General features: G+C 42.5%; 4 protein-coding genes across 6 annotated transcripts in view; 1 reads left to right on the forward strand and 3 right to left on the reverse strand.

Moving 5' to 3' along the window:
• Positions 1 to 3,551, reverse strand: part of hira (histone cell cycle regulator a) — a 100,439-nt gene extending 96,888 nt beyond the window's left edge. The window contains exon 1 of one of the 2 annotated variants that reach the window (XM_078226849.1): positions 3,098 to 3,551. In XM_078226849.1, coding sequence (XP_078082975.1) covers positions 3,098 to 3,134 — 37 coding nt within the window. In that variant the 5' untranslated portion in view covers positions 3,135 to 3,551. The remainder of the gene's footprint in view (positions 1 to 3,097) is intronic. The other variant, XM_078226850.1, reaches the window with a different exon arrangement.
• A 2,327-nt stretch (positions 3,552 to 5,878) lies between these two features.
• mrpl40 (mitochondrial ribosomal protein L40) lies at positions 5,879 to 13,586 on the forward strand. The gene is made up of 4 exons (XM_078227638.1): positions 5,879 to 6,047; positions 7,890 to 7,973; positions 9,619 to 9,774; positions 13,099 to 13,586. Exons 1-4 carry the CDS (start codon positions 6,019 to 6,021, stop codon positions 13,406 to 13,408), a joined length of 579 nt encoding a protein of 192 aa, XP_078083764.1. The 5' UTR covers positions 5,879 to 6,018; the 3' UTR covers positions 13,409 to 13,586.
• Positions 13,587 to 15,341: 1,755 nt separating this feature from the next.
• c13h22orf39 (chromosome 13 C22orf39 homolog) lies at positions 15,342 to 24,454 on the reverse strand. 2 transcript variants are annotated; one of them, XM_078227640.1, is made up of 4 exons: positions 24,390 to 24,454; positions 23,642 to 23,809; positions 20,348 to 20,496; positions 15,342 to 15,776 (listed from the first exon to the last, which is right to left on the reverse strand). In XM_078227640.1, the coding sequence occupies exons 1-3, from the start codon at positions 24,411 to 24,413 to the stop codon at positions 20,386 to 20,388; spliced, it is 303 nt and encodes a 100-aa protein (XP_078083766.1). In that variant the 5' UTR covers positions 24,414 to 24,454; the 3' UTR covers positions 15,342 to 15,776; positions 20,348 to 20,385. The 2 variants fall into 2 exon arrangements, with proteins under 2 accessions (XP_078083766.1, XP_078083765.1); XM_078227639.1 differs by lacking the exon at positions 20,348 to 20,496.
• Positions 24,455 to 29,808: 5,354 nt separating this feature from the next.
• On the reverse strand, positions 29,809 to 60,228 carry LOC144502260 (peptidyl-prolyl cis-trans isomerase FKBP8-like). The gene is made up of 8 exons (XM_078226086.1): positions 60,165 to 60,228; positions 59,918 to 60,082; positions 51,818 to 52,066; positions 50,753 to 50,925; positions 50,581 to 50,658; positions 44,436 to 44,558; positions 42,352 to 42,397; positions 29,809 to 29,936 (listed from the first exon to the last, which is right to left on the reverse strand). The coding sequence occupies exons 1-8, from the start codon at positions 60,226 to 60,228 to the stop codon at positions 29,809 to 29,811; spliced, it is 1,026 nt and encodes a 341-aa protein (XP_078082212.1).
• Between the last annotated feature and the right edge of the window lie 3,032 nt (positions 60,229 to 63,260).

The raw sequence follows: 63,260 nt of genomic DNA on the forward strand, positions 1-63,260 counted from the left end.
ATTCTTGAAAGACATTCAATAAGATGTCACACAAAAAGTTCTTGTACAACATAAGGGTGTATGGGGTTGAAAGTAATATATTAGCATGGATAGAGAATTGATTAAAGAACAGAAAGGGGAACAGGAATAAACAAGTAATTTTCAGTTTGTGAGCTGGAGCAAATGAGATGCCAAAAGAATCAGTGCTAGGACTCAGCTATTTATAAGCTACATTAATAACTCAGATGAAGGGACTAAATGTAATGTATAATATGTTGCAGTTGCAAGCAACATGTGCTGCTCAGGGCCAAGCGATCCCACGACCAACAGATCAGATCAAAGTTCTGCACTCCTGCCACATCTAGATGTGAATAGTGATGGACTATTAAACAATGAACCAGAGAAGGAGGCTCCACAAATATCCCCGTCCTCAATGATGGGAGGGCCTACCACATCACATGGATGATCCCACTCAGCCTCCTCCTGAATCCCCAACACCACAGATGCCAGTCTTCATCCAATTTGATCCACTCCAAGTGATATCAATAAATGGTTGAAGGTACTGGATACAGCAAAGGCAATGGGCCCTGACATCATTCCAGGAGCAGTACTGAAGACCTGTGCTCCAGAACTAGTCTCAGCCCTGGCCAGTAACACTGGCATCGAGCTGACAACATGGAAAGTGGCCTGTACGTCCTGTCCACAGAAAGTAGGACCAGTCCAGTCAATTATCTGTCCAATCTACTCTTGATCATCAGCAAAGTGATGAAAAACATGGTCAATAGTGCTGTCAAACAGCATTTACATGGCAATAACTTGCTCACTGATGTTCGTTTTGGGTTCTGCCAAAGCTATTCAGCTCCAGACCTCAGTACAGAATTGATCCAAATATGGACAAAAGAGCTGGATTCAAGAGATGAGGTGAGAATGACTGCCCTTGACACCAAGGCAAAATCTGACTAAGTATAGCATCAAGGGTCGCAGTAAAATTGAAGTCAATGAAAATCGGGGAAAACTGGTTGCAGTCACACCTTGCACAAAGAAAGGTGATTGTGGTTCTTGGACAATAATTATCCCAGCCCCAGAAAATCCCTGCAGGATTTCCTCAGGGTGGAGTCTTATGCACAACTAAGTTCAACTGCTTTAGCAATGACCTTCCATCCATCATAATGTCAGAAATGAGGATGTTCCTGATGATTGCACAGAGTTCAATACCATCCACAACTTCTCAAATACTGAAGCAGTCCATGCTCATATGCACAAGATCTGCACAACATTCAGGTTTGGGCTGATAACTGGCAAGTGACCACTCTCCTGATTTCCCAAACCTATGCACAGTGCAAAGTTAGGAGTGTGATGGAATACAGTCCACTTGCTTGGATAAGTACAGCTCCAACAACGTTCAAGAAGCTCAACACTATTCAGCCCACAAACCAACCCACTTAATCAGCACCCTACCCACTACGTTAAACATTCTCTCCCATATTGGCAACAACGTGTATCATATATAAGCAACACTGCTACAACTAGCCAAGTTTCTTTCCCCAGCACTTCCAAATCTGCCACCTCTACTTGTAGAAGGACAAGGGCAGCAGGTGCATGGGAACACTATCATCTGCAAGTTCTCCTCCAAGCCACACACCATCCTGGCTTGGAACTACATTGCTGTTCCTTTACTACTGCTAAGTCAAAATCCTGGAACTCCCGTATTAACAGCACTCTGGGTGTACATACACCAGATGAACTGCAGCAATACAAGAACGTGGCTCACCATCATCTTCTCAAGACAAATTAGGGATGAGCAACAAACGCTGTTCTTTCCACAGGTGCTCAGATACCATGAATGAATAAAAATTGAAGAAAGTTAGATAAAGTAAACTGTGAGGAAGACACAAAGAGTAGAAAAGTAGTATAAGTTAAGTGAGTGAGCAAGGTGGCAGATGAGGTATAACGTTGAGAAACATGAGGTTATTCACTTTGATTCATTGAGTAGAAAAACAGATTTCTTTTTAAATGATGAGAATCTATTAAATGTTGTGTTCGGGGCATTTGGGTGCCATTGTACGAGAAATCGAGAAGGCTAACATGCAGCTACAGCAAACTATTAAAAAGGCCTTTGTTACAATACAATGGAATTCATGAGTAAGGACTGCAAATGTGCAAGGCTTTGGTGAGATCACTCCTCAAGTACTGTAGACAGTTTAGGCCTCTGTATCTAAGGAAGGATATACTTGCCTTAGAGAAGGTAACTCCAAAGTTCAACAGGTTGATTCCTGAGTTAAGAGGGTTGTCCTGTAAGGAGAGACTGAGTAGAGCTCTGGAATTTAGGAGGATGAGAGGTGATTTCATTGAAAGGTAAAAGATTCTGTGCAAGCTTTGCAGGATAGATGCTGAGAGGATGGGTGGAGAGTCTATAGAACAAGGGGGAATTCCAGGGAGAGAGGACAGTCAGTTCAGACGAAGATGAGGAGAGTTGAGAGCCTTTGGGATTCTCTACCCGAAATGCTGTAGTTGCTTAGGGGTGGAGTATAATCAAGATTTTTGGACACTGCAGAAATCAGGGGATATGGGGATTGAGCAGAAAACGGAGTTGAGGTTGAAGATCGGTTATGAACATTGAATGTGGAGCAGGCTCCAGGAACTGTGTGGCCTACTTTTTTTTTAATCTCAAGATTCCTATAGTCTTATAGTTAGTTGTCCCAAGTACCTGTTCACTGTGGTGACTGGTTCAGTCAGCATGTCCCCACTCCGTACCTATTCTTCGACGTCTACCAATACATATATTGTGCATAATTACCTGACTCCAATCCCTCTCAACCCACCCCGCTGTTGTCCATCTCGATCGCCAGGTAGAGACCTCTGTGACCCATCGCCACCTCCACCAACTCCTCCTGAGGAATCTGTCACTCATTCAGGCTCTTGGGTCTCCGCGATCTCCAGCTCCCCTCCCACTCATCCCGATCCCAACCCAGGCTGGAGTCTGCGCCACCATTCCCATTCAGCCTCTCTGACAGATGCAGTCACCTCGACCCTCCTGCAACTGCCCCGCAGCCCTTCCCGGCTTCCTGCCTCCACCAGTCCCGAGATCGCGCCCGGCCATCGCACAGCTCCCGCTCACCATTGTGATGGACCCAGGCAGGTTTGAGCAGCTTCATGCTGGGCCCTGAGACCTGGGACTCGAGCTGCACCTCACTGGCTCCTGGTGTCACTGTCCCGGGGTGCCCCCGGCCTCTCACTCCGCTCCCGCCGGAAGGGAGCCACACGCTCAGCGCTCCCCGGAAAGCCAGGCGCCGCGGCCGCAGCGCTCCGAGGAAAAGTCAAGGTCAGGACAAACGTTCCTGTACAAAACAAAGCCCCCAAGATATGACCCATTGGGCAGCTGTGCTGAGACCAGGAGCTTTCACTTTGAAATACATCTGTAGTTATTAACTGGAACACATACTAATCTAATTTCTTAATGTGTTTTTATCGTGAAGGGTCTGTGTGATGACCTAAAGCATCAGCAAACCTAACACTCGGCCTATTTGGCTGAGACTTGTGTGTTCAGCAACTGGCAAATCCTTCACCTCCCTGCTGGAGAGAATGTTGTCCCAGTTACTGCAGGGAAGTGAAATCCAGTTACTCCCTAAAGAGTGGAATGGAATTTCATTTATAAAAAAAGAACTCGCATGGTCCCAGCATGGGAAACTTCAGTTATGTGGATAGATTGGAGAAGTTGGGGCTGTTCTCTTTCCAGACCTTAAGGTTAAGAGGAGATTTGATGGTTCAAAATCACAAAGGGTCTGGAGAAATAAACTGTTCCCATTGGCAGACAGATGGATAAGCAGAAGATTGAAAGTGACTGGCCAAAAAAAAACACAAAAATGCAGCGCATGGCTCAATGATCTGGAATGCCAGCTGAATGAAACAGGCAGATTCAATTATATAGATAAGGGCAAATTACTGCAAATGCTGGAATCTGAAAAAAAATAAAAGAACATGCTGGAAAATCTCAGCAGGTCTGACAGCATCTGTGAGAGAGAATAGAGCCAATGTTTCGAGTCTGGATGACCCTTCGCCAGATTCAATCATAGCTTATAAAAAGGATATTGTAGAAACACATTAAGAGAAAATATTGCAGGCAAAGTGCTGGGGTGTGAGACTAGCTAAATTGCTCTTGGACCATTGGACTTGACAGGTTGAATTGCATTCTTCTTCTTGTAACCATTCAATGATTTTGTGATTCATAACCTCAGGGCATTTACAGCCAAATAATTGATTTTGGAAAGTTGTAATTGGTACAATATAGAAGACAAACCAATTTGTGTGCAGTAAGATCCCTCAAACAGCAATCAACAGATAATGTTGGAAAATCGCAGCAGGTCTGGTAGCATCTGTAAGGAGGGAAAATAATTGACGTTTCAAGTCCAGATGACAAGGGTCATCTCTTTCCTCTCCTTACAGATGCTACCAGACCTGCTGAGATTTTCCAGCATTTTCTCTTTTGGTTCTGTTTTTGTGAGGTTGTTTGATAACTATTGGGCACCAGGGCACCCTTGCTTTTCTTCAAGTTATCCTTTTAGATGCTTTATGCTCACCTGAGAGGACAAACAGAGCCTTGATGTTAAAAGTAATTCACATCTCATCATTAAAAAATTTGTTCTCACCACTACACTCAAATGCCAGCCTAGATTTAGTGCTCAACTGACTTAAAGTTTGAAAGAACTGTTAAGGAAATTGTATTTTATATATTTTGGAGCAAGTACAGTTTGAAGTTTTCTAGATTCTTGTGTGGGGAAACTGATAAACTGGCTCAGGTCAGTTATTCAATATGACAAAGAATTCATATTATTAGTAGATTGTGTTAGTAAATGGGCTTAGGAATCAAATTATTGTTGCAATTGAGAGATATGGCAAGAGGAAGGGTGGCAATAAGAAAAAGGATGGACTTGTTGGTAATATTAACCATACCCCATTCCAACTATTTCTTGCATTCCTTAATTTGTATTGGTTATTCCAATGCTCACGCACAGACAATAATTTACTTCAAATCATCAAAAGAACAGATGTGCACACAATAATCCAGAACAAATAGTGCACCAGTCTCATTCTCCAGATTCAAGCACTGTATCTGTTTGCCAGTGTAACCGGTTGATTAAAAGGAAGACTTGTATTTATACATCACCGTACACAACCACCAAAGCACAGTACAGCCAATTAAATACTTCTGATATCAGTCACTGTTGTAAGAAACACGGCAGCACATTATTTGTCCTCTTGCATATTTTATATTCTGCATTTTGAAAATGTTCCTCCCATTGTCAAAGTCAGGACCATTTATTGAAGAAACAAGGCTTCTAAGACCAACTCTTATGATAATCCAATTGAAAACCCTTTTCAAATTGAAAAGACAACAATCGGTTTCCTCTTGCTACATGAATTATCAATTTTAATCCATCACAGTGTATTCAGTAACTCCATACCCTTGCTGTTAATTGCCAGTGATCAAAATCGTGTTGAAATTACAAAAATATCACAATTCATTCCATTGTGAAAGGCGCTATATAAATGCAAGTTCGCTTGGGACAACTCCACAACATTTCCTTTTCCTCAGTCCATGATTTATGCTTTTTCAGATGTTTTAAATAGCTCATTGTTTCACATTATAAATTAAGTTACTAATTCCCATTTTTGAAGACTTTGGATGTTTGTTGTACAGATTGGTCTTAAAAATAGGTGTGTTTGCTGTATGTTTATTTTATAAGAACAAAATACGTTGCGCCGTTAGTAATCTTATTTTCTTAACTTAGGAAAAACCCGGAAACAAACCACTGGTTGTGAGTGTCTTTGCTCAGGTTCTTGACTGTGTGAGCTGGGAACATTAATCGTGTACTTTGCACCCGAGTCGGACTGTATTTCTGTGACAACGAGTTGCTGCTACTGGTGCGCCGCTGAAGGTGACTCGGGTAGTGTGGAGACCGGGATTGGGGAGCTATTGGTGAGAGGAGGGAGAGAGTGGAAAAGGTGTGGACAAGGAGGCGCCGACTCTGGACGGTGAACATGTCCTGGATAATCCGGCCAGCCCTGATGTGAGTTTAGGAGAGGAGAGGCCTCGAATTCAAGTTGAGGGGCTTGTGAGTGCGTTTCACCGGTCACAAGCGTCAATCCCATGTAGAGGCTAGAAGCCCCCACAGTAAATAAAAGAACTTGCATTTATATAGCATATTCCACAACTTCTGGTGTCCCATTGTTGTAATGTAGGAAATAAGTTTATTTACTAGTCACAAGTAGGCTTACATTCACACTGCAATGAAGTTACTGTGAAAATCCCCTAGTCGCCACACTCCGGCGCCTGTTCGGGTACACTGAGGGAGAATTTGGCATAGCCAATGCACCTAACCAGCATGTCTTTTGGACTGTGGGAGGAAACCCACGCAGACATGGGGGAAAACGTGCAGACCCTGCACAGTGATCCAAGCCGGGAATCAAACCTGGGTCCCTGGTGCTTTGAGGCAGCAGTGCTAACCATTGTGGCATGTGTGGCTCCCAATTGGTGCACAGTAGGTTCCACGAAGAGCAAACAGCCTCATCTGTTCTTAGCAAAAAACTGCAGATGCTGAAATCTGAAACAAAAATAAAAAGAGCCGGAAAAAGACAGCAGATCTGACAGCATCTGTGAAGAGAGAAGGCTCTACTCTCTCTCCACAGATGCTGTCTGACCTGCTGAGATTTTCCAGTATTTTCTGTCCTTAGCGATGTTGGTTGAGGATAAATATTGTACAGCAGAAAGTCCCTGCTCTTGGAATACATACTTTTCCTGTATCGTTCTGAGAAAGTGGGCTGCATCTGAGCTGAATGTTTCACCTGAATGGCAGCATCTCCTGCCAGCAGTACAGTACATTCCTTCAGTACTGCACTACTACAGTGCCAGCCTGCATTGTGGTCTTGTGTCTCTTGAACTGAGTTTGAACTGCCAACTCAGAGGTGAGCGTCCTACCATTGAGCCAGTGGTGAGGTTTGGTAGGATTGTTGGAGTCAACTGAATGTATTGCCTTAAAGGTAGCTTCTAGGCATGTTTTGAAGGGAGTAAAGCAAGTTACAGGACAGGGAGTTTAAGGACAGAGTCTCATCACTGATGGGAAGTTGAGTGGAAGTAACTTAGAGATTTCGGAGAGAGTCTGGAGTGGAAGCTGTGTAAAGGAGAACAAAAATGCTAAATTCAGTGAATTGACAAATGACCTGTGGAGGATAGGAAGGTGATGAATTTATGTAGAGTGGAACATAAGAGGCTGGCTACGAACAAGTCAGAGTTCACTAGAGAATGAGCGAATATTTCAGCATCAGTGAGGTTGAGGCCAAGGCTGAGCTGGACAATGTTGCAGCGGAGAATAAGTCATTGTTGGTGAGGGATAAAACTCAGTTCCAGACCAATCGGGAGACTGCATTGTTCAGCCAGAGAGCAAGAGATAGTTTTGTGGCAAGGGTACAGGCTTCTGACTGGGGTTGAATAACTTTTTCCACTGCTAATTTGCAGAAACTTTCTACTTTATTCGGGCAAGCAGTCTAACAGCATATTAGTGCATGTGAAGTTCACACTGGCAAAAAATGGGCACAACCCAGTGTTCATCAGTATCTATGTGGTTGATCAAGAGTTGTGGAGGTACAATTGCTTAAAGCAGACTTGAGTATTGACAAAAAAGATGTGCTGTCAAAGCTTTTGAATTGCATTTTTCGAGACGGAAAGCCTCAAAAGTAGACTTTTTATCCCTGATTTCTTAGAGGTTAGCTTTTGACTTCTTCCACTTTTGTTATGAGTGAGACCAGCTGCTAGGAGGAGGGATTAACTTTATTAAAGCAGCAACTGTTAAACTCCGGGACATATGTATGGGTCTCATAATTCATCTGGAACATTGTCTTTCCTTCTCTTCCAGTCCTTGTTCAGTGTGGAATGCTTCTGCTCGATATAGTCACTGGCGGACGACCCTGCTGGCACTCAGAGAATCCTTACCAATGAGGTATAGTATATGTTAGGACAGGCTGCAATTCTTCTTGCCTGGGTTCATATGGAACAAACCTCTACCCATTATATTAGTCTGGCATATTGTGGTTTAATAGAAGCTTATCAAAGCCTTGCTGAAAGGGCAAGACCCTTGTGAGGTTATTCTTCCTTATAGAATTAAATTGTCTGCTAACACTCATCATTAAGACTCATATATGTATAACGCCCACTAGAGTGAGGTACTGGTAGATGGCATGGCTGTATATAAACACTTCAAGTTTTAAAAATCTTATCCTCTTGTTCAACTTCCTCCATAAGCTTGCCCTTCCATATCTCGATATCGTCTTGCAGCCCTGTCTAAGAACTCTTGCATTCCTCAAAATCTGGTCTCTTGTGCATCCCCAGTTCCTTTGCCCATCATTGAAGCTGTGACTTCAGCCATCTGGGTCCTAAGATTTGGAATTCCCTCCAAAAGTCTCTTCACCTCCCCACCTTTCATTTCTTCTTTGGATCAATGTCAATTTTTGTCCGATTATTCTCTTGTGAAGCCATCTGGGATGTTTTTGTAATAGAAATGAAATAGAATAAAAACCTACGACAGCTGAAATTTTCAATGTGTTCATGAGGAAGAACTTCTGTATCAGTTTCTGTATGTTAAATTTGAAATCATTAAATTGCCTGAATCATCATTTGAATACATTAGTGTTTGAAAGGATAAATCATGCAAAAAAACATACTTGATTTGTACACCGATTAAAGAATGGCTGAATTAATTAATATTGCCTCATGATACTTTTGGGAAGTAATACAGCAGAAAAGGGAAAGCAAAATACTGTGGATGCTGGAAATCTAAAAAGGAAATTGCAGTACTTAGTGGTGAATATCGCTTTCTTTTAAGTACCAATTTCTGATCTTGCCCTTCAGGAGCAAAATGCATTTCAAGGGATGGGTTAGAGAATATCACCCAGGCTGCTCTCAACCATTTTGAGGCAAATTCATTTACTGGCAAAGGTCAGGAAGCAGAAAGTATGGGTGCTCTGAATTAATCCATCACATTTAGGGAACAGGAGATGTCAAAATAGCGAGTGTTTAAAAGAAAATGTGACATAAAAGTTCTTTCCTTTAAGAGGCAGCACGGTGGCACAGTGGTTAGCACTGCTGCCTCACAGTGCCAGGGGCCCAGGTTCAATTCCTGCCTCAGGTGACTGTCGGTGTGGAGTTTGCACGTTCGCCCCGTGTCTGTGTGGGTTTCTTCCGGGTACTCCGGTTTCCTCCCAGAGTCCAAAGATCTGCAGGTTAGGTTGATTGGCCATACTAAATTGCCCCTAGTGTCAGGGGGATTGGCGGGGTAAATATGTGGGATGGCCTCCTTCTGCACTGTAGGGAATCTATGATGCCTCTGCCTGAAATTCTTGTATCAAATGGGTGTTGTGTTGCACTGAACGAGCCTGGGCCTGTGATTTCTACCTGATGTAATCCCAGCTTTCATTGCTTTTACTGGGGAAAAATCGAAGGAAAGTTAGAGGTATTGCTGCCCCATCTCTGTACTTCCTGGGCTGGATTAAAATGGCCACAGCATCTCATTGCTAGGGAGGGATGCCTGGGAGACAAAAATGTAGCCAAAATTATTTCCTCTCTATTTGTGTGAATTTGTTTTCCAGAGCTGAACCGAAGAAAAAGAAGAAAGTGGACCCCAAGAGAGAACAGGCAGCAAGAGAACGTCTGAGAAAAAGACTGAAAAAATTGGAACGTGTTCCTCCAGAGCTGATCCCAATCGAAGATTTCATCACTCCAACCAAGTTCCTCGATGAATCCAGGTCCGTGTGAACTAAGACATAAATCCAAAAGATTCATTGTTCCCAAAGGGAAAAATGACCGTCCATCATTGTCTAGTTGGGGTGGGGAGTTAGGTTCCTTTGTGGTTGTGTTTTCTTTTGCTGTTTGTCATGTTTTTAAAATTATTGCAATGGCAATAAGAAATTCAATTTTCCCAGATTTAAACATCCCAAATTCAAGCCAATATTCGAGACATATTATAGCCTCTCAAAGGCCACAGTTCCTTTTATTCACTCATGGGATGCGGATATCACTTTCCGGGGCAGCATATTACCCATTCGTTCTTGCCCTTCAGAATATGGTGGTGAGCCACCTTGTAGAACTGCTGAAGTCCTTTGTGGTGTTGTTACATCCACAGAGCTTAAACAAAGTTTAAGTATTACCAGTGTACATTTAAACACTCGTTTAATCCAGCCATTTGGCTTCACAATGCTGCTTCTCAAGAGGCTCTTTCAGTAACTGGATATCTGATAAATGCAGAAACTCACCAATGTACTTATGAATATCCTGTGAAATCCATATTAGTAACTGAAGTTTATACTTGTCATAATTATGAATGAGAAGTCGAATTGTATGTGCAGAGGTCTTGTTGATACAATTTGCACAGAAACGGACTAATCCAAAACTTAGTTAAATCCAGTTCCAATGCTGGGAGCAGGATGCCCAATTATTAAAGCCTGGGTTGTGATTTGTTTTTTAATATTGTTGGTAAGAGTTTATTTTCAGACCTAGACTTTCATTTTGTTTAATTGGAATATTTTTGTGTCATCGCGATTATATATCTTGCTCCAGCAAGAAAAAATCAGTGGATCTAACATCTGGGCTGGGGAGAGAGGCATAGGTATAAATGAACAAAAATAAATATGAAGTAAGAGGGGATGGCGGTATGAGATTTAGATGAGAGGTAGAGGGAGTGAGTGCAAATGAAGACAGAACAGTGAATCCAGGATGACTTATTTGGCGCAAGAAATTTATCATTCAGCCATCCACCGGTCAATGCAAAGCAGGGCTTTTGTGTATCTGAAATCCTAGTTTTAGCTCAACTGATGGCCCTCTGAACTCGTAATTTAAAACACTCTGTTCAGCTATTGTCCTTTGCATGATCCATTAAAATTGAAACTCTGCTCCAAGATACGTAAAAGATACCATGGCAGGAGATTATCATCGACTTCAGGAAGCGTAGTGGAGAACATGCCCCTTTTCTATATCAACAGGGATGGAGAGAAATGGTCGAAAGCTTTAGGTTTTAAGGTATCCAGATTACCAACAATCTGTCCTGGTCCCCCCATGCCAACACTATAGTTAAGAAAGTCCATCAACGCCTCTATTTTCTCAAAAGACTAAGGAAATTTGGCATGTCAGCTATGACTCTCACCAACTTTTGCAGATACACCATAGAAAGCATTCTTTCTGGTTGTATCATAGCTTGGTATGGCTCCTGCTCTGCCCAAGACTGCAAGAAACTACAAAAAGTTGTGAATGTAGCCCAATCCATCACGCAAACCAGCCTCCCATCCATTTACTCGGTCTACACTTCCCGCTGCCTCGGCAAAGCAGCCAGCATAATTAACGGCCCCACACACCCCAGACATACTCTCTTCCACCTTCTTCCGTGGGGAAAAAGTACATGGCCTCAGAAAAAAATACGAAAGTCTCAGGTCACGTACCAACTGACTCAAGAACAGCTTCTTCCCCGCTGCCATCAGACTTTTGAATGGACCTACCTCGCATTAAGTTGATCTTTCTTTACACCCTAGCGATGACTGTAACACTACATTGTGCACTCTTGCGTTTCCTTCTCTAGGAACGGTGTGCTTTGTCTGTATAGCGCACAAGAAACAATACTTCTCACTGTACAGTAATACATGCGACCATAAATCAAATCACAATTTCGAAAAATAGGAATTCTCTCTGGTGCCCCGGTCAATATTTATAACTCAATCTTTTAATTAGCTGAAAATGTAGTGACTCTTGTAACCAAACACAATGACCATTTTGTACACAGCATGATTCCACAAGCAATAAATTAGATGAATGGCTTGCCAATTTATTCTTTGTTATATTTTTAAGGGAAGGCACAAGAACTTGCTGCTGTTCTCTATCTAATACAAATGGGATTCTTACTGCTGCCCTGACCAATTAATATCATTAATCTTCAATTAATTTCACAAACAGATTCCCATTATTGTCATGTTCCTGTTTGTGGAAGCTTGCTGTGCACAAATTGGCTGCTGCATTTCCTACATTGGAATAGTGACTACACTTCAAGTACTTAATTGGCTGTAAAATGCTTAGGGATGCCTGGGATCATGGAATTATGTAAATGTAAGGCTTTATTTATTTCCTGAGTTAAGACATTGAACTGAGACTATCTGTCCAAAACAGTCTCCAAATCCCATTTTCTATTAGTTGAAGAAGAACGGTGAGTTTTGCTGACCTCTCTTAATCAACATTACCAATGACAGATTGGCAGGTCATTCATCTCATTATTGTTCATGGAATCTTGTACACAAAATGTTTGCTGTTTTTGGTTGCAGTCTTTCAAGTAATTAAATGTATGCAGCGCTGTGGAAGATTTGGGCCAATATTTCTCAGAAATATCTCCGTGTCCAGATGATCAGAGATTGGATCTAAGTTGGAAAGTTCATGTCAGGATCCTGAGGAAGTCCCAACATGCAGACATGCGCTGAAACTGACCTGGAAGTGTAAACTTTCAATGGGCTGATTTGTGCTGCCCTCAACCCTCTGTGAAAGTCTCTGATACTGAGCTCAGTGCCAGATGAGTGAAACTTAGCTGCATACTTGCCCTGAAAATGTTACACTGGTTAATGCCAGGTCTGACTCCATTATTGGCCAGCTGAGCACCGTAACTGACCCTACCCCATCCAACCCCAAAACCACCCACACCAAATCACCTCCCCAATCCTACCACCCAGTCCTCGACTCTACTACCCTCACCCACTCACTAACCCACTCACCTACTGAAAGACTTGAGATTTAAAAAAATTTAACGTGAATATGGTAGCTACTGTTGTAAACAGGGGCAGGTGCTGGCTTTGTCCGTCATTTCTCGTATTTGGATGTCTGCGCTGACCCATTGATGCTTTAGCTGGGATCAGGAAAAATGCAAAAAGGTCAGTTTTCAGGAATTCTCAGGCATGGACACTGACTGGAAGATCTGGATCAGTATTTATAAATGTAGATGTTAACAGATTGTATTGGTCCAGGTCAGACTGCAACATGAACAACATGTTAAATAACGAAGCGCACAGCCTGCAGTAAAGTTTTGTACGTTTTGCCTACAGAGTCAGAGATCCTCCGAAGCTGCCAGTGGAAGAGAGCGAGAGGCGAGCACTTCTGATGAAGGAATGGTCACGTTACAAGCAAAAAGAACATGAAAAGGAAGCTGAAATGATCCAGTCCGTGATTGAGGCACAGCAACAGGCCCTTCAGGAACTGCGACTGGAATCGGAAGAGTTGTACCAGGCTGCCATTAAACGGGACCAAGAACTGTTTCCATTAGAGTTACAGGGATGTAGTTTTACTCCTCCCATAGTTAACTATGAAGCACCTGATGGGAAATACAGAGATATCACAAAAGTGTATACACAGTGACATGTCTGACATCCTTGCTGCTTTTGGGTTGTCTTTAAGTTAGTTAATTTTTCTAAAAAATGAATATTGACATGTAAATATACCACACTGCTGCAGCATTACTGTGCATATCATGCTTATAATATACAAATTTCCAGAAATGATACTGGGTTTTATTAAATTAGCTTTGTTAATTTTTCCTTAATAGTTTTCACCTTTATTGCATTGTGGCAATATCCTTTCTTCTGACCAGGTGCCTTTATTCATATTACACTTTGGGTATAGTCTTAACACCAATATGTTGTCAGGTGACTTCAGTAGTCATCACAAAAATGTGAATTCCTCCATAATTAAATTGATTATACAAGTAGCATAGGATTCACTGGCAGAAACGTGTTTTCCAGTGCCTGTATTGTGCTGTACTAGTCACTTTATGCAAATTTACTTTGCACACAATTTTTCTCCCTTTCCAGGGGTCACTGCAGTAGAATTTCAACTTTTCATCAGGATGTAAGCTTCCCTCGTTTGTAGCTGTTTCCTGTTGATGGCATAATAGTACCTAGTATTGCACCATTTATTGTGTTGCTATTCATTTGTGGGATGTGTCATCGTGGGCAATAAATGTTGGCCTTGCCATCGAACAGGTGGGGATGAAGCAGCCACCTCTGCAGTCTGTGGTGTAGCTACACCTAGAATGCTATTAGGAATTTACTTAAGCAATATCTTGTATGAGCATGCAAAAATTCCACAAACTTGTGTTTCTCAATATTCTTCTTCTAAGGAAAAAGAATGTGGTTTCAAGTTCCTCTTCAACTTTGACATGTGGCATTTCTCTGACTCTCTGCTTGAGTAAGTGCCCTGAATTTCTACAGGGGCTCTCCCATTTTCTTGTGTATACTTGGATGGTAGATTTCTCAGAAGTGGCATAAATAACTTTCACAATTTCTCCTAAGCACGGCTGATCTGCAAAGTTGCAGCATGAAATTGGGAGGACATAAGAACATAGAACATAAGAAATAGGAGCAGGAGTAGGCCATCTAGCCCCTCGAGCCTGCCCCGCCATTCAATAAGATCATGGCTGATCTGACGTGGATCAGTACCACTTACCCGCCTGATCCCCATAACCCTTAATTCCCTTACCGATCAGGAATCCATCCATCCGCGCTTTAAACATATTCAGCGAGGTAGCCTCCACCACCTCAGTGGGCAGAGAATTCCAGAGATTCACCACCCTCTGGGAGAAGAAGTTCCTCCTCAACTCTGTCTTAAACCGACCCCCCTTTATTTTGAGGCTGTGTCCTCTAGTTTTAACTTCCTTACTAAGTGGAAAGAATCTCTCCGCCTCCACCCTATCCAGCCCCCGCATTATCTTATAAGTCTCCATAAGATCCCCCCTCATCCTTCTAAACTCCAACGAGTACAAACCCAATCTCCTCAGCCTCTCCTCATAATCCAAACCCCTCATCTCCGGTATCAACCTGGTGAACCTTCTCTGCACTCCCTCCAATGCCAATACATCCTTCCTCATATAAGGGGACCAATACTGCACACAGTATTCCAGCTGCGGCCTCCCCAATGCCCTGTACAGGTGCATCAAGACATCCCTGCTTTTATATTCCATCCCCCTCGCAATATAGGCCAACATCCCATTTGCCTTCTTGATCACCTGTTGTACCTGCGGACTGGGCTTTTGCGTCTCATGCACAAGGACCCCCAGGTCCCTTTGCACGGTAGCATGTTTTAATTTGCACGGTAGCAGAAATTCAGGGTTGATGTATTTAACCTTCTCTGTCAAACTGGTTTAAGTGTAAATCTTTGCCTGTGCCTTTCTTTGCACCAGTTCCTCACCCAAACTAGTGTCTAATAATCTCAACTGTAATCTCCATTACAATTCAGTCTTGGCAAGCTCTCCAACAGGCAGCTGTTAAACAAAGTGTATCAACAATCACAGGTGTAAAATAAGCATTTGTAAAATGTTAACAGTTTATTTATTGAACGCAGAACTTTACTGCAACAGGGTGTGTCATGGCGACAGTTACGTATCAACATTCTGATTACCAGATGCAAGACAGAAGGTGTACAGTTCCTCCCAAAGTGAATCCATATTAACTGATAGTCCTCAGACTCTGAGAAAGCTGCTTCCATTTGGGTCCTTCTAAATCCAAATATTATTGGGTGCACAGCAGGGAGGTGCTTACACGGGCCCAATTACACCATATCCCAACATCCAGCAGCTTGTGACACAGGGTATGATCAATTCTCACTATTTCTCTTTTCCGTCACTTAAGGGCAGATGCCATTCAGCTGGTGGATTATTCCTCATCTCCCAGATTGGATGGTGCCGCTGTTGTTCTTGTAACCTCCTCTTCTCACTCTCACATAAAGCTTTCTGTAAATTTAAAACAATTTAGTTAGATCCACATTTGCAGCATCTTATGGCTAAAAGCCAAACCTGTGGAAAAAAGCATATATATTGCATGGAAGATAAGCTTCCAACCTAACTATTCATGCCATAATTTTAGTTCAGTCGGGCAGCATGGTTGGTGCAGGCTTGGAGGGCCGAAGGGCCTGTTCCTGTGCTGTAATTTTCTTTGTTATCACGAGGGCCACCCCCATCTCAGCTCATTCATGCCTTGGCTACTTCTGGACTTAACTATTTTAATGTGCTCATCTTAACTCCCACATTGTACCCTCTGTATATTTGGTCATTCAAAAGTATGCTGCCCATATTTAACTCGTACTAAGTCCCATTCACCTATCACCCTTGTGCTCACAGACATACATTGGCTTCCAGTGAAACAATGTCTTGATTTTAAAATTCTCAAATCCCTCAATGGCCTCACCCCTCCACATCTCTAATCTCCTCCAGCCCCATGACCTTGGAGACAGTTGTGCTCCTCTAATTCTGGCCTTTCTGCATTTGATTCTGCTCAAAGAATCAAGATGCCACCGAGCGTGGGGACTTCTTACAAGCTGTGCCCAGCATACTCTCTAATTCTATCTTTTACTCTCATTCCATACTTTTAAAACTTTACTCTAACACTTTTATGACTGTAACACTACATTCTGTCCCTCCGTTCCTTCTCTATGAACAGTATGCTTTGTATTGGATTTAATTTATCGTCACATATTAACTTAGTGAAAAGTATTGTTTCCTGCACGCTATACACACAAAACATAGTGTTCATAGAGAAGGAAGTGAGAGTGCAGCTTATAGTGTTACAGTCATAGCTGGGGTGTAAAGAAAGATAAACTTAATGCAAGGTAAGTCCATAAGAAATGGGAGCAGGAGTAGGCCATCTGGCCCTTCGCACCTGCCCCGCCATTCAACAAGATCATGGCTGATCTGAAGCGAATCAGTTCCACTTACCCGCCTGCTCCCCATAACCCCTAATTCCATTATCGATCAGAAAACTATCTACCCGTGATTTAAACATATTCAACGAGGAAGCCGCCACCACTTCAATGGGCAGAGAATTCCAGAGATTCACTACCCTCTGAGAGAAGAAATTCCCCCTCAACTCTGTTCTGAACCGGCCCCCCCTTATTTTGAGGCTGTGCCCTCTAGTTCTGGTTTCCCTTCTAAGTGGAAAGAATCTCTCCACCTCTACCCTATCCAGCCCCTTCATTATCTTATATGTCTCTATAAGATCACCCCTCATCCTTCTAAACTCCAACGAGTACAGACCCAATCTGTTTAATCTCTCCTCATAAGCTACACCCCTCATCTCCGGTATCAACCTGGTAAACCTTCTCTGCACTCCCTCCAAGGCCAATATATCCTTTCGCAAATAAGGGGACCAAAACTGCACACAGTACTCCAGTTGCGGCCTCACCAGTGCCTTGTACAGTTGCAGCAAGACCTCCCTGCTTTTATATTCTATCCCCCTCGCGATAAAGGCCAACATTCCATTCGCCTTCTTGATCACCTGCTGCACCTGCAGACTGAGTTTTTGCGATTCGTGCACAAGGACCCCCAGGTCCCTCTGCACAGTCGCACGATGTAATTTTTCTCCATTTAAATAATATTCCAATTTACTATTATTTCTTCCAAAGTGGATAACCTTTCAAAAGTCATTCAAAAGTCTGACAGCAGCAGGGAAGAAGCTGTTCTTGAGTCGGTTGGTACGTGACCTCAGACTTTTGTATCTTTTTCCCGATGGAAGAAGGTGGAAGAGAGAAAGTCCTGGGTGCGTGGGGTCCTTAATTATACTGGCTGTTTGCCAAGGCGGGAAGTGTAGACAGAGTCAATGGATGGGAGGCTGGTTTGCGTGATGGATTGGGCTACATTCATGATCTTTTGTAGTTCCTTGCGGTCTTGGCAGAGCAGGAGCCATACCAAGCTGTGATACAACCAGAAAGAATGCTTTCTATGATGCGCAAGAAATAATAATTTTCACTGTATACTAATACACATGGCAATAATAAATCAAATCAAAAACCATTCCACCACTGCCGCAGAATTAAGTTCTAGAATTCCTCCCCTATCTTTTTGCGTCTCTACTTTGCTTTCCTTCTTTAAGACACTCCTTAAAACTGCCTCTTTCGGTCATCTGGCCTAATTTCTCCTCGTGGCTCAGTGCCATCATCTGTTTTATGCTTTTGGAAGGTGTTATGACATAAAGATACTATATATATATTTTTCAGAAACTATTTAAGGAGCGTAATGAAAAACTCGGACAAGACTGAGCTAGGATGCTGTTCCTTGTGTACCTTCCAAGATCTTGGTCAAGCATTTATGTGCATCTCAACATTGAGTAGCGGCTGGATATTCCTACATGGGAGTGAGAAAATAATGGCACAACCCAATTTCAGCCACTGACCCAAACCCATGCATATCCAGGAGGGGTTGACAATGAGATCTACGGTATATTGAAGAGTTGGACAGGAACTTTCCGCAAAGCTGTAACAAACAAAGGTGGCACAGTGGTTAACACTGCTGCCTCACAGCGCCAGGGACACGGGTTCAATTCCGGCTTTGGGTTACTGTCTGTGGAGTTTGCACATTCTCCCCGTGTCTACATGGGTTTCCTCCAGGTGCTCTGGATTCCTCTCAGTCCAAAGATGTGCGGGTTAGGTTAATTGGCCATGCTAAATTGATCCTAGTGTCAGGATTAACAGGGTAAATATGTGGGGTTACGGGAATAGGACCTGGGTGGGATTGTGGTTGGTGCAGACTCGATGGACTGAATGGCCTTCTTCTGCACTCTAGGGATTTTATGAAAATGTTCCCGTTGGTGGAAGGATTGAGAACAGTTTAAGGTAATTGGCAAAAGAAAGGAAGAATGTGCAATCATCTGGGGAGCAGCAATGGATAAGTTGATGCTTCACAGAGGCAGTGCAGACTTGATGAGCTGAATCGTCTCCTACTGTCTTCAAGTTCATAAGGCACTAGGTCTGATGAGTCCAAGGATACTGAGGGGAGAGAGTAGAAACTAGGAAGCACTGACCATAATTTTTCAGTCTTTATACTCAGGTGGTAACAAGTGACTGGAAAATTGCAAACATTACACCCGTGTTCAAAAGAAAGGGTGTAAAGATAAATCCGGCAACTATAGGCCTGTCAGTTTAACTTTGGTGATGGGCAACATCCAGAAACAATAATCCAGGACAAAATTTATTGTCAGTTGGACAAATGTGGGTTAATTAAGGAAAGCCAGCATAATTTCTTAAGGGAAAATCATGTTTAACTATCTTCCTGGAGTTCTTTGAAGAGCTAACTGAGAGGGCTGATAAGGTGTACATGAGCATCCAAAAGGCACTTGATACAGTGCAAAACTACAGACATGAGAGCAATGTTAAAAATCTTGAAATAAAAGGGTCAATAACAACATGGATACAAGATTGGCCAAGTGATAGGAAGCCGAGCAGTTATTAGGTTAATGGTTGTTTTTCAAACTGGAGAAAAGACTTCCCCAGGGGTCATTGTTCATACTTTTGCTAATATATATTAAGGGCCTAGACCTTGATGTACTAGAGCACTATTTCAAAGTTTGCAGATTATACGAAACTTGTAAGAACCGCTGCATCCTTGGGAATGATCAGAAGAGGCTTGGCAACAGATGCACATCGACTATGCAGGACCTTCTGAGGCAGCACGGTAGCACAGTGGTTAACACTGCTGCCTCAATGCCAGGGACCTGGGTTCGATTCCCGGCTTGGGTCAGTGTGTGTGTGGAGTTTGCTCATTCTCTGTGACTGCATGGGTTTCCTCCAGGTGCTCCGGTTTCCTCCCACAATCCAAAGATGTGCAGGTTAGGTTGATTGGCCATGCTAATTTGACCCTAGTTTCGGGGAGATTAGCAGGATAAATATGTGAAGTTACGGGGTAAGGATGGGGTCAGTGCAGGCTTGATGGGCTGAATGGCCTCCTTCTGCACTTTAGGGATTCTAGGATTTTGAAGGACATATATTCCTAGTCATGTTTAATGTGGCCAGAAGTCACCATAATGAAGTCAACTTCATCAGAAAAGGTGATCAAGAGGTTAAGAGAAATCTTTAGTAGATTTGGATTTCCTGAGCAATTAGTGAGTGATAATAGACAAACTATTATTTGAACTAAAAATTTGAAAGTTTCTTGAAAGAGAATGGTACACAAAATATTAAATGTGCACTGTACCATCCTGCTACAAATGGACTAGCAGAAAGTTTTGTGCAAACAATGAAGCATAAAGTCAGACGTTGACCAAATGTCTAAATCAATTTCTACTCATATAAAGGAATACTGCTCATTCAGTGACAAAACTTTCTCCAGCATTACTGATGATGAACTGACAATCACATTCGGCATTCAACTAATTGAAACCTCCAAAGATAAAATAAATGGTCCAAAAGAAACAAGGTCAGATTGAACGATGGGAAATAAAGCTATACATGCGTTTTCCACTAAGGACAAGAAGTTCTGGCTAGGAACTACTCTACAGGAGAGAAATGAGTTCCTGCCACGATCATTATACGTACTGGACCTGTCTGATATGCCGTCCAGACCCGGGATGACGTCATCTGGAAGAGACATGTGGACCAGATGTTGGTGGGGAGAATCGATTCATCAGAGATAGAACCTGCAAGGTTCTGAACTCAATCTTCCTGAAACCCTGACACCAACAGAACTGTTTGAGAAAAACAACACCTCAATTTCAGACCAAGCACAAAGTCAACCTCTAAGTACAACATCGACACCAGTCAAAATAACCACTGACAATGTTCATACAAAGTCGGAAATACCAGAGGTTACAACTAGTGCCAAGAAGCAGATGCCTGAGGTTCGCTGGCAACCATTCAGAGAATGACAACCTCCAAACCATCTGACTTAGTGATTATTATTGTTCACGTTACACTTGTTTAAATTTGCTGGGGATGTTCAATTTAAAAAGAAGGTGGAAATGTTATGTATTTATATGGGGCGGCACGGTGACAGTGGTTAGCACTGCTGCCTCACAGCGCCAGGGACCGGGTTCAATTCCTGGCTTGGGTCACTGCCTGTGTGGAGTCTGCACATTCTCCCCGTGTCTGCGTGGGTTTCCTCTGGGTGCTCCAGTTTCCTCCCACATTCGAAAGATGTGAAGGTTAGGTTGATTGGCCATGCTAAATTGCCCTTAGTGTCAGGGAGATTCGGAGGGTAAATATATGGGGTTGTGGGGATAGGGCCTGGGTGGGATTGTTGTCAGTGCAGGTTTGATGGACCATATGGCCTCCTTCTGCACTGTAGATTCCAAATCGATTTTGGAGAAGCAACGCAGCATAATAAGATATGCAGGATGTCACCGATCACTAGCGTGGGTCAGAGTACAGAGTAAAGAAGCAACCTGTGTTGAACACACCTCATTAATAAAGCTCCTTTTAGTTTGTTCAGCCTCCATGCTTCCTAGCATCAATCCAGCGAACATAACAGCTTGGTTTGGTGAATATTAACTCTTCAAACAGAATCTGGGTTTTAAAAAATTCATTCATGGGTTGTGGGCGTGAATAGGTGGGCCAGCATTGTTGTCCATCCCTAGAACCGAGTGGATTGCTAGGCCATTTCAAGAGTCACATGTAAGATTTCCATCCCTAAAAGACATTATCAGTGAACCAGATGGGTTTTACAACAATGGTTTCATGGTCATTCCAGATTCCAAAGTTCACCGACTGCCTTAGTGGGATTCGAACCCAGGCCCTCAGAGCATTACCCCGTGTCTCTGGATTATTAGTCCAGTGACAACATCACTACACCAACACCTTCCAGGTGTGATTGCTGTGTGCAAATTAGCTGCCATGTTTCCTATATTACAACAGCGAGCAAACTCCAAAAGCATTTTGTAAGGCACTTTGGGATATCCTGAAAGATGCCAAATAAATGCAAGGTTCTTTTAACGTTATTTCTGTTCCTCTATATTAAATCAAATAATTCTTCGACAACAGCTTCCTTTGAGTAGCTGGGACTACATGGATTGACGATTGGCTGACAGACAGAAGGCAGAGAGTTGGGATAAAAGGTTCTTTCTCAGAATGGCAACCGGTGACAAGTGATGTCCCGCAGGGTTCAGTGCTGGGGCCACAGCTGTTCTCTTTATATATTAACGATCTAGATGACGGGACTGGGAGCATTCTGGCCAAGTTTGCCGATGATACAAAGATAGGTGGAGGGGCAGGTAGTATTGAGGAGGTGGGGAGGCTGCAGAAAGATTTAGACAGTTTAGGAGAGTGGTCCAAGAAGTGGCTGATGAAATTCAACGTGGGCAAGTGCGAGGTCGTACACTTTGGAAAAAAGAATAGAGGCATGGACTATTTTCTAAACGGTGACAAAATTCATAATGCTAAAGTGCAAAGGGACTTGGGAGTCCTAGTCCAGGATTCTCTAAAGGTAAACTTGCAGGTTGAGTCCGTAATTAAGAAAGCAAATGTAATGTTGTCATTTATCTCAAGAGGCTTGGAATACAAAAGCAGGGATGTACTTCTGAGGCTTTATAAAGCACTGGTTAGGCCCCATTTGGAGTACTGTGAGCAATTTTGGGCCCCACACCTCAGGAAGGACATACTGGCACTGGAGCGGGTCCAGCGGAGATTCACACGGATGATCCCAGGAATGGTAGGCCTGACATACGATGAACGTCTGAGGATCGTGGGATTATATTCATTGGAGTTTAGGAGGTTGAGGGGAGATCTGATAGAAACTTACAAGATAATGAACGGCTTAGATAGGATGGACGTAGGGAAGTTGTTTCCATTAACAGGGGAGACTAGGACGCGGGGGCACAGCCTTAGAATAAAAGGGAGTCACTTTAGAACAGAGATGAGGAGAAATTTCTTCAGCCAGAGAGTGGTGGGTCTGTGGAATTCATTGCCACAGAGGGCTGTGGAGGCCGAGACGTTGAGCGTCTTCAAGACAGAAATTGATAAATTCTTGATTTCTCGAGGAATTAAGGGCTATGGGGAGAGAGCGGGTAAATGGAGTTGAAATCAACCATGATTGAATGGTGGAGTGGACTCAATGGGCCGAATGGCCTTACTTCCGCTCCTATGTCTTATGGTCTTATGGTCTTATGGACTATATTTTAGTAGCAAGTACAAGGAGAAGTTTCCGGTCCCAATAGTCCCAAGCACAGTCCCATTCCCACTTCTTAAAGAGCATTCAGTGCCCCCCCTACTGACATGTACATTTAAACATCGGGAGATACAGAATGTAGTGTGAGCTAACTGGCCTCCAATAAAAAAATCCTTTGTTCAAGTTTAAGCCCAGCCTATCACGCAAACCAGCCTCCCGTCGATTGGCCTTGCAAAAGCAACCGACATAATCAAGGACCTCATGCACCCTGGACATACTCTCTTCCATTGGGAAAAAAATACAGAAGTCTGAGGTCACATACCAACCAACTCAAGAACAGCTTCTTCCCTGCTCCAACAGACTTTTGAATGGACCTAAAATTGATCTTTCTCTACACCGTACCTATGACTGTAACACTACATTCTGCACCCTCTCCTTTCCTTCTCTATGTACGGTATGCTTTGTCTGTATAGTGCACAAGAAACAATATTTTTCACTGTAGAATACATGTGACAATAATAAATCAAATCAAAATAAAAATGGTTATTTCAACTAGACTGCTGCAACTGCTTGTACACATTTATCGATCATAAGTCACTGCCTTCAGAAGGGGAAAACAATGTCAGAGAATAACTTCAAAACAAAATGCTTCCGGCAGTTATCAGGGTGATATTTGGCTAAATCCAGATGCATTTAATACTTAATAAGGCAGCTTGTTTCATTAATCCCACCTTAGCCTCGTCAAACTTAAGTTTTTCCCATTCCATGCAATTGTGGTAATCTTTCTTCCACTGTTGACAGGAGGGCAACTCTCCATATGTGTAGTAGTGATGAAAGAGATTCCCCAAACTTCGGCAGTGCTTCCACTCACTGCGGTAATCATCGCATACCCGAGGAGGCTGTAATGACAAGACAGACAGTTGCCAGGTCAGAAACATCTTGACAGAACACAAAACTTGTAAAACACCCCATGTCGTGAGCCAAGAATGCTACCCCCAGGAGTAAACCACTATTTAAAAGGTGACTGGCCAAGAATTTAAACGGTACGAATGCACAGCTGAGCTGCAGTGTGCAAATACTGTCTGAGTTCAGTCCTGTCTTCAGAACAGCCGAACTTCTGCAAATAACATCAGATATTTATTCCAACCGATCTTTGCAAGAATATTAGAAGTGGCTTCCCAATCACGCCGTCCTAACACAGGGAACATTTCATCAGAGCTAATAATTATTTAGTTCATCTGATTCTCGATTTTCGTCCTGTCCAGTTTCAGTAGTGGGCTAATAATTTCCTAAAATCTAAAGCAGGTCGATTTTCGATCACATCTTGCATTTGTCCCAGTAACTTGTCCTATGGGGTTCATTTGATCTATGCACACTGAATGTTCACCAGTAAAACAAATACCAGAGCTCTACCCACTTCCCACGGTCTCTCCTGCTACCCAGTGCATTATCCTAGCCACAGAGCAGGCCCTCACTCACCCTCCATATCTCCCCGTCCGCCATCCTTTCACCTTTCCGCAGTTTGATCACCGTCTTGTGAATGACATGGCTGCAGCCAATCACTGCGGAGCTTCTGTCACTTTTCCGCGCCCTCTTCTCCTCATTGATAATAAATTAGCCAATCAACGTTCAATGTTTATGAGTGACACGCCCTCCGAATGAAAATCTGACCAATCAGCGTTAAATACATTGTCACAATTTATTCTCAAGACGAAACAACCAATTAGCGCAAAGATGGGGCTTCTCCCATTGTGACGTCACTGCATTCATTCAATACAGTTGTTGAATGTATGTGTTTACTGAACTACTATAGCTTTACTATAGACTGTTGTTGTGGTAGCTTTACTATAGACTGTTGTTGTGTAAGCTTTACTATAGACTTGTTGTGGTAGCTTTACTTAGGACTGTTGTTGTGATATCTTTACCATAGTCTATTGATGTGGAGATGCCAGCATTGAACTGGCGTGGGCAGAGTAAGAAGTCTCACAATACCAGGTTAAGTCCAACAGGTTTATTTGGAATCACAAGCTTTCGGAGCGCTGCTCCTTCATCAGGTGAGTGGAGGTTAATTCACAAACATGGCATATATAGGCAAAGACACAATTGCAAGATTGGAATGTGAAGAATGGTTGGAATGCGAATCTTTCACTCTTTTTTTTATAGAAACCCTACAGTGCAGAAGGAGGCCATTCGGCCCATCGAGTCTGCACCGACCACAATCCCACCCAGGCCCTACCCCCACATATTTACCCGCTAATCCCTCTAACCTACGCATCCCAGGACTCTAAGGGGCAATTTTTTTTTAACCTGGCCAATCAACCTAACCCGCACATCTTTGGACTGTGGGAGGAAACCGGAGCACCCGGAGGAAACCCACGCAGACACGAGGAGAATGTGCAAACTCCACACAGACAGTGACCCGAGCCGAGAATCGAACCCGGGACCCTGGAGCTGTGAAGCAGCAGTGCTAACCACTGTGCTACCGTGCCGCCCTCTTCATATTCTAATCTGTAATTGTCTTGCAATTGTATCTTTGCCGATATATGCCATGTTTGTGAACTAACCTCCAGTCACCTGATGAAGGAGCAGTGCTCTGAAAGCTCGTGATTCCAAATAAACCTGTTGGACTTTAACCTATGATTTGATTTGTTTTACTTTTGTCACATGTATTAGCATACAGTGAAAAGTATTGTTTCTTGCGTGCTATACAGACAAAGCATACTGTTCATAGAGAAAGAAACGAGAGAGTGCAGAATGTAGTGTTACAGTCATAGCTAGGGTAGAGAAAGATCAACTTAATGCAAGGTAGGTCCATTCAAAAGTCTGATGGCAGCAGGGAAGAAGCTGTTCTTGAGTGGGTTGGTATGTGACCTCAGATTTTTGTATCTTTTTCCCGACAGAAGGGGGAAGAGAGAACGTCCAGGCTGCATGGGGTCCTTAATTATGCTGGCTACTTTGCCGAGGCAGCAGGAAGTGTAGACAGTGTCAATGGATGGGAGGTTGGTTTATGTGATGGATTGGGCCACATTCACGACCTTTTGTAGTTCCTTGCAGTCTTGGGCAGAGCAGGAACCATACCAAGCTGTGATACAACCAGAAATAATGCTTTCCATGGTGCATCTGTAAAAGTTGGTGAGAGTCATAGCTGACATGCCAAATTTCCTTAGTCTTCTGAGAAAGTTGAGGTGTTGGTGGGCTTTCTTAACTATAGTGTCGGCATGGGTGGGACCAGGACAGGTTGTTGGTAATCTGGACACCTAAAAACATGAAGCTCTCAACTCTTTTTACTTCTTCCCCATTGATGTAGACAGGGGCATGTTCTCCTCTGTGCTTCCTGAAGTCGATGACAATCTCCTTCATTTTGTTGACATTGAGGGAGAGATTATTTTCGCCATACCAGTTCACTAGATTCTCTATCTCATTCCTGTACTCTGTCCCGTCATTGTTTGAGATCTATCCCACTACGTCAGCAAACATCAAAAGCTAACTGGAGGGGAATTTGACCACACAGTCATAGATATATAAGGAGTATAGTAGGGGGCTGAGAACACAGCCTTGTGGAGCACCGGTTATGAGGATGATTGTGGAGGAGGTGTTGTTGCCTATCCTTACTGATTGTGGTCTGTGAGATCAGTTTTGTGTGAATCATGGAGTTGAAGGCTGAGCTGTAGTCAGTAAATAGGAATCTGACATAGATGTCTTTGGTATCTAAGTGTTCCAGGGTTGAGTGCAGGGCCAGGGAGATGGATCTGCTGTAGACGATAGGCAAATTGTAGAGGATCCAGGTAGTCCGGGAGTCTGGAATTGATTTGTGCCATGACTAGCCTTTCGAAGCACTTTATAGTGATGGATGTTAGAGCCATCGGATGATAGTCATTGAGTTACGCTGCTTTGTTTTTCTTAGGTGCCGGGATGATGGTCTTCTTAAAGCAGAGAGGGACCTCAGATTGTTGTAAAGAGAGGTTGAAGATGTCTGCGAATACCCTTGCCGGCTGATCTGCTCAAGATCTGAGTGCTCGTCTGGGTACCCTATCTGGGCCAGTCACTTTCCATGGGTTGACCTTCGAGAAAGCTGCTCTGACATCTGCAATGGTGACCCAGATACAAGTTCATCCAGGGCGGAGGGCATGCTCTCGCTGACCTCTTGCCCAAAAGGGGCATAGAATGCATAGAGCTCCTCAGGGAGGGGTGCGTTGGAGCTGATGATTTTACATGCCTTCATCTTGTAGCCTGTTATGTCTTGCAGACTTTGCCATAGTCAGCGGGGGTCTGTGTGACTAGCCTGAGACTCCAGCTTGGTCCGGTACTGTCTTTTGGTATCCTTGATGGATCCCCTTAGATCGTATCTGGCTTTCTTGTATGGACACAGTAAGAAGTCTCACAACACCAGGTTAAAGTCCAACAGGTTTATTTGGTAGCAAAAGCCACTAACTTTCGGAGCGCTGCCCCTTCGTCAGGTAAGTGGGACATCTGTTCACAAACAGGGCATATAAAGACACAAACTGAATTTACAAAATAATTGTTGGAATGCGAGTCTTTACAGGTAATCAAGTCTTAAAGGTACAGACAATGTGAGTGGAGAGAGCGTTAAGCACAGGTTAAAGAGATGTGTATTGTCTCCAGACGGGACAGTTAGTGAGATTTTGCAAGCTCAGGCAAGTCGTGGGGGTTACAGATAGTGTGACATGAACCCAAGATCCCGGTTGAGGCCGCCCTCATGTGTGCGGAACTTGGCTATCAGTCTCTGCTGAGCAACTTTGCATTGTCGTGTGTCGTGAAGGCCGCCTTGGAGAATGCTTACCCGAAGATCAGAGGCCGAATGCTCGTGACCGCTGAAGTGTTCCCCAACAGGAAGAGAACACTCTTGCCTGGTGATTGTCGTGCGGTGTTCATTCATCCGTTGTTGTAGCGTCTGCATGGTCTCCCCAATGTACCATGCTTCGGGACATCCTTTCCTGCAGCGTATCAGGTAGACAACGTTGGCCGAGTTGCAAGAGTATGTACCTGGTGGATGGTGTTCTCACGTGAGATGATGGAATCTGTGTCGATGATCCGGCACGTCTTGCAGAGGTTGCTGTGGCAGGGTTGTGTGGTGTCGTGGTCACTGTTCTCCTGAAGGCTGGGTAGTTTGCTACGGACAATGGTCTGTTTGAGTTTGTGCGATTGCTTGAAGGCAAGAAGTGGGGGTGTGTGGATGGCTTTGGCGAGATGTTCGTCTTCATCAATGACATGTTGAAGGCTCCAGAGAAGATGCCGTAGCTTCTCTGCCCCGGGGAAGTTCTGGACGACGAAGGATATCCTGTCCACTATGTCCCGTGTTTGTCTTCTAAGGAGGTCGGTGCGGTTTTTTGCTCTGGCGCGTTGGAACTGTCGATCGATGAGTCGAGTGTCATATCCTGTTCTTATGAGGACATCTTTCAGCATCTGGAGGTGTCTGTTGCGATCCTCCTCATCTGAACAGATCCTGTGTATACGGAGGGCTTGTCCGTAGGGGATGGCTTCTTTAACGTGTTTAGGATGGAAGCTGGAGAAGTGGAGCATCGTGAGGTTATCCGTGGGCTTGCGCTACAGTGAAGTGCTGAGGTGACCATCCTTGATGGAGATGAGTGTGTCCAAGGATGCAACCGATTCCGGAAAGTAGTCCATGGTGAGTCTGATGGTGGGATGGAACTTGTTGATGTCATCATATAGTTGTTTCAGTGATTGTTCACCATGAGTCCAAAGGAAGAAAATGTCATCGATGTATCTAGTGTATAGCATCGGTTGAAGGTCCTGTGCGGTGAAGAGGTCTTGATCGAACCTGTGCATGAAGATGTTGGCATATTGAGGTGCGAATTTGGTCCCCATGGCTGTTCTGTGTGTCTGGATGTACCTTTAAGACTTGATTACCTGTAAAGACTCGCATTCCAACCATTATTTTGTAAATTCAGTTTGTGTCTTTATATACCCTGTTTGTGAACAGGAATCCCACTTTTACCTGACGAAGGGGCAGCGCTCCGAAAGCTAGTGGATTTTGCTACTAAATAAACCTGTTGGACTTTAATCTGGTGTTGTGAGACTTCTTACTGTGCTTACCCCAGTCCAACGCCGGCATCTCCACATCATTTCTTGTATAGGTCAGGGTCGCCCTGACTTGAACGCCTCAGACCTGGACTTCAGCAAGCAGTGGATATCCCTGTTCATCCATGGTTTCCAGTTGGGGAACACGCGGATTTGCTTCTTTGGCACACAGTCTTCTACACAATTACTAATGAAGTCAGTTACTGTAGTGGCGTACTCGTTCAGGCTGGTCGCAGAGTTTTTAAATACTGACCAGTCCATTAGCTCCGAACAGTACCGTAGGAGATTATCCAATTCCTCAGACCAACATTGCACGACTTTCTTTGATGGATTCTCCCGCTTCAGTTTTTGCTTGTAAGCTGGGAGCAGGAGTACAGCCTTGTGATTGATTTGCCAAAGTGTGGGCAGCAATGAGTGGTAGACGTGTTTGATATTTGTGTATCAGTGGTCTCCTGTTTGGTGGAACAGGAGATGTGTTGGTGGTAACTTGGTAGTGCGCTCTTGAACTTAGCCTGATTGAAGTCCCCAGCCACGATGAACAAGGCCTCGGGATGTTTCGTCTCAAGGCTATTCGTAATTGTGTATATTTTGTCCTGCGCAATCTTCATGTCCGCATGGGGTGGGATGTAAACTGTCAGGATAATGAAGGTGAACTCTCACGGAAGGTAGTAGGGGCAGCATTTTAGCGTCAGGTTTTCTAGGTCCAGGGAGCAGAAACTTGCCAGTGTTGCTACATCTAGGCACCACAAGGTGTTGATTAAGCAGACCCCACCTAGCTTTACTGTTGCTGTGATAGCTTTATTATAGACTGTTACTGTGGTAGCTTTATTATAGACTGTTACTGTGGTAGCTTTACTATAGACTGTTGTTGTGATACTTTATTATAGACTGTTGTTGCGGCAGCTTTACTATAGACTGTTGTGATAGCTTTATTATAGACTGTTGTTGTGGTAACTTTACTATAGACTGTTTTAAATTTAAAGTTTATTTATTCGTGTCACAAGTAGGCTTACATTTACATTGTAATGAAGTTACTGAGAAAATCCCCTAGTCGCCACACTCTGGTGCATGCTCAGGTACACTGACGGAGAATTTAGCATGGCCAATACACCTAACCAGCACTTCTTTCGGACTGTGGGAGGAAACTGGAGCACCCAGAGTAAACCCATGCAGGCACAGGGAGAACGTGCAGACTCTGCACAGACAGTGACCCACGACGGGAATCAAACCCAGGCCCCTGGCGTGGCAGGATTGCTAACCACTGTGCCACTCCGTTGATAGACTGTTGATGTGGTAGCTTTACTATAGACTGTTTAAAGTTTATTTATTCGTGTCACAAGTAGGCTTGCATTTACATTGCAATGGAGTTACTGGGAAAATCCCCTACTCACCACACTCTGGTGCCTGCTCAGGTACACGGAGGGAGAAGTTAGCATGGCCAATGCACCTAACCAGCGCATCGATCGGACTGTGGGAGGAAACCGGAGCACCCAGAGTAAACCCAAGTAGACACAGGGAGAACGTACACGTTCCGCACAGTGACCCAAGCCGGGAATCAAACTGGGGTCCCTGGCATTCTGAAGCAACAGTGCTAACCAATGTGTTGCCCCCATGCTTTATTATGGACTGTTGTTGTGGTAGCTTTACTATCGACTTGCTATGATAGTTTTATTATAGACTGTTACTGTGATTGTTTTACTATAGACTGTTGTTGTGATAGGTTTGTTGTAGACTGACTCAATTTAGCTTCCGTTTCAATATGATGGTTATCAGCAATCAGGTACCTTTGGGTTAAAAAACTGGTTTTTGTTCCTGATGGGATTGGGGTAGAGTTCATGAAACAGCAAATAGTACCTTGCATGGTGCCTTCTCCATGAGGCAAAACCTCTGCGCCACAGCCCCTTACTCACTTTTCCTGTCCTATTGTCCTGTCATCTTCTGCCTATTGTGATTCTGTATTGGGATATAGATAGATTGGGTGACTAGGCAAAAACCTGGCAAATAGAGTTTATTGTGGGTAAGTGTGAGGTCATGCATTTTGGTAGGAGGAATCAAATGGTAGATTATTATCTAAATGGTCAGTGAAGTACAGAGGGTCTAGGTGTTCTACTATATGAATGACAAAAAGCTAGCAGGCAGGTCCAGTAGCTAAAAAGGCAAACGGCATTTTGGCCTTAATTGCAAAGGGGTTGAAGTTTAAAAATAGGCAGGTTTTGTTGCAATTGTACAGGGTGTTGGTGAGGCCTCATCTGAACCCTTGCCTAAAAATGGATATAGTAACATAGGAGGCAGTCCAAAGGATATTCATCAGGCTAATTCCTGGGATGAGAGGGTTGTCCAATCAAAAGAGACTAAATAGTCTGGGTCTATATTCCTTGGAGTTTAGAAGAATGAGGGGTGACCTATTCAAACATGTAAGATCCCTGAGGGGGCTTGACAGGGTGGATGGTGAGATGTTTTCACTAGTGGGAGAGTCTTGAACAAGGGGACATAGCTACAAGATAAAGGGCTGGCATTTAAAACTGAGGTGCGTAGAAATATCTTCTTGCAGAGAGTGGTTAATCCCTGGTATTCTCTGCGCAGAGGGTGGTGGAGGCTGGATCATTAGAAGTATTTAAAGTGCTGGATAAATACTTGATAGATTGAGGAATAGCGATTGGGGAAATGGCACAGAAAAGGTGTCGAGGCCGGCATAGATCCACCATGATCATATTGAATGACAGCACAGGCTTGAGGGGCCTGGTGGCCTACTCCTGATTCTATTTCTTATGTCTGACACCCTGCAAATATATGGTCCAGATCTTCCAGTCTCTGGAACATCGGAGACCAGACAACACCCCCCCCCCCCCCCCCCAGATTTGCTTCTGGACCCCCAAAAAACCCTGACTTCAGGAACTGCCTGGAATGTTGAAACTTCTGATGGGCTCCCTTGCTCCCAAGGACTCTCTGCAAGAGTCGGACAGTTCCAATTTACTTACCTGGGTAGGTACCCTGGAGACCTTAGACAGAAAAATCTTAGTTTAATTCTTGTGTAACTATAAAACTGACCCCCACCTGACCACTTCCCTTGACTTCCACCTGACTCCAATTCCCCCAATCCAATTTGACCAGGCCATGACCTGACTACACCTTTGATCCCAACTCCCCACCTGACTAGTCTCTGACCTGATAACCCCTCCTGACTCCACTCAACTATCACCAACCTACCTCACCCACATGCCAGCCTACAAACCTGCCACCTTACCCATGTGTCACAACACCAGCTTAGCATTCCTCAACCTCACCTATCTGCTATCCTATGTACCTGCCACCCTGCACACCTTCCACCTTGCACCCCACACACCTGCATATCTTGCCACCCTTCTCATCTGACCCATTTACTAATGTTGTGGGAAAATTACCACCAGAGTCAGACTGGAGGTTCAATAATACAGCTTTATTTCGGACACGAAGCTTCGAGGGAGAAAGCACTGGTACTCCGCAGTACTTGGCAGCTACCTTCTCAATAATACAATAGTAGTTGGTCATTTTTATACTTCTCAGACAATGGATTGTCCGGACATTAGCCATTTAACACATCATTATAGTTGAGTAGACAGATCATGGTGATCGGTAGTTAACACATCGTTACAATCAGATAGGTACAGACATGGGCATTTAACATCGCATTGTTTCATAGAATGGATACATTTCCTCTATCAATGACTGGTTTCGGTCTTTCCATATAGTGATTGGTTTTGCTGCATTTATGTAATTCTGTTCCCACCTATGGCTGATTTTATTATCAGACCTTATTGTCTTGGGTCTATCCTTATCTTTAAAGTGCCTCAAGCTCTTACTGGCTTCCTGCAGTATCTGATTCCTGCATGTTTAACTTTAAATAACTGTCTGTGCTGCAGGGAAGTTTGAACTTTAAGTAGCTGTCTGTGCTAAAAGTCAATGCCTGTTTAATGTCTCTTTCCCAGGTAACCATTTTATGTGCCAGGCAACCATTTTGTGTGTCAGGTATCCATCTCTGTGATTTTCCCCACTACACTAACATTCACAGTGGAAAATTACTTACCTTACAGCAGCTAGTGCATTAAAAGTGCTGATTCACTTCACTGCTCAGCGAGGATTCTAGTGCTGAGGGTGTTCTGCATCATGGAATGGAAATCAGAGCCTTTTCAACAAATGGTAGTTTCCTAATTAGTGCAGATAGAGGTTCCAGCTCTAATCAGGAGATTTGATATCAGCCTTGTATCAGATCTGCTCCCTCTGTGATATCAGCCCTGTGTCAGATTTGTTCCCTTTGATATCAGCCCTGTGTCAGATCTGTTCCCTCTGTGATATCAGCCCTGTGTCAGACTGCTCCCACTGTGATATTAGCCTTGTGTTAGATCTGCTCACTTTTTAATCAGCCCTGTGACAGATCTGCTTCCCTTGTTGCTCTGAGATATTAGCTCTGGGTCAATCTGTTCAGGAATGCCTCTCCCCTTTGCCCACAATTATGTCTGACTGTGTCATGCTCCTTATTCTATGGTATCTGCTGCATTTCATGTTACTTATTTTATATCTGCTGTGTCACAACTACTGAGGAGTCCTTTTTTTTGCTGTCTATCAAATTGTACTGCGTCATGTCTGCTCACTGTGAATTCTGCGGCTTCAAGTGGATCACTCTGTGAATTCAACCCTGTGTCACTCTATGATAATAACTCCCCGTCTTTTCTCTCTATATTATCATCCTATGTCATGTCTGCTCATTCTGTAATATCAGCCCAATCCAGCTATTCACTCAATGCTATTAGTTATGTGTCATACTACTCATTTTGCAATATCAGGTCTGTCTCATGCTACTTATTATGTGTTATAATCCTTGTGCCATGTCTGTTCTCTGTGATAGTAGCCCTGTATCATAACATCTCACTCTGTGATATCAACCCTATCATGTCTGATATTGCCGTGTATCACATCTATTCATTCTGTGATATTAGCCTGGTGTCATGCAGCTTACTCTGTGATATCAATGCTCTGTTATGCCTGCTTACACTAGAATCATAGGATGATAGAGCAAAAAAGGAGGCCATTTGGCCCCTTGTGCATATACAGATTCTTGGGAACAGTCATTCAATTAATCCTACTCCCCTACTCTTTCCATTTAGCCTTGTAAATGTTTCCTTTCCAGTATTTATCAATTGTCTTCTGAATATTTCTATTGCATCTGCTTCTATTGAACTCTTTCAGCCAATGCATTTGAGAACACAACAGTTCACTGCTAAATATATCTAATTATGTTGCTCCTGGTTCTTTTGCCAATCATTTTTAATCTCTCTTCTGGTTACCAGCTCTTCTTCTAATGGAAAGAGTTTCCCTTTATTACTCTGTCACAATCATTCATGACTTTGAACATTGCTATCAAAATCTTCCCTTAACCTTCCTGCTCTATGGAGGAAACCCAGCTTCTCCAGTCCTTCTACATAACTGGTAGCTTTCTAGTACACCTCACCAGCATCCTTTCTAAAGTGTGATGCCCAGAGCTAAACACAATAAAAACAACTTGTATTTATATAGTACCTTTAATGCAGTAAAATGTCCCAAGATGCTCCACAGAAGTATTATGAAACAAAATTTGACATTGAATCACATACGGTGGTATTAGGGCAGATGACTAAAGCCTGGTCAAAGAGGTAGGTTTTAAGGAATGTCTAAAAAAAAAGGATAGCAAGGAAGAGTGGTGGAGAGGTTTAAGGAGGCCTTGGTAGCTGAAGGTAGAGATCTTAACGATGATCAGGGAGCCAGAATTGGAAGAGCGCAGACATCTTGGTGTCTTGTAAGGCTAGAGAAAATTAGCGATTGGAAGAGATGAGACCATGGAGGGATTAGGAGGGGTGAGAAATTTAAAATAGAAGCATTGCTTTGTCAGGAGTCAATATCAGTTTGGGTGATGGATGAACAGGATTTTGTTGGACACGGACAGTAGAGATTGGATGACCTCAAATTTATGGAGGTCAGAACGTGAGACATCAGCCAGGAATGCATTTCACAAGGCAAGTCGCAGAATTTAAATGCAGAAGGAGACCATTTGGCCCATTGAGCCTGCACCAATAACAATCCCACCAAGGTCCCATCCCTATAACCCCACATATTTACCCTCCTAATCCACCTGACGTTAAGGGGCAATTTATCATGGCCAATCAACCTAACCTGCACATCTTTGGATGTGGGAGGAAACCAAAGCACCCAGAGGAAATCCACGCAGACATGGGGAGAATGTGCAAACTTCACACTGTCACCCAAGACCAGAATTGAACACAGGTCCCTGGCGCTGTGCAGCAGCAGTGCTAACTACTGTGCCGCCCTAACTAATGAGGCTTTCAACAGCAGATGAGCTGAGGCAAATATGGAGAGTGACGATGGTACGAAGGTGTGGATATGCAGTCTTTGTGACTCGGTTGGAAGCTCATCTTGGGATCAAGTATGTCACGAAGGCTGGAAGTAGTCTGACTCAGGCTCAGACAAATGCCAAGGAGAGGGATGGAGTTGGTGACTAATTAATGGAATTTTTGGTGGGGGATGAATACAATTCCCAACTTTTAGTTGGAGGAAATTTCTGCTGAATCAGACAACTCAAAGAGAGTGGACGGGCTGAGACAGGTAGTGGTGGTGTAGAGCTGAGTGTCATCAGTGAAGATATGGAACCTAACTCTGCTTACATGTGATACCACCCAGAAACAGAAAGTGGGTGTAAACTAGGAGGGAGTGGCGGTGGGTGGAATAGCGGTAATGTCACTGGACTAATAATCTATAATGCTCTGGGGACATGGATTCAAATCAACCATACATTTTCTCAAGTTACCTCAAATTTTGCCCATTCACTTAACCAATTTATATCCCTTCAAAAACTCTGTTCTCAACTTGTTAACCCACCTACTTTTGTAGCGTCAGCCAATTTGGCAATGATAGTTATTTCACCTGCCATTAATATAGACTATGAATTGTTGAGGCCTTGTGCTTGCAGAATCCATTAATAAGGAGTGGAGGTGGCAATGAGGAACACGTGCTAACTCAAGAACTCAGTGCAGAAGGGGAAGGAGGTGCTGCTTTTCATAGTTTCTTTTCAGTCTCCAACAGCTGTTGAGTGTTCAAAAGCATTAAATATATGAGCAAGTAGGTGATTGGTCAGTGAGTTAAAATTATATCCTAAATGGGAATAGTAGTTTAAACTGATATCCAAGAGTTATAAGTATTGCAGTAAATTTAGAGTGCAACTAGTTAAATTACTTAATATGACCACAGGTAACAGCTGAGTGATATTTCTCAACTTGAAACCTAATTAACTAAATAAAACACAATAAGGATGGGAGAGTGCAACCATATATATGGCCAGAGGAGGGAAAAATGGCTTTAAACCGGCAGAGGGGAGGAGAGTTCAGGTGAAGGGAGATTTAAAAGTCTGAAGATAAAAAGTTGAGGCAATAGAAAAATACATCAATGTGGGTAAAGTCAAACTGACTGGGGCAGGAAGGGACTGAGGAGTGCAAAATAGTGTGTCAGGGAGTAAGATCCATGCAGGGAATAACAGTTTTTAATAAAAGTCACTTTATCTGAATGTGCAGAGCATCTGTAATAAGATAGATGAACTAGTGGCCCAAACAGAGATAATTGTAATAGATCTGGTCGCCATTACAAAGACATGGTTACAAGTGACCAAAGTTAAGAAGTAAATATTCCAGGGTACACATTTCGTAAAGGACCAGCAGAATGGAAAAGGAGGAACAGTAGCTCTAGTAATAAATGACGACATAAGGACATGACTGAGAAAGGATCTTGGTTCAGAAAATCAGAAAGTAGAATCAGTATGCATAAGACCATAAGACATAGGAGCAGAATTAAGCTACTCGGCCCATCGAGTCTGCTCCGCCATTCAATCATGGCTGATTTTTTTCTCATTCCCATTCTCCTGCCTTTTCCCCATAACCCTTGATCCCCTTATTAATCAAGAACCAATCTATCTCTGTCTTAAAGACACTCATTGACCTGGCCTCCACAGCCTTCTGCGGCAAAGAGTTCCACATATTCACCACTCTCCGGCTGAAGAAATTCCTCCTCATCTCTGTTTTAAAGGATCGTCCCTTTAGCCTGAGGTTGTGCCCTCTTGTTCTAGTTTTTCCTACTAGTGGAAACATCCTTTCCACGTCCACGCTATCCAGGCCTCGCAGTATCCTGTAAGTTTCAATAAGATCTCCCCTCATCCTTCTAAACTCCAATGAGTGCAGACCCAGAGTCCACAACAAGCTCTTCATTCCAGGGATCATTCTTGTGAACCTCCTCTGGACCCTTTCCAAGGCCAGCACATTCTTCCTTAGATATGGGGCCCAAAACTGCTCACAATACTCCAAACGGGGTCTGACCAGAGCCTTATACAGCCTCAGAAGTACATCCCTGCTCTTGTATTCTAGCCCTTTCGACACGAATGCTAACATTGCATTTGCCTTCTTAACTGTCGACTGAACCTGCGCGTTAACCGTAAGACAATCTTGAACAATGACTCCCAAGTCCCTTTGTGTTTCTGAATTCCTAAGCATTTTCCCATTTCTCCTTCCAAAGTGCATAACCTCACACTTTTCCACATTGTACTCCATCTGCATGGAGATTAGGAAAGGCAAGGATCAGCAAAAGCTGGTAGGAGTAGCTCAAAGGCCCTCTAATAATAATTACCCATTGGACAGAACATTAAAAAAGAAATTAATGGAGTTTGTAATGAAGGCAATGTCATATTTGTGGCATCTTTAATCTTCATATAGACGACAGCAATCAAATTGGTAGAAGTGGTCTGGAAGATGAGTTTGTAGAATGCATTTGTGACAGTTTCCTGGAACAGTATGTTGTGGAACCAACTAGGGATAAAGCTATTTAGTTCACTGTTGTGCAATGAGTCAGGGTGAATTTAGTAATGCCAGAGTAAAAGATTCACTAGGAAAAATGCGAATTAAATTGTAATATGCTCACTTGAGTTTGAAAATGACATACTCCAATCGCAAACAAGAATCTTAAACAACACCTATTACCGACTTATGAGGGGAACTGGCTAAGGTTGACTGGATAAATAGATTAAAATGTATGGCATTAAATAAACAGTGGGAAACAGTTAAAGAAAAAACTCAAAATGTACCACAAAAATACCTTCAACTGAAAAATAAAAACTCAGTGTGAAAGATCCATCCATGGCTTACTAAGGAGGTTAAGTATTACATTAGATTTTTAGTAAAGGGGCTTATAATGTTGCAGTGATTATTCGTAAACCTGAGGATTGGGAGTATTTTAAAGACCAGCAGAAGGACACTAAAAAGCAGGGGGGTGTGGGGGAGGGGGTGAAATATCAGTGAACTAGCCAGGAATATAAAAACTCATTGTAAGAGCTTATACAAATATATATAAGAGTTGTTAAAATAAACACACTGATGCCTCAGAAGCAGAGACAGCAGAAATTATCTTGGAGTAATGGCATGGTCATTGAAAAATATTTTGTGTCTTGGCTTCACAGTAGAAGGCACAAGTTACATGCCAGGAATAGAGGGTATCCTAAGGGATAATAAAAATGAACAAATTAAAGTAAATCTTGTCAACAGAGAAAAGTACTGGAGACACTCAATGGACCAAAATCTTACAAATATGCAGGACCTGATGTCATACATCCCTGGCTATAAAAAAGATAGCTGAGGAGATATCGGATGCGTTGGTGATGATTTTCCAAAATTCCCTAGATTTTGGGAATGGTCGCATTGGAAGTTAGCATATGTAATACCATCATTAAAGAAAGGGGGAGAGAGAAAACAGGGGGACTACAGGCCAGTTAGCCTGCAATTAGTCATGCAGAAAGTGCTGGAATCTATTATTAACAGTATACGAAGAAAAGCAGTGTATGATTAGCACAAGTCAACATGGCTTTACAGAAGAGAAATCCCATTTGACAAATTTATTAGAGTTTTTTTGAGGGTGTAACTAGTAGGGTAGGTAAAGGGGAACCAGTCGATATGGTATACTTGGTTTTCCGAAAGGCATTTGATAAGGTGCCACACAAAAAGTTAATACACAAGATAACGGCTCATGGAGTTGAGAGTGATATATTAGCCTCAAGGGAAGATTAGTTATCGGATAGGAGGAAGAGAGCAGGGGTAAATGCAGCACTTCCAAGTTGGAAGGCTGTAACTAGTGGAATGCCACAAGGACTACTGTTGCTGCCGCATCTATTTACAATTTATATTAATGATAGAGAGAAATGTATCTAAATTTGCTGATGATACAAAGCTAGGTAGGAATGCAAGATGTGAGGAGGCACAGAGGCTGCAAAATTATATAAACAGATCAACTGAGTAGGCAACAAGTTGGTAGACAGGCATTTTGGTCATGAGAATAGAAAAGTTGCTTAACTTTTTAAAAAGTCATGAAGAAATGTTAATGTTCAGAGACAGATTTGGGTGTTGTCAAACAAGCAGTACAAAATTAGCAGACAGGTACAGCAATTAGGAAAACAATTGGCATGTTGGCCTTTATTGTAAGGGGATTGCAGTGCAAAAATAAAGAGGTCTTGCTACAAATGTATAGTTGAAATCACACCTGGAATACTGGGTGCAATTTTGGTCTCCATATTTAAGGAAGATTATACTTGCATTGGCGGCAATGCAAAGAAGGTTCACTAACTAGATTGGTCCCTGGGTAAGAAGCTTGTCCTATGATGAGAGGCTGAATAAAAAGGGTCTATCTTCTCAGAGGTTAAGAATGAAAGATGATTTCAGTGGAACATTTAAGATAGAGGAGCTTGACAGGGTAAATACTGAGAGGTTACTTCCCCTGGCTGGGAAATCTAGAACAAGGGAGCATTGTTTCAGTCTAAGAAGCCATTTAGGACTGTGATTAGAAAATTGTTCACTCGAAGGCTCGCAAATTTTTGGAATTCTCTATCCTAGAGGGTTGTGGATGTGCCATCATTGAATATTTTGAAGCTAAGATAGATATTTGGTCTCTCAGGGAATCAAGGGATATGTGGAGCGTGCAGGAAAGTCCAACATTAATCATGATCATAATGACAGAGTAGGCTCAATGGGTTGTACAGTCTTCTCCTGCTCCAATTTTTTATGTTCTCTTATTGTGTGTGTTTATATTTCTTGTTGGTTTACTCTCATATTCCAATCCAACTATTATTTTTAGTCACCTTTTGCGAGTTTCTAAAATGTTCCGACTCTTCTAGCCTACCACTAACATTTGCAGAACTATACACCTTTTCTTTAATTTTCATATCATCCTTACTATTTAGTAAGCCATGGATTATTCATTTTTCTAGTCGGGTTTTTCTTTCTCAATGGAATGCATCTTTGAAAGTTATGAAATATCACCTTAAATATCTGCCACTACTGTCTTGCCTTTTAGCCTAATTTCCTAGTCTACTTTACTCAAGCCTGTATTCATACCTTTGTAAATGCCATTATTTAAGTTTAAGACACTAGTCGCAGACCCAGATTTCTCACCCACAAACTGAATGTCCTGCTGCAGTAAACGGAGATTTTGTTGAGTGCCAAATTCTTAATTCTCGCTGGCAGCAGCAGGGCATGAATGGCCAGAGAATTCTGGCCTTTATCACTATGACCACTCTTAGTAAGAGGATCCTTTATTACAAGATCATGAATTAATCCTGTTTCATTACATGTTACCAGGTCAAGAAAAGCCTGTTACATTGTTGGTTCCACAGCGTCATGTTCCAAGAAATTGTCCTAAATATACTCTATGAACTGGTCATCAAGGGTATCTTGGTCAGTTTGCTTTGTCCAGTCTGCATGAAGGCTATAATTACCAAAGATTATTGCAGCATCTTACTTACAAGCCCTCATTATTTCTTAATTAGTGTAGCTACTTTTAGGGGGGCCTATATACTGCCATGAGTGAATTACTTCCCTTGTATTTCTTGTCTCTATCCAAATTGATTCTACACCTTGATCTTCCATGCCAAGAGTATTTCTCATCACTGTACTGATCTCATTCATTATTAACTACTCCATTTCCTTTGCCTTTCTTCCTATCGTTACGAAATTTAAAAGTATAAAATTTATTAGATATAATTAGGTACAAAAGATCTGCAAATTAGCTAAACTGTTGTCATGACTACACTGGGCTAGAATTCATTTTCCTTTTCTTGTTTATACTCTGATTTTCTCTCTCATTTCTGAAGGCAAGGATTTTCACTGGGTTTGTGGTTCCACCTGTACCAACAGCTTTCCAATAACTCACCCAAGTGACCCCGTGAGCCTAGATTGGCTACTTAACCATGAAAGACTTCAAAGCCATTGTCAATCCTGACACTAATTTGACATGAGCCTTTGGCAGAGTGGGTGCTCATAGGATAGAAATTAGCTGCAGCAAACCTGGCTAATTTTGATTTGCCAGATAGAATCATAGAATCCCTACATTGCAGATTGAGCCTGCACTGACAAAAATTCCCACCCTTGTCTTATCCCCATAACACCACAAATTTAGCCTGCTAATCCCCCTGACACTAAGGGCCAGTGAATCCAACATGCACATCTTTGGACTGGAGAGGAAACCAGAGCATCCGGAGGAAACCCACACAGACATGGGGTGAATATGCAAACTCCACACAGACAGTCACCTGAGGCTGGAATTGAACCTGGGTCCCTGGCGCTGTGAGGCAGCAGTGCTAACCACTGTGTGCCACCAAGCCGCCCCCAGATCATCTGGAGCGCACAATCTTGATTGAGATCTGCTAAATCAACACAGGGTAGGAATTAACCCAGAACTTCCCTGGTTTGTGTGACCCAGCACCACACTTTGTGGGCCCCCTTTCTTCCCATTTCATTCTTATATTATCCTGCTCTGACCACAAGAATTTTCTTGTCAAAAGAGTCAAACATGGCTTTGAATATCCCTAAGCCACTTGAGCATTTATATGATTTATCCCCAGGTCTTTACGTTCACATCACTGCTTCCAAGTGTTCTCTTCAGCCAGCTGCTAGAAGACATGGAGACTTTCCCAACTCTATGCAGAGAGATGGTTTAACCTCTATCTGGACCGGTCTTCCCAGAATAAACAGGTTTCCCCCATATCATGCCATTGAATCTTAGTACTCTAGTGAAAAGGCAGTGCTCCAGGCAAGAAACAAAACATCAAACAATCTGATTTACTTGTAAATATATATATATATATTTAAGGATTTCAATTAATTTTGAATTGCTGAGCCAAGTTCAATTTGACACACAAATTTGCAAATTACTTTTCATCAAGTTTATAGATCTCTCAACTTCAGCATAATCTGAAGCAAATTCTTATTTTAATCGGAAGTAGGATCTCTCTTTATTAGGATTCATCTCCATTTATATAAAATCATACTACCCAGTGCAACAGCAGAAATTCCTATTGTCCATTTCCAGTTTATATTCTGTGAAAGAAAATCAATAGAATTAGAAAATGTAAATACTAATAACAATGAGCAACAATAATCATGAGCAAACAAGACACAATGGCCCCGTTCACCTATTAACACGCAATAGAGATGGCAGAAATTGAAAAGATTCCCAAAAGGCAAATGTGCTGGAGCTAGGAGAAGCAAAGAGAGAAAAAGCAATAAGTATTTCTTTAGCCCTGCGCTGAATTATCCCTCTGGCTGAATATAATTACAGTCAATATATTTACATTCACTCAGCTTAACTTCACCAGAGAGCCACAGAAATCCAAAGAAAAATATCATGCCAGATCTTTCAGGAAAAGTAATCACATGTTAACAATGAACATGAGTATCAATTTGAATCAACCTGTAAATTCAGATGACAAACAGATAAGCCATGAAGTGAGAATCTCCTGAACCTGTTCGGCAATTTACATTGGTTAAAGTTTACCAATAGCACAAGTAGGCTTACATTAACATCACAATGAAGTTACTATGAAAATCCCCTAGTCGCCACACTTCGGTGCCTATTTGAGTACACAGAGGGAGAATTTAGCACCTAACCAGCACATCTTTTGGACTGTGGGAGGAAACCGGAGCACCCAGGAGAAAACCCACGCAGACACAGGGAGAACGTGCAGACTCCACAGACAGTGACCCAATTCGGGAATCGAACCCGGGTCCCTGGCACTGTGAGGCAGCAGTGCTAACCACTGTGCCGCCTGCCTCACACAGATAACATCTGACCTTCCCTCTGCCTCTTTTAATCCAATCCTTCTTTCCCTCTCTGTATTTCTCTTTCTGTATCTGACTTGACTCTTAAGTCATCCTGCCTCCCCACCGTTCTTCTGTTTCTTTCTCAATCTTTACATTTCATAGGTTAAGATACATTTTGATCTCACTGGTTTTTATGGTCCCAGATGCCTTTGTTGCCCTCATCAGCTCCCATTTCCAAACAATATTCAAGCTGAAGGGTGCAGGTAAAAGTCTAACAAATGGCACACGCAGCAAAGGGCCCTGCTTGACCAAGATCCGGCCCATTAATTTTCCAGGGTTGCTTTGGTTTTTCCATTCTGTCAAAGTTTTGTTGGATGACAGGGATAAATCAGCATACAAATTTTCTCCCTTTGTACTTAAATCATGGACCAATAAGCAAGAGTACCACCAACTGAACCAAGCTGACAGCAGTGGTAAGGAATTTCTGGTGAAAAATTGAAATGGTGACTGGGTTATTGAAATAAGTTCACAAAATCTGGAGGCAAAGATTTTCGATTCAAGGTTATCAGCATATCTTTCTACTCCTTCCTCCCTATTGTAGTGACCTATCCTTCCCTGAAATTCAGCAGTGTTCTCCAGTACAATTACAAGCAGAGGACAGAGAAGAACTGACTGGCTTGCCTTATTGAGCAAAAGCTTCACTAACCCACAAACAGCGCAGTGCAACAGAACATATAGGAGCTTGCTCATGCTACATTCTGTTTATGATAGCCATGATGTGGAGATGCCGACATTGGACTGGGGTGGGCACGGTAAGAAGTCTCACAACATCAGGTTAAAGTCCAAAAGGTTTATTTGGCAGCACAAGCTTTTGGAGTCTCAGGCTCCTTCTTCACCTTCACCTGAAGAAGGAGTCTGAGACTCCGAAAGCTTGTGCTACCAAATAAACCTGTTGGACTTTAACCTGGTGTTGAGAGACTTCTTACCACACTCTGTTTGAACAGGTATACCAGAGATTTGCAGATTCTCTTTTAAAATGTTACACTGTATGTAAAATCATACACCCCTGTACCATCCAGTTGATCCTTTCCTCGATATCAGTGGATTTAAAAATCACAGAAATATCAGGTATTTTGGGTCGAACTCGTGAGTAACAGAAACCTCTCATACCCTTGGCCAAGGCACACGAATGATACTCTGCTAGGAAAAGACTAAAACTTAGGTTCAAGCGAGCTGTGTCATAAAACAAATACTGATTGGGAAATATGCCCCTTGGTTCCCATCCAATCCAGTCAGTGGGTAATTTCAAGCCTACCTTAAAGGACCCCTGGCTGGTGGCCGGTCGTTTTGAACTGCCACGTCCAAATTTCTCTGTAATACGAGATATTCTCTGTTTTTTCCATATGCTAATAATAGTCTTAATTTCCTCTTTAATTTCCTGGAAGTGTAAACAGCGGCACACAATGACAGTGTAACAGTGAGTGGAATTACATTGAGACCATAAGACGTAGGAGGAGAATTAGGCCACTCAGCCTATCAAGTCTGCTCCGCCGTTCAATCATGGCTGATATTTTTCTCATCCCCATAACCCCTGATCCCCTTATTAATCAGGAACCTATCTATCTCTGTCTTAAAGACACTCAATGACCTGGCCTCCGCAGCCTTCTGTGGCAAAGAGTTCCACAGATCCACCACTCTCTGGCTGAAGAAATTCCTCAACATCTCTGTTTTAAAGGATCGTCCCTTTAGCCTGAGGTTGTGCCCTCTGGTTCTAGTTTTTCCTACTAGTGGAAATATCCTCTCCACGTCCACTCTATCCAGGCCTCGTAGTATCCTGTAAGTTTCAATACGGTCCCCCCTCTTCCTTCTAAACTCCAACGAGTACATACCCAGAGTCCTCAACCGTTCCTCATACGACAAGCTCTTTATTCCAGGAATTATTCTTGTGAACCTCCTCTGGACCCTTTCCAAGGCCAACACATCCTTCCTTAGATATGGGGCCCAAAACTGCTCACAATACTCCCAATGGGGTCTGACCAGAGCCTTATACAGCCAAGAAATACATCCCTGCTCTTGTATTCTAGCCCTCTTGACATGAATGCTAACATTGTATTTGCCTTCCTAACTGCCGACTGAACCTGCACGTTAACCTTAAGAGAATCTTGAACAATGACTCCCAAGTCCCTTTGTGTTTCTGATTTCCTAAGCGTTTTCCCATTTAGGAAATAGTCTATGCCTCCATTCCTCTTTCCAAAGTGCAGAACCTCACACTTTTCCACATTGTATCCATCTGCCACTTCTTTACCCACTCTCCTAACCTTTCCAAGTCCTTCTGCAGCCCCCCTGCTTCCTCAATACTACCGGTCCCTCTACATATCTTTGTATCATCTGCAAACTTAGCAACAGTGCCTTCAGTTCCTTCCTCCAAATCATTACATGGTCTCAAGCATTCTTACATCTTAAAAGTACTCTTTCAGACACAGCACGTTGAATTTCAGCAATTTAGTCTTGGTTGCTTAAGAACAAGAGAGAGCATGAAATGAGAAAAGTGTGTTCAGGTCCTTAATGCATTCCCCCCCCCCCCCCCTCCCCCAATCCCATCCCCCAATGTGGTGATTGTCCCTTTAACAGTAAGGGTAACATGTCCTGGGAACAAACTGGGGAGTGGGTGGGGGATCACCGTGGTATGCACAGGCTTCCGTCCTCAGACTCATTTTGGGAACTGATTGCAGCCACAAGGCTGCAAGTCTCTGTATAGCTTTAACTTAAAAACAAGTTGTGTTTTCCCTTAACTGGTGACTGAGCACCTTTACAAAGATAAAAAAGAACAATCCTCAGACTGAGAGTATCCAGTTTACATTGAAATTTGAGAGAAAGAGAAATCTTTGTATCCTCACTGGCTACAGGGGAGGTCCCAGAGGATTGGAGAATAGCCAATATTGTTCCTTTGTTTAAGAAGGGTAGCAAGAATAATACAGGTAATTACAGGCCGGTGAGACTTACGGTCAGTGGTAGGGAAATTATTGGAGAGGATTCTTCAAGACAGGATTTACTCCCACTTGGAAATAAATGGACGTATTAGTGAGAGGCAACATGGTTTTGTGAAGAGGAGGTCGTGTCTGACTAACTTGATCGAGTTTTTCGAGGAAGTGACGAAGATGATTGATGAGGGTCGGGCAGTGGATGTTGTCTACATGGACTTCAGTTAGGCCTTTGACAAGGTCCCTCATGGCAGACTGGTGCAGAAGGTGAAGTTGCATAGGATCAGAAGTGAGCTGACAAGGTGGATACAGAACTGGCGAGGTCATGGAAGACAGAGGATAGCAGTGGGAGGGTGCGTTTCTGAATGGAGGGCTGTGACAAGTGGCGTTCCTCAGGGACCAGTGCTGGGACCTTTGCTGTTTGTAATATATATAAATCATTTGGAGGAAAATGTAACTGGCTTGATTAGTAAGTTTGCGGACGACACAAAGGTTGGTGGATTTGCGGACAGCGATGAGGACTGTCAGCGGATACAGCAGGATATAGATCGGTTGGAGACTTGGGCAGAGATGCCAGATGAAGTTTAATCTGGACAAATGTGAGGTAATGCATTTTGGAAGGTCTAATACAGATAGGAAATATACAGTAAATGGCAGAACCCTTAAGAGTACTGATAGGCAAAGGGATCTGGGTGTACAGGTATACAGGTCACTGAAAGTGGCAACGCAGGTGGAGACGTTAGTCAAGAAGGCATACGGCATGCTTGCCTTCATCGGCCGGGGCACTGAGTTTAAAAATTGGCAAGGCATGTTGCAGCTTTATAGAACCTTAGTTAGGCACACTTGGAATATAGTGTTCAATTCTGGTTGCCACACTAACAGAAGGATGTGAAGGCTTTGGAGAGGGTACACACAAGATTTACCAGGATGTTGCCTGGTATGGAGGGCATTAGCTATGAGGAGAGGTTGGAGAAACTTGGTTTGTTCTCATTGGAACGACGGAGGTTGAAGGGCAACCTGATAGAAATCTACAAGATTATGAAGGGCATGGACAGAGTGGATAGTCAGAAGCTATTTCCCAGGTGGAAGAGTCAATTATTAGGGGGCATAGGTTTAAGGTGCGATGGGGCAAGATTTAAAGGAGATGTACAAGGCAAGTTTTTTACCAAGAGGTTGGTGGGTGCCTTGAACTCACTGCCGGGGAGGTAGTGGAAGCAGATACGATAGTGACTTTTAAGGGGCATCTTAACAAATACATGAATAGGATGGGAATGGAGGGATATGGTCCCAGAAGAGTAGGGTGTTTTAGCTCAGTCGGCAGCATGGTTGGTGCAGGCTTGGGGGGTTGAAGGGCCTGTTCCTGTGCTATAATTTTCTTTGTTCTTTGTACTTAACAAGATGTCCCTCTTTGGATGGATAGAGGGACTCAAGGGACTGGACATAATATGTAGAGCGTCTTTGGTGTTATTTCCAAGTGAACGAAACAGGGGAGGAGGCGAAGCACAAGGCAATTTTCCTGAGTGCGTGTGGAACCCAAACTTATAATCTGATTCTCAGTCTCACAACTCAAGTGTGCCCGACTCCAAATCATTCAGTGAGCTCGTTGAATTGGTGGAGTCACATTTCCAGCCTAAACTATCAATTATACTCCGCAGATTCAAATCTAATTCAAGGGGGAAGAGGCTCAAGCAAAATGATTGCGACTAACATCACCATAAATAAGACAAGCTGATTTAGAGGAGGCAATCAATAAGCAAAGTTTGAAGCAGAATGTTACCGTTGTGGAGGTAACCACTCCCCTGAATCCTGTAGGTATAAGGGGGCCGAATGTTTTTTTTTGTCATATGAGAGGCTACTTAAGGCATAGGTACAGAGTCAAGTTAAGTTTACTGAGTAGTAAATAAATAATGCTTCGCCAGTATACAATGTGAAAGAGTCCAGCACCAACGATTTAAACATTCACTCACTGTTTAATATAAAAGTGGTCAAGATAACCCGATTACTGTAATGCTCCAGGTAAATGGGAAGCCTCTTTAGATGAAAGTTGATACAACGGCATCAGCTACCATGATAGGTGAGCATACATATTGGTACTTGAGAGGAGTTCAACCAATGAATTTGAAGAGTACTGTGGCCAAGTTAACAACTTATACTAGAGAAGCAATAAGAATAGTGGGCAATGCAGTGGTACCTATAAGCTATGGGCAACAGTTTGCCCAACTCCCAGTGATCAGGTAAAGGATCAAGCTTTCTCGGCTGCAATTGGCTGTAGGAGATCAAGTTAAATCGGACCGAGATTTTCCAAGTCAGGAAGGAGTGCTGCTTGAACTAATGAAGAAATAAGACAGTATCTTCAAGGATGGATTCGGCAAAATAAAAGGCCTGCAAGCCAAGATCTGTGTGGACGCAGAGGCAACCCCTCAATTCTTTAGGACAAGACCTGAGGAAGTAGATAGTGAATTAAAGCAATTGGAAGAACTAGGCATTATCCAACCAATTCAGTTCTTGGAATGGGCAGCACCCATATCCCGTATTGAAACCGGACAAGATCATTCACATTTGTGGTGATTACAAGTTAACAATTAACCAGGTTGCCAAGTTCGATAAATATCTAATCCCGAAGATTGAAGACCTGTATGCAAAGCTGGCTGAAAGTCAATCTTATACAAAGCAGGATATGAGTCAAACATGTCAGCAACTCGAATTAGACGATGCTTCCAGAGGTTATGTCACGATAAACACACACACAGGATTGTTCCAATACACACACCTGCCTTTTGGTATGTCTTCAGCAATTTTCCAGAGGACAATGAATACTCTGCTGCAGGGGTTGCCACGAGTTGTGGTATACCTTGATGATGTTTTCCTAACTGGATTGACAGAAGCTGAGCATTTAGAAAACTTAGAGGAGGTGCTGCGTAGATTTCCAGAGGCTGGAGTTCACATCAAGAAGGAGAAATGTACTTTTCAAGCCACTGAGGTACCATGTAGATGCACAAGGATTACAACTCATGGAAGACAAGGTCAAGGCCATAAAGGGGGCACCAGCCCCCAAAAACACATATGGATTCAAGTCATTTTTGGGAATGGCAAATTACTATGGGCATTTTTTAACCAAACTTGTTGACATTATTAGCCCTCTTGAACATCCTGCTAAAGGAACACAAGCGTTGTGAAACAATTGAGTGAAACAAATGAGTGAAACAATTGCTGCATTTTTTGAACTTGTTAGTACATTTCAATCCATCTAAGGAACTTGTGTTGACCTGTGATGCCTCTCCATATGGGAGAGTTGGTACGGTGTTGTCCCATGAGATGGATGACGGATCTGAAAGGCCAATAGGCTATGTCTCAAGAACACTTTTGGTGGCCAAAAAGAGCTACTCACAAATTGAGAAAAAATGATTATCAATAGTTTGGTGTCAAGAAATTCGACCAGTGCTTATATGATAAGCATTTTACCATCATTTCAGACCACAAGCCGCTCTTGGGTCTTTTTAAAGAATACAAGGCTATTCCACCAAAGGCATCAGCAATAATTCAGTGTTGGGCATTAAGTCTGTCTTCCTGCGAATATACATTCAAGTACCAACCTGGAACACACATAACAAATGCAGGTGCACTTAGCCATCTACCTTTACAAGAAAATGTTACAGCTGCTCCAGTAACACAGGAAATTGTCATGCCGTTCAAATTTTTTGGATATGTCTTTGTAAAGCACTAGATCAGATGGGATCCACTTCTGCCCAATGTGAGACACAAAATACTTACAGGTTGGGCCCATGAGCCAGTTTCTGAAGAAACGTTACCCGCAAGGACGAATGGAGTTGCCAGCATGGCATCATACTCTGGGGAGCAAGAGTACCAGGCAGAGAGCTGCTTCTAATGGAACCACACTTGCTATCTGGACATCTCAAAGATGACGATGCTCACCAGAAGTTGTGTGGTGACCTGGCAATGATGCCAACATCAAGAGCCTAGTCAAGCACTGTGAACAGTGCCAATTGTAACAAAGGATCCCTGCTTCACTCCACTGCACCCCTAAGAATGGCCTGGCCGGACATGGGTATGAGTCCACAGTGATTAAGTTGGTCCATTCATGGGCACAATGTTACTGCTTATTGTTGTGCAGTAAGTGGAGGACGTTTTTGACATGAAGTCTCCTACATCACATGCTACCATTGAAATATTGCACCAATGTTTTTCCACCAATGAATACCTGAAGTCATTGTGTCTGACAATGGAACAGCATTCACAAGTGCTGAGTTTCAAAACTTCACATTCAATGGTAGAAAGCACATTAGAACTGCACCTTACCACCAAGCATCCAACAGTGAGCCATCCAAACTTCTAAGTCTGGCCTAAATCAGCAGTCAGGGGGAATCCTGGAGACCAGAATCTCATGCTTCCTTCTTGGCTACCAGACCAATCTTACCTTACCCAATGCCCCAGTTGGGAAAAAACAGAAATACCACTCACCGGGTGCTCTGGTTGTACAGCTAAGGCTTTCTTTAAGAAGACAATGGAAAGGGGATATATCTGCTGCAAAGCTAACACCTGAAACAATTGAAAACATATAGTTCATTGCAGCCCATGGCATTCTAAACTTGTGGAGTATTTCAAAGCATCAGTGAATGAATAACAGACTTACCTTCCCCTTCCTGAATAAGGCCTTGCAGTGGTGAGGCCGGTGCTGCAAGACAACATCACAACAAGACATCGTCTCCTTTAAGTTTCCTGTCTTTAAATGACAGGCTGCCATATTGCTATAACATTTCACTTTCTCATCAAGAAGCATGTCCTTCAGTTCATGCGTTATTTCACCTTAAAAAAAAGGTAAAATCTGTAATTCTTAATAAGTCATTCTAAGAAACTCCATATTGATAGTGTCCACCAAACCCTGCTGATGCTCATTCTTCATTTTGCCTGGATTCACATCCCTCTTTGTAAGAAGAGAGACAGGTAGGCCACTCCCAAATCTCCACTACTAACCCAGCCTTCCATCTCAAAACTCCTGCCGAATTAATAGTAGCTACAGCACTAGCATCAAAGAGATGGTGAATTGTTCAATACCATTTTGAGGCCATTGCCCATTTATAATGGCTGGCTACAGTTCAAAATTGGCCCTTCTGTCACAGAACTCCAATCGCAGTCCCACCTTTTCAAAATCCTAACAGACAAAATCTAAAGGACTTGTGGAAAGTGCAAGGAAATTGAATGGGCAGCTCCAAAGGAGGAAAAGGAGCAGCTTGTTGATTTGTCTGACATCGAAAAGAGGAGAAGGGGGAAAAGGTTCACACAAGTGGGATTGGATGTACACAATGCACCAGCCCAGCAGATAGCCCTCATTACAATAACCCACCCAACCCACAAGGAAATCTCTCATTAGACTGCATCTCAGCCCACTAAGAACTCTCTAATTTCACCCAATTCACGCCACAACAGCCCACTCCTCCCAATTGGAATGACCCTATATCACCACCAAGAATCTAACCTACGAAGAACATATCCAGTGGAATACATCCACAAGGCATCAATTCATTAAGCTAAATGTAATGTGACCAAACCATCATGGGTAAAAAGACATTCAATGAACAAAAGTTAATTACTGAGATTACTGAGTTATTAGCTGCAAGTACAATAGATGAGCATAGAATATGTAATGGGGTTTCAATCTCAAGTATTGATTGAGATTAAGTCGACTGTACTTCAGTACCTTCAGAACTTGACCGTATAATCTTCAATGCGCGAGTATAGGTAAAGAGTGCCAGTTGATAGTCCTTCATCTGGAAATAGTTATTGCCTTTTTCCCTCTCTCTGTTGATTAATTCCAGTTGTTCTTCCTCTGATCTTTCCTTTATGTGGACACCACTGATCGACAGAAGTTTTACTTCAAGGAATATTTTAGATCCTGGTGGCTGGCTGAGGATGTGCAAAAGCGCAAGAGTTTTACTTGGGAGCAGTTCTGCAATATGCACATTTTTGAATTTTCATTGATTTGTGTGGGAGAAATTCGTTTTCCTATGCAGACGTTGATTTTTCAGGGGTATAGGCCACTGTCTACCCAGGTTTCTTCAATGACATCAATGAGGAAACCTGCACCAGCCCACGCTGCTACCTGCCCCCAGGCAATTGACAGAACTCTGTGTAGACAAACAAATTTCTCTCCCATCATGTTAAAATGTATTATCCTATCCCTTGTATATGATGTAATTTATTGAAAAGTATGCGAGAGACTCTAACCCATTTGTGTCTGCTGACCTGGATAATTGCCTTGCCCATATTTACCACTGCTAACCAAAGGTTTTTCGGGTAGAATTCAATTCCAGGATACTGGAGGGTCCCTCCCTCGTCCGTTTAAGAGAAAGATGTTAGCTTGCACCAGAATGATGGAAATAACATTCCTCAGGGTTGATTTTGTATTCCAGCTGCCTCAGGAACCACCCAGGTTCAGAAGAGCTGTCCTACAGGACCAGAACTATATCAATCATACTTTAATCATATGAATTTAACAGTCTTTCACAGATAGAATGGATGAAATAGCGTCCTTCTGTGCTATAAATTTTCAGTTTCTAAAAGCCATCTTTACGAATACAACACAAAACCCGCAAATGCTGGAAAATCTCAGCAGGTCTGACAGCATTTGTGGAGAGAGAATAGAGTCAACGTTTCAAATCTCATGAGGGTCTCAATTGCTCCATACTTGAGCTTTTTCCCTTCTCAATATGCACTTTGTATACATTCCTAACAAGCTATCACAGTTTGAAGATACTTTAATACAATTAACACATTAACAAAGTTGAAATAATTCAGGTCACACCAGGGAATACATCGAATCATAGAATTCCTACAGCATTGAAGCAGCCCACTCAGCCCATCAAGTCTGAACCAACTCTCTGACAAAACATATTACCCAGGCCCTATCCCTGTAGCCCCATGTATTTACCCCGCTAATCCCCCTAACCTACATAGCTTGGGACACTGAGAGGCAAGTTAGCATGGCTAATCTCACTAATTTGCAAAAGTTTCAACATGTTTTACATCAGCTGTTGGCCATGTTCAAATCATACATTCGCATATCACTGATTATATAGATACTGTCCACTAATTTGGTGTTTGGAGAGCTTCAAGCTATAATCCAACAAATTGTGAGGTTTGCTACTGCTCACAAATTAGTCACAATTTCCCAGATGAATCTAGTGAGCAGTTACAGGAAACATCGTCACAACATGGAGGTAGCCAGACAACAATTTTAAGTTACAGATCATTATGAAAGACGTGCTGGTTAGGTGCATTGACCCGAACAGGCGCCGGAGTGTGGCAACTGGGGTTAATGTAAGCCTTACTTGTGACTAATAAATAAACTTGTACTTTAAATGATTGGAAATGTTGTTATGCAGTGATCACCAGGCAATTACTGACTATTAGTTTTGTTACTGGAATCTACCAAAATTGGATTTAATTCCCAGGGTATGAAGATTGTGATCTAACAGGAAAAGCCCAATTCATCACAAGCCAATGATGCATCCAACCTTACCATCTTGCATTTGGGGAACAAAATCTCACATCGGCATGGATCAAAATAGTTTCCTCCAGCTTCATCAAAGGAACACAGATCTCAAGAGCCTTTGAAAGAGAAAGCAAGTTTTACAGGGAAATTTAGTGTCATTATAAACTCCATGGAAAAGCCTCAAACCTACTGAACAGCATTAATTGAAATCACGAAGTTGATCTTTCTCTACACCCTAGCTATGACTGTTACACTACATTCTGCACTCTCTCCTTTCCTTCTCTATGAACGATATGCTTTGTCTGTATAACATGCAAGAAACAAAACTTTTCACTGTATACTAGTGCATGTGACAATAATAAATCAAATCAAATGGTAATTTCTCATGGTTCTTTCATTGTATTTTATGCTGATGAATGTTTGAGGAGTGACCACTTTACATTGTTTGCATCTAAAGTCAGCACAGGTAAGAATGATTAAACAATTCACGCAAGAAAATGAGCTGGATCACTGTGTTAGCAGTTATCCCTGAATAATGATGGTGGAATTAACCTAGTCAAATGTAACAGCTGGCTCATGTAAATAATCATTGTGTGCACATTTCTCATGAGTGCGGTGTATTCTATGAATGAAAGGGGTTACAGGAAAAAAAAGCTGATCATAAATGTTGTTGCTACAGTTAAACATTGGTGTCTTAGAAGCATAGGAACACGTGGAAGCCATTCAGCCCCATGAGCCAAATTGTATTTCCATTTACTCACCTTTACTCCATTTCCCTGATATCTTTACCCAACAAGAATCTATCAATTCCAATGTTCGAAATGACAATTGACCCAATATCTACAGTCTTTTAGGAGAACAAGTTCCAGATTTAGACGATAATCTGTGTTTCCTGTTTTGTTTGTTGTATCTATGTGAACCAGCAAAGATCATCAAGAGGTCGTGGGCAGAATTATATCCTGAAACACTGGATGTTCTGCTCAAAGAAGTGCAACAGGGGACGGCAGCAACTGTGACTGAAATACCTGAATAAATAGGCAGAATTCATATATGTTTAGGATATTATACCTCGGAATTGAGAAAATGGATACAGGCTAATGGATAGCCATTTTTATGATGTGGAGATGCCGGCGTTGGACTGGGGTAAACACAGTAAGAAGTTTAACAACACCAGGTTAAAGTCCAACAGGTTTATTTGGTAGCAAAAGCCACACAAGCTTTCGGAGCTGCAAGCCCCTTCTTCAGGTGAGTGGGAATTCTGTTCACAAACAGAGCATATAAAGACACAAACTCAATTTACATGAATAATGGTTGGAATGCGAATACTTACAACTAATCAAGTCTTTAAGAAACAAAACAATGTGAGTGGAGAGAGCATCAAGACAGGCTAAAAAGATGTGTATTGTCTCCAGACAAGACAGCCAGTGAAACTCTGCAGGTCTAGGCAACTGTGGGGGTTACAAATAGTGTGACATGAACCCAATATCCCGGTTGAGGCCGTCCTCGTGTGTGCGGAACTTGGCTATCAGTTTCTGCTCAGCGACTCTGCGCTGTCGTGTGTCGCGAAGGCCGCCTTGGAGAACGCTTACCCGAATATCAGAGGCCGAATGCCCGTGACCGCTGAAGTGCTCCCCAACAGGAAGAGAACAGTCTTGCCTGGTGATTGTCGAGCTCAACATTCTGATCAAGTTCAACACTCAACTCAACACTCTGATCAAGACCTTTGATCCGGACCTTCAGAACACCCTCCGTGCTCTCATCCCACGTACTCCCCGCGTTGGAGATCTCTACTGCCTCCCGAAGATACACAAGGCAAACACTCCCGGCCGTCCCATCGTATCGGGCAATGGGACCCTGTGCGAGAACCTCTCCGGCTATGTCGAGGACATCCTGAAACCCATTGTACAAAGAACCCCCAGCTTTTGTCGCGACACGACGGACTTCCTACAGAATCTCGGCACACATGGAGCAGTTGAACCAGGAGCGCTCCTCGTCACAATGGATGTCTCGGCACTCTACACCAGCATCCCCCATGACGATGGCATTGCTGCAACGGCCTCAGTGCTCAGCGCCAACAACTGCAAGTTTCCAGATGCAATTTTACATCTCATCCGCTTCATCCTGGACCACAATATCTTCACCTTCAACAACCAGTTCTTCATCCAGACACACGGAACAGCCATGGGGACAAAATTCGCACCTCAATATGCCAACATCTTCATGCACAGGTTCGAACAAGACTTCTTCACCGCACGGGACCTTCAACCGATGCTATACACTAGATACATCGATGACATTTTCTTCCTTTGGACTCATGGTGAACAATCACTAAAACAACTCTATGATGACATCAACAAGTTCCATCCCACCATCAGACTCACCATAGACTACTCTCCGGAATCGGTTGCATTCTTGGACACACGCATCTCCATTAAGGACGGTCACCTCAGCACCTCACTATACCGCAAGCCCACAGATAACCTCACGATGCTCCACTTCTCCAGCTTCCACCCTAAACACGTTAAAGAAGCCATCCCCTACGGACAAGCCCTCCGTATACACAGGATCTGCTCGGATGAGGAGGATCGCAACAGACACCTCCAGACGCTGAAAGATGCCCTCATAAGAACAGGATATGGCGCTCGACTCATTGATCAACAGTTCCAACGCGCCACAGCGAAAAACCGCACCGACCTCCTCAGAAGACAAACACGGGACACAGTGGACAGAGTACCCTTCGTTGTCCAGTACTTCCCCGGAGCGGAGAAGCTACGGCATCTCCTCCGGAGCCTTCAACATGTCATTGATGAAGACGAACATCTCACCAAGGCCATCCCCACATCCCCACTTCTTGCCTTCAAACAACCGCACAACCTCAAACAGACCATTGTCTGCAGCAAACTACCCAGCCTTCAGGAGAACAGTGACCATGACACCACACAACCCTGCCACAGCAACCTCTGCAAGACGTGCTGGATCATCGACACAGATGCCATCATCTCACGTGAGAACACCATCCACCAGGTACACGGTACATACTCTTGCAATTCGGCCAACGTTGTCTACCTGATACGCTGCAAGGAAGGATGTCCCGAGGCATGGTACATTGGGGAAACTATGCAGACGCTGCGACAACGGATGAATGAACACCGCTCGACAATCACCAGGCAAGACTGTTCCCTTCCTGTTGGGGAGCACTTCAGCGGTCACGGGCATTCGGCCTCTGATATTCGGGTAAGCGTTCTCCAAGGCGGCCTTCGCGACACACGACAGCGCAGAGTCGCTGAGCAGAAACTGATAGCCAAGTTCCGCACACATGAGGACGGCCTCAACCGGGATATTGGGTTCATGTCACACTATTTGTAACCCCCACAGTTGCCTAGACCTGCAGAGTTTCACTGGCTGTCTTGTCTGGAGACAATACACATCTTTTTAGCCTGTCTTGATGCTCTCTCCACTCACATTGTTTTGTTTCTTAAAGACTTGATTAGTTGTAAGTATTCGCATTCCAACCATTATTCATGTAAATTGAGTTTGTGTCTTTATATGCTCTGTTTGTGAACAGAATTCCCACTCACCTGAAGAAGGGGCTTGCAGCTCCGAAAGCTTGTGTGGCTTTTGCTACCAAATAAACCTGTTGGACTTTAACCTGGTGTTGTTAAACTTTTTACTGTAGCCATTTTTACCCAGAAGCCTTCATACACAGAATGGATAGCACTGGCCTTAGAACTAGATATTACCTCATTCGAACCATTTACTGGTTATCACTGGACCAGAAATAAGCTTAATTGCCTGATTCATTAGCAAAGGAAATTTAGCAAAGATTAACGATGACATAGCTTGGTAGCCATTATCTGTTAAGAAGGCATCCTGGAACGTAGCTCAGTGAATCAGAATCGGACATGATCAGACAGCCCGCTACAAACATAAATATTACAGGAATGTAGCTCTAAGCTGGAGAAGAAAGAAAATTTTTAAAATCTCTATTTCACTATCAAAAGTTTAAACTTTATGAAAATTTGGAAGCAATTGAAAGTAATCTGGAATATTAGAATATTTTATAAGTACACTTTGACTGGTTATCTGCTCACAGCAACAATAACACAAGAACATCTTTAGCAATTAAATAATAAGTGAATTATAAAGACTAATTAAAAGGAAGGAATTTAATCAAATAGGCACCACCCATAGTTGCTAAAAATAGTGTAATCTGGTTCTGAATGGTATAAACATACTGGTTTCTTTCTAAGAAATCCGAGATATTGTAGAAGGGTTTTAAATGTATTTTGAACTCTAATATTTTTCCGTTTGTAGGGGACTGGATATCTTAAAGCATGAAGCTTTTTGTGTTCTGTTTCTTGAATAACTAAACCTCATGGGGGTCTAAAATAAACATTACTTGAATATTTGATGACTATCCATAACTGATTTTAGCTGTAGCATCATACTTTTAAAGTCTTTTTCACTGGATTTGCTATTATAACGAAGACTAAGTATTTCTGTCGTTTTATGGTCATTAATGTTGAGATGTATTTATCCATTTTGAAGTGCGTTGTGGGTTAAATGGTTTTTTTAATAAATTTGTAAATAAGTTAGTAAAGTTTAATGTCTCTTGTAGTTCTTTTGTAAGCAATTTTAAGAACCCACCTTTTTCATATTCTCTGAAAGTGGAAAGATATGAATTTTTAGAGACAGATCCCTGGACCCTTATAATATCCAGGTAATTACAACCTGGCTGATCATATTTAACAGGCTGTCTGGAAGAAGGTAATATCTCCTGATAGCCACCTTCTTCCTGGGAGAAGTAGTTCACTGTCAGACCAAAAATAAGTGTCTGTGTGAAGTCATTATAATCCAGAATGGTATAAACATACTGGTATTGTAGAAGCGTTTCAAATGTATTTTGAACTCTCTACTATTTCTCCGAAGTGCTGGTGGTTATAATTCACTTCACAACATTGGTGCCAAGAAGAACTTACTGTGCAAGCTACTGTGCAACATGCATGGCAGAAGATGACAGGTCAAATAAATGCTGTCAAAATGGTGCCAGAACCTGAATCAGGTGACCAGGAGCAGAGTGCCATGGAAGAGTAATGTGTCAGCCAGAGGAAAAGGAGAGGCGGCAGAGAGAGAGGACCCAAAAAGGGAAGGGGAGACCGGGAGAGGTTGCAAAAGGAAGTCCCAGGTAGGGGAAGAGACAGGGGATAGAAATGGATTCCAGCTAAGTTCAGTTAAAGTAAAGGGGCAGAGATACAGGCCCCACATTACAGAAAGGACTGCAGGGACCAGGCTTTCGGTAGATCGGGCTCAGGAGGAGCCCCGGTAATTGAAGAGGGCCGTTGGGATAAAGGTACTTTTCAGCAGTAGCATTCTGCTCAGCATTGCCGAAGATCGGAAGCTGGGCCTGTAGTTTGGTGTTTGAGTGCATACTCGGGAATTCAGAGGAATAGAATCTCTGGAGATGAGATTGAAACCTTGTGAGATGGGCTGTTTTTGATGCCACCTGAGTTTGATAATTGAAGATGACTCAAGAGAAGCCCTGAAAATCTGAGAAGGCAGTCGAAGGTCGGTGACTCTGTGCTGTGGGCCGTTGGGTCAAAGATACCCCTTTAGAGCTGTAGTGTTCTGCTCGGTGCAGTCAAAGAGCTGAAGTTGTGCTTGTCAGTTGGTGCTTGAGCATATAGCTGGGAATCCAAGAGAATGGAATCTCAGGACATGAAACTGAAATCCAGTGTTCCGTCAATGATGCCATCGAGTTAGAGTGACATTTGGAGAACATTCCAAGGCGAGATCTTCGAAGGCGAAGATTGGAAATCCTTCTGAGAAAGATGGAGTTTCAGTGAGATTGGTTGACGCACAGTGTTACTGATGTCTGGATGGGTTGTTGAGAAATCTGCATAATCTGTATGGTCGCATTTGTGCAGTGTGGTGTGTTTGGCCACAGTTTGACTGTTAATTCACATTTACTTCATACTTACCCTGAATGTTGGATATTGTAAATTGTTTTATCATCCTGATCTTTTATAATAAAGTTTACTTTTGTTTTTTCAAAGCCTTTGGAATCAGTAGCTTATTTCACTGAGCGAGTGTCTTGAATTGCAAACTTTGTCTACTTTCAGCAAACTGTTTTGGTCTCTAATTGGTCTCTAACAGCAAATTGGAGGTCTGGACTTGGATTATAACAATATACAGTATAGCAACTTCATTCAAACTATGTTAACACTGCTCCACATTAAAGATACGTTGAAGTTAACCTAATATTGTTAATTTCCTTTAATTTGCTAATTTAACTTTCACATACCTGACCGACATCACCACTACCTATCATGAAGCTAAGATATTTAGGGGGTTCAATGTCTTTCCTATTTTCAAGCATTGTCCTTATCCAGATATTAACATTTTGACCAGTTTGTGGGTTGTCAGTTTGGTTGCCGCTGGATTTGAGAGTTGTTTTCTTCAGTAGGCCGTTCCCTAAGGAAACAAATTTACTGTCATATTTTGATGCACTTAACTCCATTATCTTGTTGATATTTGCATGGCCCATTATACATACCAAGCACATCAATCCAGCCTTCAAGGTAATGCACTGAATCGCAGGCTGCAAGTTCATGCTCCATGTCACAGAATGTTCTAACTACTACAACTCTAATCGGGCACACAAAGAACAGACTTATGTTAAAAATTGGGTTTTTTAAATCTCACATGCTGCAAATGGGTGTTCATAAAAATGGGTGTACCTTGGGTCTGTACAGTACATCCTACAACAAGCCTCACTGGTCTCATTGGCCTGTTGCACACTGGAGGTTCTACAAAAATAGTGATTTAGGAGTCATCTTAATACCTGTTTTCATGATAAGAGTTTGTGAAATCAGGGTTACTTTAAAGTGCTCCAACAGTGATGAGGAAAGAAGCCATCTTTTACCAGTATCAGACAATGGATAGGATGCAGAATAGGCATTGAACCATCTCTTGACTTTTGGTATTTGCTTCTCCAGTGTGGGAAAATCATTGAGAATCTCATTAACAAATATCCTCACATTGTAAGACACAGATCTGGTAAAACTGATTCTTTGGTGTCTGGATAACATATTTAAACCACTCAAAAACGTGATAGACGTCATCCCAATTTGGACACTTTTACAGGGAAAAAAATGTTAATTCCTGTCAATGAAAGCACTTTGTTGATGTTGCATCACAAATCATTTTCAAAATTAAAAAAAATTAAGTAGATATTGTCAATGAATTAATGCGGCTTGGTAAACTCAAGGACATTAGAATCAGTGTGACTGCTTTATGGACCAGTGAGACAATAAAGTAATGACAGCGGTGCTGATCTAAGCATGTATTCATTCGTATGTGACCCAGCTAATGTACAAAGAATGGAAGTCATGTCATCGTTGGGGAACAGCGGCTATGGAATCACCAAAGTTCACCATGATGTAAGTTCATATATATCAAAGACTGGGATCCAAATATAATTTTAAAAGAGTTACTTTTAAAAAAAACGAGAGGACAATATAATGAAAGCATGAGAATATGTTGTATAATGTGTATATTTTGAGAAGATACTTGACAAAGCTCATGTGAAAGTTCATAAATTAAGCTGAAGTTGCTAGGATTTAGAGTAAAACTTGGAACAGATTAGAAATTGGCAGAAAGACAGAAAATAATAGATAATATGTACACCAGCTGGGGGAAGTAAGTGGGGTGCCCCAGGGGTTGGTGTCGGAACCACTGTTGCTTCTAATTTACAACAATAGTTTGAATTCTGAAACTCATTATAAATTCAGCAAATCTGCAGATGATAAACTAGGAAAGACAGGGGAGTTGGTGATGTAGTTTAGAAATGTCAAAATAAGTTGGACAAAATAAGTGGACTGAACAGTAGCAGATTAAATTTATGAAATACTGTTAAATGTATGAAATACTGCACTGAAAAATGACAAATGGATGACCCATGACTGGTACTGAAATAGTCAAGAAAGAGGCCTAAGAGTCTTAATGCACTTGACACTCAGTGTCCAACCAGGGTAATATATTATTTTTCAACAATAATAATAAAATACAAGACAAAGAAATTCATGATCAATCTATAAACTGCACTTGTCGGACCACAACCTGAGTACTATGTACATTGCTATTCAGTAAGACACAAAGAAGATGTTAAAACATTGTAGACAATGCAGAGAGGATCCATAAGGATAATCAAACACGAAAATAACTCTATAACAGTCAAAATTGTCCTATGGGGTGTTTCAGTGACTATCATGTCAACAGTATATGTTCATGCAAATTAGTTGCACTGTCAGGCAAGATCTCTTCTCCATGTTGGGGGTAGAAAATTTAAACACCTTGACAAAGAAAGGATCAGGATTTCACTCACCCTATACAGTGAGGAATTCTTCACCTCCAACAGCTTTAGAAAAGTCTCCAAACCACTTCATCCTATGATTGCACCAGCATGCACCATCAAACTAATTATTGGATCATCACAAAGGACACTAAACTAAAAAGAAAAAGTTATATGTTACTTTAAGAGTTTTGAGTATGACAGTATATCAGCAGAAAGATTCCCTCTGTAAAAAGCACAAACTTTAGATGTTATACAACTCCTACTGTGCTAGCCCCAAAACAGTATGTTATTTTATTCCTTTCGGGTTTGAGAAAAACACATAAATTGAATACATTACAGTCAGTAGTAATGGAATCATGCTCTGAAAAGCGAGGACTTGTTGACAGACTGCAGCATTGGTGGTTACGAGTTTCCAGTTGAGTATGGCTTCCTAGAGGAATTCAGATTGAGAAGAACACTTATGCCAGTCACCTGCAGGTGGGTCAGGTAAAGACAACTATCACTTTCCTTCCTGGGTACAATAGCATGAGTTTTTAGTAAGTTCACCCTCACTTTATACTTCAAACCCTGGAGAAGATAAAAAATAAAATCTAGTTAAGTAATTCACGTTAAAATTTGCAATAGTCGTAAAGAAAATGGATTAAATTGGTGACAATGTTGAACATATTTCTGTGCATTACATCGGGATTCATAATTGCCACTTGAAGGCACTGCAAATTTGTTGAACAAGAAAGGAAGCACGTTTGAATGAAGTCCTTCAGGCCATACAGCTCTAACTTCAAATGCAAAGAAAAATCTACAGGCTTCTTATCATATTATCTAAATGCATTTTCAATATATTCTGCCTTCCAGACAATTTGCTCCAATGATTAACTGAGAACTCATCCCAGGTGCTGTGATTTACAGGCAGCTTTCAAATCATGGTATGGATATAGTCGATGGAGAAAGAGTGAATTCAAAAGCCAGAGTTGAAAGAGTCAATGACACTGAAGGAGGACCCAGAGGCAGGCAGAGGAGAGGCCAAGAAAGGACAAGGGGAATCATTTGGAATTATCGTGATGGTGGACAAAGAGGCAGTGAAGGTTATTGGATAGGGACATTTGGGAATGCAGACTTAGTGTTGGGTAAATATGAATGGCAGAATTTTGGCCAAGTTTCGAATTCCAAATTATAGAACTTGGAAAGCATTGGAGTAATCAAACCCAGAAGTGATAAAATGGATAAACATTTTTGGTGTGCTGAAGATACCACAATTCTGTCAACCTTTGCTCCATTTTATTTATGGGAAATATTTCC

The sequence above is a fragment of the Mustelus asterias genome, chromosome 13, assembly GCF_964213995.1.
Source record: "Mustelus asterias chromosome 13, sMusAst1.hap1.1, whole genome shotgun sequence".
NCBI lineage: Eukaryota > Metazoa > Chordata > Chondrichthyes > Carcharhiniformes > Triakidae > Mustelus > Mustelus asterias.

Bases quoted from the DNA above. Each gene is read 5' to 3' on its own strand.
- mrpl40 (XM_078227638.1), top strand. From the start codon at position 6,019: ATGTCCTGGATAATCCGGCCAGCCCTGAT. The intron at 6,048-7,889 runs GTGAGTTTAGGA...CTTCTCTTCCAG, and splicing joins ATAATCCGGCCAGCCCTGAT to TCCTTGTTCAGTGTGGAATG. The intron at 9,775-13,098 runs GTCCGTGTGAAC...TTTTGCCTACAG, and splicing joins AAGTTCCTCGATGAATCCAG to AGTCAGAGATCCTCCGAAGC.
- c13h22orf39 (XM_078227639.1), bottom strand. From the start codon at position 24,413: ATGGCGGACGGGGAGATATGGAGG. The intron at 23,810-24,389 runs GTGAGTGAGGGC...TTGTCATTACAG, and splicing joins CGGACGGGGAGATATGGAGG to CCTCCTCGGGTATGCGATGA. The intron at 15,777-23,641 runs GTGGGATTAATG...TTAAATTTACAG, and splicing joins TTAAGTTTGACGAGGCTAAG to AAAGCTTTATGTGAGAGTGA.
- LOC144502260 (XM_078226086.1), bottom strand. From the start codon at position 60,228: ATGGAGCATGAACTTGCAGCCTGCGATTCAGTGCATTACCTTGAAGGC. The intron at 52,067-59,917 runs GTCAGGTATGTG...TGCATATTGCAG, and splicing joins GATAGGTAGTGGTGATGTCG to AACTGCTCCCAAGTAAAACT. The intron at 29,937-42,351 runs GTAGTATGATTT...AATTTAAAACAG, and splicing joins AATTTCTGCTGTTGCACTGG to TCTATAGTAAAGTTACCACA.